At 41.7% G+C, this 72,089-nt stretch overlaps 1 protein-coding gene and 1 long non-coding RNA gene across 2 annotated transcripts; one reads left to right on the plus strand and one right to left on the minus strand.

Annotated features, from left to right (window-relative positions):
- The first annotated feature begins 21,285 nt into the window (after positions 1 to 21,285).
- Positions 21,286 to 30,747, plus strand: LOC114830287 (G2/M phase-specific E3 ubiquitin-protein ligase). The gene is made up of 14 exons (XM_034288751.1): positions 21,286 to 21,557; positions 21,689 to 21,814; positions 21,917 to 22,232; positions 22,317 to 22,396; positions 22,657 to 22,709; positions 25,011 to 25,050; positions 25,129 to 25,196; positions 25,310 to 25,399; positions 26,422 to 26,735; positions 26,866 to 26,877; positions 28,583 to 28,749; positions 28,981 to 29,153; positions 30,177 to 30,388; positions 30,468 to 30,747. The coding sequence occupies exons 1-14, from the start codon at positions 21,396 to 21,398 to the stop codon at positions 30,701 to 30,703; spliced, it is 2,049 nt and encodes a 682-aa protein (XP_034144642.1). The 5' UTR covers positions 21,286 to 21,395; the 3' UTR covers positions 30,704 to 30,747.
- Positions 30,748 to 44,654: 13,907 nt separating this feature from the next.
- LOC117593469 lies at positions 44,655 to 45,718 on the minus strand. Its single transcript, XR_004574875.1, has 4 exons — positions 45,678 to 45,718; positions 45,511 to 45,594; positions 45,142 to 45,360; positions 44,655 to 44,757 (listed from the first exon to the last, which is right to left on the minus strand). It is a non-coding gene; the product is annotated as an uncharacterized LOC117593469 (long non-coding RNA).
- Positions 45,719 to 72,089: the final 26,371 nt, after the last annotated feature.

Below are 72,089 nucleotides of genomic sequence, written 5' to 3' on the forward strand. Positions count from 1 at the left end.
GTCCTTATAAGTTTCAAGTCAAGTCAAGTCACAGTACTAAAGAGATGAACACACACACACTGTCCTCTGTTTCTGACGTGCGCTCGGTGCGAAGCTCGATTTCAAAATCAAATACCGTTCCGTCTCTGGTTAGAATCCTGCTGCGTCCATAGCAACGCGCTGTTTTTCATGGCAACGGTCTGTTATCAAGAAATAACACGCATTCTGCACTGGAATTCAGCCAATCCATGTAATAAGGGCTAATAATAACAACCTTATAAACTAATTATTGTGACTGAAAAACTGCCTAATATGTAATTACGCTGTAATTATTCTTGTCTGTATGAGTAAAAAAATAAAACTCTTCGAAATGTTTAGGTGCTAGTAATCACATCGGCGCCTCCATGTTAGCCTTTCATGCAGTAAAGTTAACTGTTATGGTGTAAGCACAATGCTTTTTAGTTTCCACGCGCAGTCCACAAACTCTTGAAAATGCGCACATTTAATACAGACATTATAGCCTACGTGTAATAATATACATGCCCGCTCATTTTAAGATGCCCATCAACATTAAAATTCAGGCTATGCCACTGTTATAGACAAATTCCCTTACATCTATTTACCAGACGTATTCAGTAATGATAATGGTCACATTTCTAACAAGAAAAAAACTAACATAATATGCAACCAAGGCCAAATTATGACAAACAAAATATTAATTAATTACATTAGTAACTTAATCGTTATAGATCTTAGTGAAACTGAATATAAAGAGATTACTTTCTTACCTTTCCTTGGGGTTCTTAAAATGACGAATGAAATTTGACGTTTTTGCATATTTAGCATCTGGCAAATATTTTTTTATTCACAAGGTCCAGTTCAAAGTCCTTGTATCCAAACGATACTATTTGGGGAGCTCGACTAACGTTACTGTCTGCCATGTTTGGCGCGGTTTGAATTGTGCAGCGTTAAAGGCACATACGCTGATTAGTGGTGCTGATGTCACAACATATAAAATAATTTTATTGCTGTTTGTTTATTATAAGTTCAAGTCATTGTCGAGTCTTCCACTTCAAGTCAAGTCAAGTCTCAAGTAACTTGTTCTCAAGTCAAAGTCAAGTCAAGTCATTTTGATACTTTAATCAAGCAAGTCACAAGTCCTGAAAATTGTGACTCTAGTCAGACTCGAGTCAAGTCATGTGACTCGAGTCCCCCACCTCTGCTGTACCTGGCTAATATGCTTATATGTATCACGTTTCACCTGATTTAGCTTAGCCTTGACAAGCGATGAACTTTTAATAAGCTGACACTTTTGTTATTCAGCACATTCAGTCACGGCGTGGCGTCATGTAAGCCTTTTTAGACTGATACAGTGTCGTAACTGAGCTGTACATCAGCACCACAAAGTCCTTCTCTGACCCATTGTGGGTGTTTTCCTTCACTCACGCGTTGGGTAATAATTGAGGTGTTGCAAAGTTTATTGAAAGGCAAATGTCAGATGAATAGTCATTCGAGATGTTGGGTTACCTTTTAAATGTGTTCCTTCGTCTTCAGGCATGCGTTTTTTTGAGTTAATGTGAAAATATCAAACTGAACATTCATCAAGCACATGGAAACAAACTTGTTCTACCACCCACGGAAAAACCTATAGCTGTTGCTTTGTGGTAGGTTACCTTGCTGGACAGCCATGTGCGCACAAAAAGGCAACAGTTAAGGCCTGTCAACAATTGGCTTCATCTAAACCTAACCATATAACAATTACATTAATTAGCTATTACTACAGATTTTGTCCCTGTTAATTAATTTACTACTAGGCTAATAATTAACAAATAATGAGAACAGGAACAATTACCTTTCCAAACCAATGTTTATGGTTAATCAAGCATGCAGGTAAACTGGCATACAGAATGTGTGAGAAAATGATGGCGAAACATTTAAGCATTTTAAATATTGAGTTTGAGATATTTTAGAATGAGTGCTAATTTTAGGCTGGATGGAATTCATGTCACAATACAAAACATGTTGCATTTTAGTTTGCATTGTAAACAGTGCTCTGGGAAACTAAACCAAAACATTGCTGTTGAACTTACACGGAGTGTAAATGGTAAGAAATCAAATAGCACCAGGATATTTCAGATTAAAACATGGTTGCAATTGCTTAGGAACTGAAACATGGCCACAACTGGATCTTCCAAAATGGCAATAACTCATTGTCACTCAAATAATGTGTTCTCCATTATTATGAAAGAAAATATATATTTATATTTTTAAAATAAATGTATATTTAAAAAGGCTCTGTACTGTTTTCCTTGCAAAGGGAGGGTGCATAACATACAGAAGAAAAATGGGGCCAATCATTTTACCACTAAATTCTAGATAAAATATAGTATTATGATTATTGAAATGTGTATTTTCAGTTTATTGATTGAATGGTGTAAATTAAGTACAATATATGTATCTTGCCCTGGAAGGGGCTAGGTTGGAGTATTTAAACAACTACAAGGATCTTTGTATTTGGCTTAACTGCTCAATCTCATTTCATACCATATCAAAGACTTACAGTCTGAAGTTAAATCCCAAATCAGCCCTAGCCCTAACAGGCAATCAGTGTAAAGAGACTAGTACGGGTGTAATGTGTCATTTTTTTGTTGTTCTATTTAGTATTAGCCATGTTCAGCACTAGTTTAAGTGTATTTATTGATTTATCAGGGTATCTGGAGAGAAGAGCATTGCTGTATTCTAATCTAGAAGTAACACAAGCATGGATTAATTTTTCTGCATCAGTTTTTAATTTAAAAAAATCTGATTTTTCCCATGTTCTGAAGATAGAAACCAGCAGCTCTTGAGATATATGTTATATGTTCATCTAAGGACAGATCATGGTTGTGGGTAACGCAGAGGTTTCAACATTTTTTTGGGGATACAACCATACAACCATCAGGTTTCACTGTTTTGCCAACAAAACTCTTTGTTTTTTGGATCCTAAAACGAGCATTTCTGTTTTTCCTGAGTTTAAAAGCAAGAAGTTCTCCGTCATCCACTTCCTACTGCAATGTGCGTAGAAAGAGGAGGAAAAGCACCAGATGCCGAATCAGGTAACAAACCGTTTATAGTATCATTAAGCAAACAGCACACTACATGGCAAAAACACACAATACATAGGAAGCTAAAATGCTAAACAGTGTGGTTAAGTTTAAGTGTTCAGTCATAGGCACGTGAGAAGTGAAGTGTTTTTAACCTGGATTTAAAAATTGATACGTTTGGGGCACATCTAAGATCTTCTGGTAGTTTATTCCAGTTTTGTATAAGTGCTAAACGCAGCTTCTCCATGTTTAGTTTGGACTCTGGGCTGTACTAGCTGACCTGTGTTCATGGATCTAAGAGCCCTGCTCGGTATATTCTGCAGACATATCAGAAATGTATTCAGTTTCTAAACCATTCAAAGATTTATAAACTAAAAGCACCACTTTCAAATCTATTCTGTAACTGACTGGAAACCAATGCAAAGATTTAAGAACCGGAGTAATGTGCTCTGTTCTCTTGGTCCTGGTTAACATTCTAGCAGCAGCATTCTGAATGAGGTGCAGTTGTTTTACAGTCTTTTTCGGGAGTCCAGTTAAGAGACCATTACAGTAGTCAACCCTACTAGAGATAAAAGCATGGATGAGCTTCTCTTGGTCTTTTTGGGATACTAAGCCTTTGATTCTGTCTCTATTTTTTAGATGATTGAATGCTGTTTTGGTGACCGCTTTGACATGACTGTTAAATGTGAGGTCTGAGTCTATCAGAACACCAAGATTACGCACTTGATCCCTGGTTTTAAGGCCCCGAGAATCCAGCTCTTTACTAATACTTATTTTATTTTTGTTGCCAAACCAATAATAATAATAATAATAACAATTTTGGTTCATCCATGTATTTATGTGGTCTATACAGTGATACAGAGAGTCTATTGAGCTGTTGTCATACGGTTTGAGAGCCATATATATTTGAGTATCATCGGCATAGCTGTGGTAGTTAATGTTGTTGTTTTGTAGAATTTGGCCCAGAGGTAGCATATAGAGATTGAACAGAAGCTGTCTGAGAACTGATCCCTGTGGAACTCTGCATGTCATAGCCACCCTATCAGATTCATGATTACCAATAGTAAAAGATTCCGGCTGCTAAACTGGCCTGGCTTCAGTCCAGTCCTGTCACTCACTGAAAACATTTGGCGCATTATGAAACATTAAATACGACAAATGAGACCCAAAACTGTTGAGGAGCTGAAATCCTATATCAAGCAAGAATGGGAGTACATTTTACTTTCAAAACTACAGCAATTGGTCTCCTCGGTTCCCAAAGACTTACAGACTACTGTTAAAAGAAGAGGTGATGCAACACAGTAGTAAACATTCACGTCTCAACGTTTTTGAAACGTGTTGATGGCATCAAGTTCAAAATGATGATGTTAAGTATTTATACAAAAGCAATACAGTTTCAACATTAGATAAGTTGCGTTTGTACTGTTTTCAATTAAATACAGGGATAAATGATTTGCACATCATTGCATTCTGATTTTATTTGCATTTTATGCAACATCCCACCTTTTTTGGAAATGGGGTTATACAATGTGGAAAATAGTTAAAATGAAGAAATACCCTTGAATGAGTATGTGTTCAGATGATTAAAATTATGTGTACCGTGACGTCGCCCGGTATGGCGCAGCCGGGGCCCCACCCTGGAGCCAGGCCCGGGGTTGGGGCTCGTATGCGAGCGCCTGGTGGCCGGGCCTTCCCCCATGGGGCCCGGCCGGGCTCAGCCCGAACGGGCGACGTGGGGCCGCCCTCCCGTGGGCTCACCACCCACAGGAGGGACAATAAAGGGGCCGGTGCGAAGAGGATCGGGCGGCAGTCGAAGGCAGGGGCCTAGACAACCCGATCTCTGGACACGGAAACTAGCTCTAGGGACGTGGAATGTCACCTCGCTGGCGGGGAAGGAGCCTGAGTTAGTGCGTGAGGTTGAGAGGTTCCGATTAGAGGTAGTCAGGATCACCTCTACGCACGGCTTGGGCTCTGGAACCACACTCCTTGAGAGAGGATGGACTCTTCACCACTCTGGAGTTGCCCATGGTGAGAGGCGGCGGGCTGGTGTGGGTTTGCTTATAGCTCCCCAGCTCTGCCGCCATGTGTTGGAGTTTACCCCGGTGAACGAGAGGGTCGTTTCCCTGCGCCTACGGGTCGGGGATAGGTCTCTCACTGTTGTTTGTGCCTACGGGCCGAACGGCAGCGCAGAGTACCCGACCTTCTTGGAGTCTCTGGGGGGGTGCTGGAAAGTGCTCCGACTGGGGACTCTATTGTTCTACTGGGGGACTTCAACGCCCACGTGGGCAACGACAGTGACACCTGGAGGGGCGTGATTAGGAGAAACGGCCCCCCTGATCTGAACCCGAGTGGTGTTCAGTTATTGGACTTCTGTGCTAGTCACAGTTTGTCCATAACGAACACCATGTTCAAGCATAAGGGTGTCCATCAGTGCACGTGGCACCAGGACACCCTTAGCCGCAGGTCGATGATCGACTTTGTTGTCGTCTCATCTGACCTGCGGTCGTATGTCTTGGACACTCGGGTGAAGAGAGGGGCGGAGCTGTCAACTGATCACCACCTGGTGGTGAGTTGGATCCGATGGCGGGGGAAGAAGCTGGACAGACTCGGCAGGCCCAAGCGTACTGTAAGGGTCTGCTGGGAACGTCTGGCCGAGTCTCCTGTCAGAGAGATCTTCAACTCCCACCTCCGGCAGAGCTTCGACTGGATCCCGAGGGAGGCTTGAGATATTGAGTCCGAGTGGACCATGTTCTCCACCGCCATTGTCGAAGCGGCCGCTCGGAGCTGTGGCCGTAAGGTCTCCGGTGCCTGTCGAGGTGGCAATCCCCGAACCCGGTGGTGGACACCGGAAGTAAGGGATGCCGTCAAGCTGAAGAAGGAATCCTATCAGGCCTGGTTGGCTTGTGGGACTCCTGACGCAGCTGACGGGTACCGACAGGCCAAGCGGGCTGCAGCCCGGGTGGTTGTGGAGGCAAAAACTCGGGCCTGGGAGGAGTTCGGTGAGGCCATGGAGAAGGACTATCGGCTGGCCTCGAAGAGATTCTGGCAAACCATCCGGCGCCTCAGGAGAGGGAAACAGTGCCCTACCAACGCTGTTTACAGTAGAGGTGGGCAGCTGTTGACCTCAACTGAGGATGTCGTCGGGCGGTGGAAGGAGTACTTCGAGGATCTCCTCAATCCCGCTGTCACTTCTTCCATTGAGGAAGCAGAGGAAGAGGTATCAGAGGTGGACTCGTCCATCACCCGGGCTGAAGTCACCGAGGTGGTCAAGAAACTCCTCGGTGGCAAGGCACCGGGGGTGGATGAGATCCGCCCTAGGTACCTCAAGTCTCTGGATGTTGTGGGGCTGTCTTGGTTGACACGCCTGTGCAACATCGCGTGGCGGTCGGGGACAGTGCCTCTGGGATGGCAGACCGGGGTGGTGGTCCCTCTTTTTAAGAAGGGGGACCGGAGGGTGTGTTCCAACTATAGGGGGATCACACTTCTCAGCCTCCCCGGGAAAGTCTATGCCAGGGTTCTGGAGAGGAGAATACGGCCGATAGTAGAACCTCGGATTCAGGAGGAACAGTGTGGTTTTCGTCCGGGCCGTGGAACACTGGACCAGCTCTATACCCTCTACGGGGTGTTGGAGGGTTCATGGGAGTTTGCCCAACCAATCCACATGTGTTTTGTGGATTTGGAGAAGGCATTCGACTGTGTCCCTCGCGGCATCTTGTGGAGGGTGCTTGGGGAATATGGGGTCCTGGGTCCTTTGCTAAGGGCTGTCAGGTCCCTGTACAACCGAAGCAGGAGCTTGGTCCGCATTGCCGGCAGTAAGTCAGACTTGTTCCCAGTGCATGTTGGACTCCGGCAGGGCTGCCCTTTGTCACCGGTTCTGTTCGTAATTTTTATGGACAGAATTTCTAGGCGCAGCCAGGGGCCGGAGGGTGTCAGGTTTGGGGACCACACAATTTCGTCTCTGCTCTTTGCAGATGATGTTGTCGTGTTGGCCCCTTCTAACCAGGACCTTCAGCATGCACTGGGACGGTTTGCAGCCGAGTGTGAAGCGGTGGGGATGAAAATCAGTACCTCCAAATCCGAGGCCATGGTCCTCAGTCGGAAAAGGGTGGCTTGCCCACTTCAGGTTGGTGGAGAGTGCCTGCCTCAAGTGGAGGAGTTTAAGTATCTAGGGGTCTTGTTCACGAGTGAGGGAAGGATGGAACGGGAGATTGACAGACGGATCGGTGCAGCTTCTGCAGTAATGCAGTCGATGTATCGGTCTGTCGTGGTGAAGAAAGAGCTGAGCCGCAAGGCGAAGCTCTCGATTTACCAGTCAATCTACGTTCCTACTCTCACCTATGGTCATGAGCTTTGGGTCATGACCGAAAGGACAAGATCCCGGATACAGGCGGCCGAAATGAGCTTTCTCCGCAGGGTGGCCGGGCGATCCCTTAGAGATAGGGTGAGAAGCTCGGTCACCCGGGAGGAGCTCAGAGTAGAGCCGCTGCTCCTCCACATCGAGAGGGGTCAGCTGAGGTGGCTTGGGCATCTTTTTCGGATGCCTCCGGAACGCCTTCCTGGGAAGGTGTTCCGGTCCCGTCCCACCGGGAGGAGACCCCGGGGAAGACCTAGGACACGCTGGAGGGACTATGTCTCCCGGCTGGCCTGGGAACGCCTCGGTGTCCCCCCGGAAGAGCTGGAGGAAGTGTCTGGGGAGAGGGAAGTCTGGGCATCCCTGCTTAGACTGCTGCCCCCGCGACCCGGCCCCGGATAAGCGGAAGAAGATGGTATGGTATGGTATGGAGTATGTGTTCAAACTTGACTGGTACTGTATGAGGTATACTGTTTGATGATAAACCAAATAGAAATTCACACCGCCCAGCTGAGGTTCCGATTAGAGGTAGTCGGGATCACCTCTACGCATGGCTTGGGCTCTGGAACCACACTCCTTGAGAGAGGAGGGACTCTTCACCACTCTGGAGTTGCCCATGGTGAGAGGCGGCGGGCTGGTGTGGGTTTGCTTATAGCTCCCCAGCTCTGCCGCCATGTGTTGGAGTTTACCCCGGTGAACGAGAGGGTCGTTTCCCTGCGCCTACAGGTCGGGGATAGGTCTCTCACTGTTGTTTGTGCCTACGGGCCGAACGGCAGTGCAGAGTACCCGACCTTCATGGAGTCTCTGGGAGGGGTGCTGGAAAGTGCTCAGACTGGGGACTCTATTGTTCTACTGGGGGACTTCAACGCCCACGTGGGCAACGACAGTGACACCTGGAGGGGCGTGATTGGGAGGAACAGCCCCCCTGATCTGAACCCGAGCAGTGTTCAGTTATTGGACTTCTGTGCTAGTCACAGTTTGTCCATAACGAACACCATGTTCAAGCATAAGGGTGTCCATCAGTGCCTGTGGCACCAGGGCATCCTAGGCCGCAGGTCGATGATCGGCTTTGTTGTCGTCTCATCTGACCTGCGGCCGTATGTCTTGGACACTCGGGTGAAGAGAGGGGCGGAGCTGTCAACTAATCACCACCTGGTGGTGAGTTGGATCCGATGGCGGGGGAGGAAGCTGGAAAGACCCAAGCGTACTGTAAAGGTCTGCTGGGAACGTCTGGTCGAGTCTCCTGTCAGAGAGATCTTTAACTCCCACCTCCGGCAGAGCTTCGACTGGATCCCGAGGGAGGCTGGAGATATTGAGTCCGAGTGGACCATGCTCTCCACCGCCATTGTCTAAGCGGTCGCTCGGAGCTGTGGCCGTAAGGTCTCCGGTGCCTGTCGAGGCGGCAATCCCCGAACCCGGTGGTGGACACCAGAAGTAATGGGTGCCGTCACGCTGAAGAAGGAGTCCTATCAGGCCTGGTTGGCTTGTGGGACTCCTGAGGCAGCTGACGGGCACCGGCAGGCCAAGCGGAATGCAGCCCGGGTGGTTGTGGAGGCAAAAACTCCGGCCTGGGAGGAATTCGGTGAGGCCATGGAGAAGGACTATCGGCTGGCCTCGAAGAGATTCTGGAAAACCGTCCGGCGCCTCAGGAGAGGGAAACCGTGCCCTACCAACGCTGTTTACAGTAGAGGTGGGCAGTTGTTGACCTCAACTGGGGATGTCGTCGGGCGGTGGAAGGAGTACTTCGAGGATCTCCTCAATCCCGCTGTCACGTCTTCCATTGAGGAAGCAGAGGATGAGGGCTCAGAGGTGGACTCGTCCATCACCCAGGCTGAAGTCACTGAGGTAGTCAAGAAACTCCTCGGTGGCAAGGCACCGGGGGTGGATGAGATCCGCCCTGAGTACCTCAAGTCTCTTGATGTTGTGGGGCTGTCTTGGTTGACACGCCTGTGCAACATCGAGTGGCGGTCTGGGACAGTGCCTCTGGGATGGTAGACCGGGGTGTTGGTCCCTCTTTTTAAGAAGGGGGACCAGAGGGTGTGTTCCAACTACAGGGGGATCACACTTCTCAGCCTCCCCGGGAAAGTCTATGCCAGGGTTCTGGAGAGGAGAATACGGCTGATAGTAGAACCTCGGATTTAGGAGGAACAGTGTGGTTTTCGTCCGGGCCTTGGACCACTGGACCAGCTCTATACCCTCTACAGGGTGTTGGAGGGTTCATGGGAGTTTGCCCAACCAATCCACATGTGTTTTGTGGATTTGGAGAAGGCATTCGACTGTGTCCCTCGCGGCATCCTGTGGAGAACGCTTCGGGAATATGGGGTCCTGGGTCCTTTGCTAAATCCTGTCAGGTCCCTGTACGACCGAAGCAGGAGCTTGGTCCACATTGCCGGCAGTAAGTCAGACTTGTTCCCAGTCCTTGTTGGACGTAATTTTTATGGACAGAATTTCTAGGCGCAGCCAGGGGCCGGAAGGTGTCAGGTTTGGGGACCACACGATTTCGTCTCTGCTCTTTGCGGATGATGTTGTCGTGTTGGCCCCTTCGAACCAGGACCTTCTGCATGCACTGGGATGGTTTGCAGCCGAGTGTGAAGCAGTATGGATGAGAATCCGTACCTCCGAATCCGAGGCCATTGTCCTCAATCGGAAAAGGGTGGCTTGCCCACTTCAGGTTGGTGGAGAGTGCCTGCCTCAAGTGGAGGAGTTTAAGTTTCTAGGGGTCTTGTTCACGAGTGAGGGAAGGATGGAACGATATTGACAAACGGATCGGTGCAGCTTCTGCAGTAAAGTGATCGATGTATCGGTCTGTCGTGGTGAAGAAAGAGTTGAGCCGCAAGGCGAAGCTCTCGATTTACGGTCAATCTACGTTCCTACTCTCACCTATGGTCATGAGCTTTCTCACCTATGGTCCTTCAGTATGCGTCCCTTCAGCCCGTCCAGGAGCCTTTCTCAGGTGTAACTTGGAGAGGATGGAAGCGACCTTCCGCTCCTCCACACTGATCGACGCAGGGGTGTAGCTGGAGTTGGTCAGGGTTTATTTATCCTCTGAGTCAATCCTGTTGACTGTACTTTATCCGGGCTGGTTTCGGAGCTCTGCCCATCATGGAGTTGAGACCTTGCCATGCCTTCCTGACATTTCCCTTGGTGAACCTCTCCTCCATCTCTTTTTTTATTAGGATAAAGACTAGTGTGTTTAGTTGGAATGACTCTATCAGCGCAAAATTACATATATGAACACCTCAGCATTCCCACAGAATCATTATTCCAAATCGTTTTTGAATGCATCCTATGTGTTTAAAACAGCAGTATTACATTATGATCTGAGAAACCAAGGGGAGGGCGGGGCTTGGAGACATATGCGCCGGGTTTATATCCAAAACATAAGTCCAGCATTCTTTCCAGTCGAATTGGAGATGTGACATACTGCTCCAGCTGTGGGAGTAGCATAGCTACATCACAACTGTTAAAGTCCCTGAGCAGAAAGACAGGCTGATCAGCTGCTCTGGAAATTGTGTTGTTATAGCTGTCTACAATGTGTTCAGCTGCGAGCCGTTGTCAGTAAAAGGGACATAGTGAGGGTAGAACGACCGTCATAATTTCATAGTGCTCTGAGCAGTCAGTCTCTCGAACTGTAAAGTTTGTTGCCCATTCGTCTTTTACGGCCATACAAAGCCCTTCCCAATTGATTTTCCTGTTTTCCTAATGGCCCGGTCAAAACGTATGAAAGTAAATCTGTCTAAACTCACTGTAATGTTTCAGTGAAACCAAACATGCTTGTGTTTTGGTAGTCAGAGTCAAATTTAATTAGAGCAGTGGGTTCATCCATTTAATTTTGTATTGAGTGCACATTTTACATAATAAAAATGGAAATGGGAGCTTACTTCCTCGTCTCCACAACCTGTTTCCAATTCCTCTTCTAGATCCCCTTTTCCTCTCCGAAAACGTTTCCTGAACAGACGCTATGGGATTAGGTCCAGGAGTGGTGATGCTGGTCATTTCCAGGAAGCGTGTTGTAGCTCCAAAAGGTCAGACCGTGCAGAGGTGAGCGTACCTGGGCTGATGATGTGTGTGCAGAAAATGGATAAAAGAAACAATTAAAAACAAATAAAAACACAATTAAAAAAACACGATAAGAACAAACCATAACACTGAGCCTCAAACCGCGAGTTTAGCTATCAACAAACTGTAACGATACCAGACGGAGGCAGGTGTTGTGGCTCCAGTTGCGGTATGTGTCACTTTGATTGAAAACGGGGAACAGAAGAAACGTTGTCAGACGTACAGGCTGGGGTCATACACAGAAGGCACCGATACACATTGAGTACAAGAGGGCTAGGCAGGTCTCCTGGTCAAAGGCAGGCAGAAAGTGAAAACACTGTAATCCAACAGACAGGCACAAGTACAGATAGGGACTAGACTGGGAATCAGAGTCAAAAGGTAGATCAGGCAGAAGTGGGTCAGAATACAAAATCCAAAGCTGTAGCAAATCCGAAAGATGGCTTAGTAATGATGCAGCTAACTAACAAGCAATACCTCACAGTCAGAAGGCTGGGAGTGGAAGAACTAAAAACTGGGAGAAAACAAATGAAACAGGTAAGCGACACAGGTGATCAGTATTCTGGTGATTGTGAGGCGGGAAGAGTGATGCGTTCAGGTGGAGTGGAAGGTTGTGGTCTGGGAGGTGCGCCGGTTCCCGGTGAGGAATGTTGGGAACAGGGCGCAGACCTTACACAAACTTTTGTTTCATCACTTAATTTGTGTGTTCCCATTGAGACTTCTGTCTATCCTCTTGAGAAGTAATCCTTTGTAATGTTACGTTTTTAGCTGACAGCCTACAGCAGAGTCAAATACATCTAACCCGACCTGAACAAGGCCACACCACAGAGTTCATTCTGTGGAAATAAGAACTTGGACATCATCACAGCATATGAGGGGGCAAGAAACATATTTGAAGTCATAACCAAACAGAGATGTGAGCAAGGACTCATTGCATGTTTTCAAAAAGACAGCCCTGGCCAACTCTGTCGATGTGGTCCCAATCAAGCAAAGAATTTCTGTGAAACAGAACTATAGGCCTAACGAACCCACAGTCACTGGAAGACCACTACAGGGTAAATGTATTTTATCCCTTTATAGACCACACCTCTTTTCTCTTGCTCTGTTTAAACTTAGGAGAACATGAGGTCTTGGCCCCAACTCCTGAGTACCAGGCTCAAAGACCTGTTACTGCCCCTGTCCAAAGTCCTCCTGGTTGTGTTGCAGATCAAGACGATGCCTGACGATTCCAGCTGCAACTCTGCTGACCAAACCCCCTGGCCCTGTCCTGGTCCATCTGGTCATGACCTGGATAAGGTTTTATAGACTCTGGACACAGCCCACATTTATTTTTAATTACAACTTGTACTCTAAAAATGTCCATCAGGCACAGCCAGAAGAGGACTGGTCATCCCTCCGAGCCTGGTTCCTCTCCATGTTCTTTCCTAAATTTCAAGCACTGTTAGGGAGTTTTTCCTAACCACTGTGCTTCAACACTGTTGTTGCTTACTCTTTGGGGTTTCAGGCTGGGTGTTTTGTAAAAGCACTTTGTGACAACTGCTGCTGTAATAAGGGCTTTATAAATACATTTGATAGATTCATTGATTTTGATTAAACCAAAGTCAGGAGAGAATCTTTCTTTATTTGCAAGATGTTGATCTTCTATAGTTCTTACATGTTCTCCAATGATTATAAAGTTAACACAGTCTTTTATGGCAGAACACATAGGAGGCAGTCAGTGGTCATAGCCAACGATTACACAGTCTATTATAAGAAAGATGTATTCTGCACAAAACCTTGGTGTAACGCTTCTAGTTGTGGTGAAGTGTTGGCAAGGAAACCAGACGCAGGCAGTTATCTTGTTCGTGGGTTTAATGAAAACAAACAACCAAACACGAACGGAAAACGATACTGAATGAAAGGACTGAATGAAAATAAAGACTTAACAACTTAACAACTAACATTCAAACAGCAGCTCAAACAACACTCACCAGAATACAAACAGACGCAACAGCAACAATGATCCACAATGTGGGGAGCAGAGGGGAAACATTTAAACACATACAAATGATACAAATTGGGACCTGGTGTGAAGGATTGAAAACATGTGACAGTCCGGGATGTGTTCGTGTGATATGGGAACTTGAGAATATATGGCACGGTGGCGCTGCTGCTCACCGCACTATGACACTTGGTAAGGTATGTTCCAACCTATGTTCCAAGTGTCTATCCAGAGAGTCCTCGTTGGGTCACATATGGTCATTCCTAGCAGGTGGTATGGACAGGGTGTGTGGGACCCATCAGGAATGGGGCGTCACATGTCCTACCTTGTGTCCTTCATACAGTTGTCAGTCAGTACTATCATACATTGTGTCAAGTTTAATTCAATTACTTTTCATGCCCATAATCTCACAGTCCTCCCTTTACACATGTAACAAATAATCATTACATGTTGATAAAAGTAGCAATATAAAAGTACAATCCAATTCCTAATGACCTGAAAAGCTCCAAACACTTCTGTTAAAAAAAACTAAGAAAAATAATAAAAGGGAAAATCTGGCCTATGAGGCTTTATTATGCGTTAACACTAGGAGCGCCAAATGTCTAGTGTAGAACCCCCTATTATCAGTATAGCCAAAAGCAGTTTTGAATTATATTTTCTTGTACCGAGTAATCATTTTATCAAGTTGTCAATGTCTAGCGATTATTAGTGACATACAAATGTTAGGTAGCATGTCATTAATTATAATGTCGGAAGTTTCATTGGAAATATTAATTTTTTCCGATAGTTGGTTAGCAACGTAGCTAAAAAATACGACCCACGTATTATCAGCCAATGTCCCCTATTATCGGCCACCTTACAATTTTGTTCAATAACATTACATTTACTTTTTATTTCCGTTACTTCCCTGAAGTTTTTACTTGAAAGCTAACTACATTGCGGACATGTAGTTGGGAAAATCGATAGTTGGGAGGAATCTAACATTCATTCAGTAAAAAGTCGTAAACTGAATATCTAACAAAAACAAATGTGAAAATGATTAAAACATCCACAAAAATCGCTACTTTCATGCATATGTCATGCAACGACATCAAGAGTGTTCCAGCAATTAACAATGTTGGAAGACTTTAGGTTTCCACCCTTACTACAAATATGTTTAAAACCCATACATTTCGACAGAAAAGCAACAGTTAGCTTGCACTTAACGAGTGATTAACCCAAAACTGAACGTATTCATATTGGAGAAATTACCACAGGTGAGAACAGGCAGAACACTCTAATGTAATAAACTACTTTGATTTAAGGGGAATGGTTGGTCAACCCAGGGGGTCTGCCCCCCTTCCTTGAGCCAAGGAAAGTTTCCACACAAAAACGTGACATTGTCTACAGACCGTCTGTATTAAGAGACTCCATGCGCCCAACTTAGCCGATATCCCACGTTAAGTGAAAGTTCAGAGTTATTGCTCTACCCACCTAATGTCGTTGCTGTTTGCAAAAAAATCGCTTATCTTATCAACACAGCAACAGTAGGGGGGAAAACGCTCAAGAAAAGACCAAGTTAACAGAGAACAGATGCTTGAAGTCACTAAAATCAAGGAACAATCAGTAAGTAATCCCCAGGATACTCCAGCCTAGATCTTTAAATACAGTCACATCAATCTACCCCATTTGTTAGTTTACCAGGCTAGAATTTAAATGCCAGTAACGAGCATCAGGCGTAGGTTCGAAAACACAAGTATTATCCCAGTTATCATTGTAAATACAAACAAAGTGAAACTACATTAATTAATCAAACCCAATTCAACATTTAAAATAAGACGTCTAGTTTTACGTGCTTCCGCTATTTGGGAAATAAACAGGCTTTGGCTATTTTGCCCTCTGTTGCAGGCCATGATTATATTGGATGCAAATCCAGTCGACATGGGAAACAGAGTTTTCCTCAACGTTAAAGACTAATGCCATGTTCTGCCTCTTACTCCATACAAGGAGAGAGAAACACAACATTTTAACCCCTCATAACGAAACCACAAGATCATATTTCACCAAATTAGAGAAGCATCATTATACCTATGTCCAATCTATCCCTCTAATTAAATTTAGGACATTATTCTCATATACAATCCTAAGTTAGCAGGCGTACACCTCCACGTGTGCCAGCCACCAGTTCAACACTAGAAGGCAAATTTCAGTTTCGCGGATTCTGCACTCAGGCAAAACCCGAAAAAGTGGGCCCCGCAAATGCGTTCACCCAAGTGTACAGCAAACAAAGCAAAACTTCCAAGTTAACAACAACCTCGGTAAACAAGATCAAATATTCCACCAAAGAATACACAATGCAGCGAATAGGAACCCTCGTGCACAGGGAATACCAAAATAGACAAATGCATTTACTAGGTAGACCATAACCAGATATTCTCATAACTTTTCTCAGTCTACTCCAGTTTTAAATTTTAGGAGGAGATGAGGTCCTGGTCCACACCTGCGGATTACCTGGTTTGGGGGCCCGTTGCTGTCCCTGTCCTTGTCCACCTGGTCATACTTCTGACCTAGTCTAAAATCAAATAGACTCTGGATTAAGCCCAGAGAAATGTATTTATTATTCCAATTGGACTCTTAATATCTCACCCGGCACAGCCAGAAGAGGACTGGCCACCCCTCTGAGCCTGGGTCCTCTCTAGGTTTCTTCCTAAAATTCGACCTTCTTAGGGAGTTTTTCCTAGCCACTGAAATTCAACACTACTGTTGTTTGCTCCTTGGGGTTTAAGGCCGGGTGTCTCTGTAAAGCACTTTGTGACAACTGCTGTTGTAAAAAGGGCTTTATAAATAAATGTGATTGATTGATTGAGATATTGACTTACAAATGCCCGGGACTCGGGCCACAATCTCATGCAGAACAAGCACAATCGGCGCGCGCGCATATACAACTTTATTAGTACAACTACTAATTTAAACCACAAGCTGACCAACAACTTTGGCATTTTACAGGAGCAATCCCTACTGTATCCTAAAGTCTCTTAAATTGATGGACATAGAGCTTGACAAAAAAATCTGCGAGGTCCTCCGAGCACAGCATTTGGTTATACCCCACCACATAGATGCGCAACAGATAAAGCCCCTAAGCCATCAGTGCCCTTACTACGTGGCTGGAAATCAACCTGAGGCCTGCTCACTGCTAGCCCACAGGACCGAATCTCGCAATAGGTTAACTGCATGGGAATTGTTGTCAGGACATGGAACAAAATGAAATTTTGCTAACTACAGTTGCTATAACTGAAATATCCTAAAAATAACTTCTAGTTACCATACTTTCTCAAATCCACCCATCGTGACATACCGAAACCAAGCACCTAGTTTACTAAAGCATATGAAAGCTGTAACTCCTGTATCCTCCAAATCTGTTAGAGAAAAACCAGGATTGTGTTAAGGAATAATCTCACCGGTTGATGCTCCCTGGACCGTCTCCTCTGACCGTTAGCACCCCTCCCTGGATCACCCGCGGCAAACCGTCTCTATTCTTGCGGGAACACAACATCTAAACAGCCGTTGTCTTGATTCCCACTGGTATCTTCCCAAATCCAATGTCCAGTCAAATGTCTAGTGGTAGCTTAAATTTGAAATCTAGTCTCTTCCTCAACCCCGGGTCTGTAGTCTTCTTTGGTCTCAGTCGCTGCAAACACTGGAGATTACAGATCTAGTGGGTACTACTCCTCACTTTTGGACCTTTTCTTGATCCGCGTAGACTCCCTCAACACTTCCAAACTGGAGCAAACACCACCACGGTCACAACGAAAAGGTCCATAGCGCGAAACCAATCGGGGGCTATCTCGGCCACAAGCGGGGTTGGCTATGTCGATTGTAGGGAAATGTTCTCCATTGATGCAGTGTTGCCGGGTGGGGTGGGACGATGCTAACCTCCAAGGAGTCCCAGCGATCGGCCCGGGCAGAACACCGCGGGAGGATGGGGGCGGTCAGAGGGACGATCCATCCAACCTGAGCAAGAGGAACTACAACACAAAGATCAATAAACCCCACACAAACTTTCCCAAAGCTTCCATCAGTCACCACTGTCTACATATCGTAGCCTACGCCTTCCAAACAACCTTATACTATACCTTCTGTAACTTCCATACGACACCTCGGCCATATTCCTCCAATCAGCCCGGTAGACCGCGCATCCGTCACCGAACCAAAATGCCAGTCACCGGAAAACCTAATAACTCTCAAAGATACATTCGTTCACATGCCCAGACAACAGAAACATCGCCGCCAAATACATACCACAACGCTTACCCATCATCAAATGAAGCAAAAAACATGCGCGGCGAAACAAACCTTATTTTATTAATAAATCTCATGACATGTGAGAGCGCCACTCATGCCAGAACCACTTAAACTTAATGTGCCCTAACACATATACCTGTGCCCTAACGCATAGAAGTGCCCTAGCACTTTCATCTCAATTAACGTGCTCAAACATCGTTAATAGACCCATCGGCCTGTAAGTGAGACGTTCAAGGCCCTAGCCTTGTCTGCAGATTTTAAATGTGCCCTAACACATATACATGCGCCCTAACGCAAAAAGGTGCCCTTATCTCCCGAGTTCGAAATTTAAGCCCGGGTACCTGTACTGAGGATTTAAGAAAATAATTTAAGCAGGGCGCCCTGACTCTCACCCTTTTCGCAGGCAGTCCACGAGCGGGGGAGGATTTGGGCTCTGGGACCCAGTCAACGGCCGTGCACAGATAACCTGCTAGGATTTGATGAGAGACACCAGGATGTTTATAATGTAAGAATTATTTAATTGGCTGAGGTCCCCAACTACAGTGGGGAGAACAAGTATTTGATACACTGCCGATTCTGCAGGTTTTCCCATTTACAAAGCATACTGTGAGTGATGGAAACTAAACCAAAAATCCAGAAAATCAGACACTCAGTGGAGGGAATTAAAGAATTTTATTGAGGAGAGAAGAAAGGAGATAAGTGACTGAGAATTTTCAGTGCAACTTCCCTTTGGGGTGGAGCTAGTAGGCAAAGTGAACAGGAATTATAAACTTAATACCATACAGATAAAGGTGTTTGGACTATTCAGCTAAATTTGTTGAGTCAGTCAGTCTGCCTTCTAACTGCCAACTATGTTGTTCATCTATTCAACCGTTTTTTTGTCAGTTATAGGTAAGTTGATAATTCTTCCAAAGTTTTGTCCTTTTTATATTGTTCTTAATATACACCAAAACATTAATTCAAATGAAAAGAATGTACTCAATGTTACTTTCTATTTTTTTTGCAGGAGGCAGTTATGAGCAGACTATTGAACCAAACCAATATGAAGTGTATGTAGATGAGGGTAGTAATGTTCACCTTTCCTGCAACTACACCTCAGCAGACTATTTATTTTGGTATAAACAGTCTCCAGGATCAGCTCCCCAATACCTTATGCTCATCCTGGGCCCTGAGAATGTGGTGAGGGACGATTCTCTTGACTCCCGCTTCTCTGGTAATCAGAACAAAGAGAAGACCCGTGTGGATCTGTATATTTCCTCTGCTGAAGTGACAGACTCTGCTCTGTACTACTGTGCTCTGAGGCCCACAGTGACAGGAAACCCAGAAACACTGTACAAAAACCTCCAGTCACTTGAAAGACTAAATGTACTCTAGTTCCTTCTGTCATTTGACAATAGTGCCATCAAGTGAAATAAACACCAAAAGTCACCAATTATACTGAGATAGGAGGAGGAGCCTGGTGTTACACATAACAGGCATTAGGTGGAACTGATTCAGCCAAAGAGTGAAAGTTCCTAGGAAAGACCTAAAGAAGTTTACTGTCTCTGTGAAACAACATGGTTCTAATACTGCTCTAGTCTGTTAGTTTTTTATGTGCACTTATTGGTAAGAATGAATTCTTCATGAATATGTACATACATAATGCATAATCTTACTATCAGTATCACATGGTAATAGACTTGCAACTTACACATTGAAACACCAAGTGTGTTTATACTGTACATTGTCTAAATGTACTCATGAATTATTGTTTTTCTATATTTCAGGTACACGTGTAGAACAGTCATGACTGCAGACAGAGAAGTAGTGGATGTAATGGAGAGTAATATCGTTAAACTGTCCTGTAGCTCTAAGCTCAAACTGAGTCTAATTGGTACTTGTTACATAATTAATTAACATATCATCAATCCCCCTTGCTTTCACTTCATGAAGTCAATGGAAAAGTGACCATGAGAGAAAAGAAAATCAATGCGATTGCGACCAAGAACGGCACCATCCTGGATTCACAATGGCCATAATTTCAGGACCGACATGAAACATTTTAAATTGGTATCAGGGATGGATCTAGAATCCATTCGAGAAGGTATTGCATACTACATTCCTCCCCCCCCCAAAAAAATATCAAAGTGAACATGTAGGGAAAAAAAGGCAATCAGAAACATCAAATGTGCAACACGGACACTCGTGAAGGAATTATAAACCATATAACCAATTGACAAATTTATTGTAAAGCTAAACAGTTCTCAATTTTAATTACACTTCAGTACCTTTCCTCAGGTCAATGAGATTGGCTATCATGTATTTATAAACTCCTGTTATCTGGTGGCACATACCAAACTTCATAATCAGATTGTCCTCTAGGGGAACGGCTGTTTAACAACATTTTAAGGGAGAAAATAGTCCAGCCTATGTTGCAACTACCAGGGCGATTGTATTAGCACAGGGGTTCTCAACCTTTTGCAAGCTGGGCCCCCCCAAAGCTGGTTCATTGAAATTGGGGGCCCCCTTCCCGGCGCCACCCCCACTACACCACCTTGCATAGTTAGATAGATAGATAAATAGCCCCCTAGGCTATTATTTTTAAGCCCACACATTATTATTATTATCATCAGTAGCGGTAGGTAGGCCTATTATCATTACTAGGCTATTGTTATAATTGGCACTAGCACCAGACTTCTAATGTGAGCTTGCAGGCATTATTATTATTATTATTATTATTATGAGTAGTAGTAGGCCTATTATCATTACTAGGCTATTGCTATATAATTATGAGGTTACATGCTTTATTGTTGGTATTATTATTATTATTATCATCATCATCAGTAGGCCTATTATCATTACTAGCCTATTGCTATAATTGGGAATTGGCACCAGACCTCTGATATGAATGTATGCTCTATTATTGTTATTATTACTAGGCCTAATAGTAGGCATATCATCTGCATTTTTTACAGAAGCTTGAAGGTAGGCGATGTTAATGTGAGACCTGAGCCTGCTTTGCCTTGCAAAGATCCTCAATTCTTGGCGCAATGTCTGATAAACATAGCCTCAAATCATCCTCGATTTGTGCCGATTGCGGTATTTCGTTTTGAGTGCAGTCATTTTTGAGAATCCTGACTCACACAAATATGTTGACTCGAAAGGGAGGAAAATCTTCGAGGCGACGTCACAGAGTTGAGGGTATTCCTGCATTAATGCTGCCCAGAATAACAAAATTGGGCAGGAGGTAAAGAGTTCCTTCAGCCTACTGTTATTCTTCAGCTCAATAAGCTGTTCCTGCATATCAATTGACGTACTACGGTGGCCGAGAAGTGCAAAGCAACATTACAAGAATGAAACACTTTTACAAAGCCCGACACAAAATTACATTTTGGAAAACATTTTTACCTACCATAAAACACAAATCCATGGGCTAAACACTTTTACCAAGGACAAAACAAATTGACATTTTAGAAAACAAAATAACATTTTAGAAACCAAAATAACAAGACGCAAAACACTTTTACCAGTCCCGAAACAAATTTACAAATTATAGATTATTCACGGAAAGGGAATGTACCACATACCGGAAGTGACTAGGTGAAAGCGGGTGATAGGTGTTGTTGGTGAGCGCGGTCAATTCGTGTTGTCGTATGAAGTTTAATGAAGTTTTTGGTGACTGAACATGGACTCCGGCCGAGGAATGTTTTGCCCGTTTTGTGGCAAACACATGACCAGCTTAACGCGGTTCTGCTTTGCGTGTGGTCGTTGTTTGGAGTTTTTAAAGGACGTGGACCAGACTGAAACATTGGAGAAACCGGGGACTTCTCGACAGCCTGACACAGTGGTAAGCAAAGTAACTTGTTAAGTGTAGCAAAACGCTACCTACCTGAGGACATGTGAATAAAAGTCAGTAGTAATGCTAATGATTTTTCGAGAGGCTTCTAACTTTTTATTTTGAAACTCTGTCCATTTCAGCAGAACAACCCATGCCCATCATACAAACAGTTCATGGAGTACAGAAGCTCGAAGTCACAAGAACGACAGTCTTTTAACTATGGGCCAAAAGGAAAATATAAGCCTAAAGAAAGAAAACACGTCCAGGTAAGTACTGACCGTCCCATACAATTTTGCAATGTTTTTTATGTATTTGTGTGTGTGTATATTTATTTAACCTTTACATTAATTATATCTTTATTTTACTAGATAAACGTAGGATTGATGGGGCCACATGGAACTGATGGAACTGATTTAAAACCTCTAAGAGGGAAAACACTCCCGTTATTTACAGACCCAGAGATAGCAGCACCTGATCTACTCAAACAAGCTGTCCAGAAATTGAGAACATTTAACAAGGACATGCCCGAAGGACCTTATGTCCTTTTGTATCCAGACTGCTCAGAGGTGGTCCATGTGCCTGGGTCAGAAAGTTCATTTAAATTGGCAGAATATAAAAAGGAAATAGGAAAGGCATATTCCAGGATAACTTTTTTCATTTGCCTTGAAAAACACTATAAAAGAGGTTAGTGGATCTCATAATTCAATATGTTTACATATGTTTAGATACTCTGCTGGATTTAATGGTGGTTTGATTTATTTTTTTCAGAGTACGACACCTCCGATTCTGATTCTGAAATTGTCATCACAACAAGGAGCAGAGCTGAATTAAATCGAGCTGACACTTTGGTACATCAGTTATTTCACTTTTTTTAAACTTTTATGTATGTTTGTATTTATTTGTTTTCATATAATTTATTAGATGTTCATTGGATTTTAAGGATAACATCAATGTCCTGGTCAATATCTTAGTGAAAAAAGGCTTGTTTTGATTATTTTGCAGTTACTTTTATACAGTAACACAGACAAACATTAATCATTGATATATACTGTATGTGGTAATGGAAAAATAACGAAAGCTGTTGATCATTTTATCTGTTTCCTCTCAGGTTTTTGAACCACAAAATCAAAGTACTCCCAAATACAAACTGGAAGATGAAAGGTAGGTGTTGCACACTTGGACACAAAGGAACTTTCAGGCGTGCATGGCTTGAAATTATTTCTTTACTTCTTGACTGGAAATGATAATAATAATACATATTTTATTGGGCTACAGTGCTTTCACCACCAGGTAAATTGCAATTTTATTTTCATTTAACTCACAAAACTGATAAAACAACTAGCAGATATTTCACTACTTATTCACATACACATTATACATACATTTATATTGCTGCACATAAGCTCAACGTTGCTACATGCTATCGGCTGTTTCTGTAACTGCCTGGGGTGCCCCCTCGCTCCCTACCTAAAGGACCCACAGCTGCCTGTGTGAGCTGTACTTAACATCACAGAATAAACCTACTGAAATACAGTTGCTCTTGCAGGTGAATAAACACAAATTAACCAAACCAATAAAAAATGTGAGAATTAAGTGGGGGGTATCCATTGTCCCACAGCAGTGTCGATCCTATATAGGTACTATAGGCCTTTATTGAAGTGGCAAGGTCATCCAGAACCAACTAAAAGAACTCTGACACGTTTCTGCATCTAGTCTTTATCAGGGAGTTAAATATATGTAATGAGAGACAATGTGTTTTTTTTCCAAGTGGTAATCAACCAATATGCAGGGGTGATAGTAGAAAAAAATCCTGAGCCTGAACTTTTTTTCCCTGGGAGGTAAGCGGGCCTCTAAGCCAAGATATATGCCCTGATCAACATAACTGTCAAGCGGGATCCAGGGGTGTGCTCCCCTGGAAGAACATTTTGATAAATAGTGCCTTAAATTATTATTAAATATTATAGATTCTGGTGACTTTTGTGGATATAAATGGACATCATTCAGACATGAGATGAACAAACCCAATACAAGCCTATATTACAGTAGCATCTTTTTGTAGAGCACCAGAGCTCCTGGGACCCTGGGCCTGTTCATTAATCCATCCCTGCTTTTACTTATCTTACTTATTTATACAGTCACTTACCTGCATACTTATTGCTTGTATAGCATACTGAGACTACAAATACTACAGCCATATTAAGAAAGGTCAGTGGGTGGCAATTATAATACTCAAAAGTAAACTATTGATTAGTAACCCAACCACTGACTTAAGGGCATGAACAAGGAGATATAAAATTTTCTGAAAAATGCACCATTTATTTTAAATATATTTTTTAAACAGTTACAGTGCAACAAAACCGTTTGTAATACAACACTCAATTTGTTTATTCAAAACCATTTGCTATTAAGAACACAATAATTGGCAATAATTTAAAGTGCTTCAAGAACTGAAAAACAGTGAGAAATAAATAAAAATAAGCAAATACAGTTTACTACAGAAAAGATTTTCCCCTTTTCCTTTTTGAACAGGTTTTTTGGTTAGCAGAACCTTTCCTTTTCAAAGTGTTAGGTGACAGTGCAGATGATGCTTTGGATTGGCCTTGAAAGAGTGGGAAGAAACTTTCTGACAGAAAGTGACGAGTGGACGAGCGATTGTAAACGACAGATCAAACTCGGCAATGAAGGAGCACAAGCGAATTTTTAAATCAGCCACGCGATCGGTCATCGAGGCTCGGATATCTGCTGTGGCTGTTGCCCCCGGCAAACGTGAGGTGTGTTGAATTGCTCGGACAGCTGCTTGATGACTAGGGTCTAACTCGTGCCGTGGCAGCACTTTTTTCCCGCTAGTACCATATAATATTTTCCTTGCGCACAAAGTGCAGAAACATGCTCCTGCTTGCCGGAGTTTTTGACACCAGCTTCCAAAGGGCTTTTCGTCTCTACCCACCTCCTCTATCCAAGACCAGCGCCATTTATTCTTTATGCCTTTATCGACGAGTTTGGTGTCTTCCCCTGGCTTCATAAAGTTGCGCTCCATGACTTTTCGCGTTTCGAGCTGCCAGTGTGGGAAACAAAACAAATTCGCACGTGGAGTGACAGCTGAATCAATCTGATTGGCCAAAACCCAAGACCAGCCCCTACCCTATTACCGATTGGCTGAAGTAGGTTTACTGGTGTGGTTTAGTGAAAGCGCCACTCAGATCTTGGGAATTGTCAGATCACGCGAACGCGAAACTGATTTTTTTTTTCGCAGACACATCTGTACGCCGGAAATCCGGCGTGGCGCCGGAGCGCTATCAGCCATGAATATGAAACTTGGCTGTATACATAATGTTTACATGATTTGATTACTGTAGGCCTGAAGGACACCTGCTGGTTTTAAGATGTCTACATCATGTCTACAAAAGTACCTTATAGCTTTTATCATGGAGCTAATCATTTTTATGTTTTATCATGTTTCAGAGATGCACCAGGACAATCATCAACAATTCAGCCAGGACAGGTAATGAAGCAGATAGTGAAAGAATGACATTTCTTGCTTTCGGTTTTGTTGTTTCAGATATTTTAATCTGTTTTTCAGATAGTAATATCTGATGCTGAGGATCTGGATGCACCTGAAACAAATCCAGAAAAAACGTCTTTCTACAGGTAAGTAAAAAAATAAATAAGATAACGACAATTTTAATTTATTAACTGATTACATGGGGAAGACATTTTTGTTTGTAATATGTTTTAACATGGAAATGGTAATTTCCCAACAGTAAATACACAGACCTGTATTCACCAAATGTTGAGCAAGAGGACGAAGAGCCGGTTGTTGTCAATGTGAAGAATTTCCAACACACGGCAAGGTAATATGTCAGCTTTTGATTATAGCACTCTAGTTTTTTCACTATACAATATCCATCCATCCATCTTCTTCCGCTTATCCGGGGCCGGGTCGCGGGGGCAGCAGTCTAAGCAGGGATGCCCAGACTTCCCTCTCCCCAGACACTTCCTCTAGCTCTTCCGGGGGGACACCGAGGCGTTCCCAGGCCAGCCGGGAGACATAGTCCCTCCAGCGTGTCCTAGGTCTTCCCCGGGGTCTCCTCCCGGTGGGACGGGACCGGAACACCTTCCCAGGAAGGCGTTCCGGAGGCATCCGAAAAAGATGCCCAAGCCACCTCAGCTGACCCCTCTCGATGTGGAGGAGCAGCGGCTCTACTCTGAGCTCCTCCCGGGTGACCGAGCTTCTCACCCTATCTCTAAGGGATCGCCCAGCCACCCTGCGGAGAAAACTCATTTCGGCCGCCTGTATCCGGGATCTTGTCCTTTCGGTCATGACCCAAAGCTCATGACCATAGGTGAGAGTAGGAACGTAGATTGACTGGTAAATCGAGAGCTTCGCCTTGCGGCTCAGCTCTTTCTTCACCACGACAGACCGATACATCGACTGCATTACTGCAGAAGCTGCACCGATCCGTCTGTCAATCTCCCGTTCCATCCTTCCCTCACTCGTGAACAAGACCCCTAGATACTTAAACTCCTCCACTTGAGGCAGGCACTCTCCACCAACCTGAAGTGGGCAAGCCACCCTTTTCCGACTGAGGACCATGGCCTCGGATTTGGAGGTACTGATTTTCATCCCCACCGCTTCACACTCGGCTGCAAACCGTCCCAGTGCATGCTGAAGGTCCTGGTTAGAAGGGGCCAACACGACAACATCATCTGCAAAGAGCAGAGACGAAATCGTGTGGTCCCCAAACCTGACACCCTCCGGCCCCTGGCTGCGCCTAGAAATTCTGTCCATAAAAATTACAAACAGAACCGGTGTCACTATACAATAGTTTTGGTATATCTGGAATAACCACATGAAGTCACTTTGTCATTGCAGAGAGGAAACGGACATTGCATTATCTGACATCGTAGCAAACCTGTCGCTTCCTATTGATCATAAAAAAGTCAGCCGGTTCAACATCTCAAGGGCTAATGTTTGGGATGGGGCAGTCAGAGGTTTCAAGCGTACAACATATTCTGAGACCTGTGACATGCTGGTGAAATTTACTGATGATACTGGTGTTCTGGAAAAGGGAATTGACACTGGTGGTCCAAGACGAGAGTTTTTAACTCTACTAATGAAACACCTAAAAGGCCGGCCCATTTTTGATGGACCAGAAGGACATCGGTTCTTGGTCTACAATGCAAATGGTATGCATATTGGTTAGATGTGTACTATAGACTACTAATGTTTGGTTAATGCTCATTGATATATATCACATGTGATACACATTATACAGTAATCCATTGTTTTTATTTTGCTATATGAATTAATTCACAGCTGTTAGGGAGGATGAATACTACCTGGTAGTGTTGTCAAAAATATCGATATTTTGATAAATATCGATACTGAAATTTCTGAACGGTACCAATACTCATTTCCCGAAGTATCGATACTAGCCGCGCTTTCACTTTCACTTGTCTCCAAAGGCGCGTTGACAACCACCACACGCGCACGCGCACTCGCACTCCCACTCGTCTCATTCGCTCTGGTTAGCAAAGGTGAAGTGAATGGAAAGATGGCGAGTGCAGCGCCCGTGCGACCGGCTTTGGTTGATAAGGAACACAGCAGGAGTGCTATCTGGAAATATTTTGCATATGAGGCAAATGAACATGGAAAGCCGAAGGACACAAGCAAGCCAATATGCAAGAGATGCTACAGAACAGCGCTAACAAAAGGCGCTAACACCACTAATATAGCAAAGCACTTGAGAGACCGACACCCGGATCTGTATAAAGAATTTCTCAAGGTTGGTATTATTATTATACATTACTGACACTCTATCCTCCAATTTGATACTGTTAAGAGCTTTGACACAATCTGTATTGTTAAAAGCACTGTATAAATAAAGGTGACTTGACGACTTCATGTCGATCCAGTGAGCACAGTTTTCGCGTGTGATGCACGCACGTTTGCGTTTAAATCTGTTCATCAAATTAATGTATTAACCAGCTTTTATGACCGATGAGCAATGCATTTGTTACAGTATATTTTAATCTTTGATAACAGTAGGTATTAGGTAATAAAAATATAACGGATCATGTTAGCTCTGGTCCAATGAAAAAATATTAACAAATAGAACTTTGGATTTTAATCAGTACATGTATTAGTGAATGTTAGTTTAAATCAACTTTTAACTTTGATTAAAAAATGTTTTGTAAGTATTTTTCATTGCTTATTCATGTTAACAAATATCTATTACCATTAACCTAAGTTTTTAGATTAGTTCATTCAGTTCATTTTAAAAGTGTGGTCTAAAAAAAAAAAATTTGTATTAAAGTTTGGCATTCTCTTGTAGCACCAGAAAGAAGATGAGACTCGACCTGCAACAAAAACAACACAATCACAACCTACACTACCAGCTGTATTTGAACAGCAAAGTAAGTATGAAGCAAACTCAAATGAAGCCAAGAAGTTGAACAGGGCTGTAGCAGTGTACATCTGCATGGATCAGGTTCCTGTGTATACTGTTGAGAAACCTGGCTTCAAACAACTTCTAGAACATTTGAACAACAGGTATGCCCTTCCTTCATGCAACTTTTTCATGCACACTGAAATCCCAGCCCTATATAACGAAACAAAAGAAATAGTAATGAACCATCTAGGAAGGAAAACCTTTTTTTCATGCACCACTGATCTGTGGACAAGCAGAGCCACTTCCACGTTCATGGCAGTAACTCTGCAATTTGTCCCTGAAACCTGGGACATGCAGAGCTGGTGTTTGGGCTGTGTTGGGCTCAACACTGAGCACACTTCTTGGCATACTTTATTGGTTTTTGAATGTAATGCAATCTGAGAGGCTTTTGAACAAGTGCACTACCTCAGGACATTTTTGTTAATGTAAAATATATGTTCTAGACTTGTTATATTTAGCTTTAAATATAAAAATAACCCCTTAATATTGTGGCAGTTTTTTTCTCTGTGGTATCGAAAATGGTATCGAATATCGATATTTTTCAAGGTATCGTATCGAAGTTAGAAATTCTAGTATCGTGACAACACTACTACCTGGCAGGAAAGATGATTGCTGTGTCAGTTGTGCATGGAGGTCCAGGACCCCATTTCCTGTCGGAAGATCTTGTACATTATCTTGCAGGCCAGCCTTCATTCCATGCAACAAATAATTTAATAACTGATGAAGAAATAGGAAAAGCTTTGCAAGAGGTGAGAATGGCATAAGGCTATGAAAAAAGTATGGCAGGGCAGAATTTTACAAAGTTCTTGCAGTGTTTTGAGAGAATGTTTACTTCTTATATGACGTGAATAACTTATTTCATTAATTTATTAGTTTTTGATAGTGTAAGATGCTACACTATGTCATTAAAAAATAGGCAAAGAGATACAGTGCACACAGTTATTTAGTGGGGTGTTTATGCCCATTTCCATGTCTTTCAGATTGAGAATGCTGCTTCATTGGATGCTCTGCGAGAATGTATGATGAGACACAGCACAATGTTACAGACAGCAGGTTGTCTGAGACATGTGGCTACTGTGGATGAAAAGAAACAAATCGTGTCAGACTACCTCCAATGGTATATTATTGACCGCAACTCATCTGTAATTGACAGGTGAGATGAGATTTTCTACTTTTTTATGTAAGAATTTTTTGTTTGAAATGCCTCATGGTCCCCATCTTTGGTTTTGCAAGGATCTATATCTGTTATCAATTTGTCACTGTGACAGACTTTGTCCCTTAGTGTATTTCATCTGATAAGTGATTTTGCTTCATTCTCTGTCAAACTACAGTGCCTTTATTAAGTCTTCACACCTTATAGATTCAATTTAAAATATATATTAATCAATTTCCTCATCAATATACACACAATACATCATAATGACGAAGCAAAAACAGAAATTAGATCTCAAGTTTCTCCTCCTGACTAACTCTTCCATAGAGGAAAATCAGTCCAGTTACCCCTTAAAGTGATCTGAATCTATTTCTGGCCTCAGTTCTCGTAGAGATCATGACATGGAGAGATGCTTTAGTATCTCTTGTGAGTGTCCCTGAATATATTATATAATATAAAATCTGATATAAAGAGTGTGGGGATGTTCATGGGCGAGGAATCCAGGCTGGAATTATTTCCAAAGGTGTTTAAACTGCGTACTGAGAAAATGGTTCAATAACTTGTGCAAATGTGATATTTCAGTTTAAAATTTATATAAAATTTGCTACAATATCTAAAAACCTGTTTTTGCTTTGTCATTATGATTTATTGTGTGTAGACTGAGGAAAAATATAAATATTACTATTTTAAATTGAATATATAACACAACAAAGTCTTGAAAAAGTGCATGGGGTGTGTAGACTTTCTGAAGGCATCGTATGAGTGCTCAAGCCACCTCAGCCGCCTGTTTCATTTCAGGCTTTTGTTTCTGTGTTATACTTAGTTTGTAACAATTAACATTAAATGTGCAATGCAAAAATAGGGTTTCTTATATCAATTTTCAACAACCACTTTCCACCAAATGTATGTTTGTTAAGGTGGTTAGTAATTGTACAGAAGAGAATATTTAATAGTTTTCTGTAGATCATTTGAATTCAATTAGCTCTACACAGCAGTGAAACAATGTTTGTGTTCACTCTGTAGATTCAGAGATGGTCTTTCAACCCTGGAGTTTTTGACTGCACTACAGCAACACCCTACTTTGCTGGCCCCTGTCCTGTGCCACTCTGAAAGGCGACTCACTGCTTTTGAACTTGAGTGTCTCTTCAAACCTGACCTCAGTCCTTCGGGGAGTCGAAGTCTTAAAGGAAGTCAAACCACGGCCTACTGGGCAGACTATCTCCTTGATTGTGAAGGTTTGTTAGTTCATTTAGTTATTTTTTAGAACTAGTTAAACACATGGCAATGATGTATTTGAATTGTTTTTCTTTGCAGAAAGCCATGCTGCTGTGTCTGTGGAAGATGTTTTGATGTTTGCTACTGGGCTGTCTTCACTTCCCCCATCTGGCTTGGAACCACTGCCACAAATAGAGTTCCTCGATGACTCGGCATTCCCAATATCAAATACATGTTCAAACTCCTTGAGATTACCACTTCTAGACTCTTACACTTTGTTTAAGTCACAAATGGACTTTGGAATTCAAAATAGTCCAGGATTTGGCTGTTTCTAAGCTATATGATGGATGACCCCTAGAGTTAAAGGATTAGTTCACCTCAATGAAAATGTCCTAATAATTTACTCCAATGCCATCCAAGATATCCATGTGTTTCTTTCCTCAGTGGCAGAGAAATTAAGTTTTTTGAGGAAAACATGTCTGGATGTTTCTTCGAATAGTGGACTTCAATGGACTCCAACGTTTTGCAGTCCAAATCAATGCGGTTCCAATGGTCTTTGAAGTGCTTCAACGGGCTGGTGAACGATCCCAGCTGATCTAGCAAAACGAATGGTCATTTTCTAAAAACAATTATAATTCCTATACTTTTTAACTGCAATTGTTCAGATTGAGTATATATATTAATTTTTTTAAGAAAATGACAGATCGGTTCACATAGATAAGACCCTCTTCTTCAGCTGGGGTAGTGCACAGCCCATCAAAGCTCTTCAAAGACCTTTGGAACCGCATTGATTTGGACTGCAAAAAGTTGGAGTCCATTGAAGTCCACTATTCGGAGAAACATCCAGACATGTTTTCCTCAAAAAACATAATTTCTCTGCCACTGAGGAAAGAAAGACATGGATATCTTGGATGGCATTGGAGTAAATTATTAGGACATCTTCATTTTGAGGTGAACTAATCCTGAAAAAGTTGTTAAAGATGCACTTTAAAGTACAGTTGCTTAATTTGTTTCTATCTTACAGTATAATATGTATACTGTATACTATATGTTATATGTTCTATATTATGAATATAGTGTTCATGTTCACTTTGAATCGCTGTTTTAGATAAAGAAACAATAACTTTTGTTTTCTATACTAGAAAGTAATAAATACTTTTTACTATGATTAATTTACTTCACACTTAAATTTAATATTTATATTAAATGCAATACACTTATACACTGCTGCCTGTCTGAACACAATTCAGTGTTTCACCACTAAAGAAAAAAACTTTGATCATTTCATAGATGAGCCATTTCTTTTAGTCTCATGTACAGTTCTGATGAAGACTCCCAGTTCTCAGGCTTCTGTAACTGACTGTGTTCCATGGCAGAGTCCAGGTACTCCTTCATGTTTAGGTCCCCACAAGGAGTCATTGACAGGCTAGCCTCAGGAAGGGCATCCAGTTCAGCCTGTTCAATTCGAAATCCACAGTCTCTGGAGCCAAACCTATGTTAAATAGAATACATAATTTAAGTTAATGTTATATTAATACTTTGATCTGTTTATCACCAATGTATCACCTGTGTGGTAAGTAGTAGAGTTCATGGGGCACTCCTCCTGGACATGCTGCTGTTCTGGAAGGGCGAATCCTGTGACTGTTCCACAGTTTCACACACTCATCCAGGTCCTTCTGAAGAACGTCACCGAAGCAATACCTCAATAGGCACTGATGCTCATGGCTCCCGTTGAAGTATCCAGCATCTCTAAGGTCTGCAAATAACTCCATCCAGAACTGAGACCTTTAGAAATGGATTAAATGTTCAGTTATACTTTCAAGTATATACATGTTTGAATAATAAAATATAAGTTTAGTTGTAATGACATTTATGGTCTGTGCATCTTTTGGTCATTTTTTTTTTTTTTCAGAAACAACTACTTTTCCTGAAGGGAAGGATTTGTTTTACATTACTTATTGATCTTTATTGTGCTCATTTTTTCATCACTCGTTCCTGAGAAGAAAAATCGAATGACTAAAGACGCAATGACCCTTTATGAAGACAACTCACCTTCCCTTTCTAAATATAGACCACCAGGACTCAATAACGCTGGTTATTCATAGATGAGCCGTACATGTGGCTGGACGCTCCAGAGTAGTAGTCACTGTGATGGTGGCGTAGGGTACATTGAATTGCAGCCATTATTCCATTCTCAGTGCCGCAATCAGTCCTCAGTCTCATGGGGATGACACCGAGGTTTCGCACACATGACATGAAATAGTGAGCAATCACTGTTGGGTTGTTATTTGTTGGTCCACATTCAAGCCACAATACTTTACGTGAAAATCCATCTATGCATCCCGAAATGGCCAAACCGAATGGCTTAAGTTTGTCATAACCATCTGCGTGCCACATATAGTTAGGTCCCATTGAGTGATAGGTTCTTCTTGTAAACCTCCTGCGTGCTCTGTTCTCACACCCTCGAGGATTAAGCTCCCGGAGGAAATTCATCACATCATCTCTCTTCACTCGAATATTGTACTTTTGTTTAAGTACTTGCCACATCGAGCGGTAACCAAACAGTTGTCCAGGTCCACGAAGTTCAGATCTGATGGCGTTACGCACGGCATTTGGAGAGGAATAATCCTTCCTGCGGTACAACCCGGCTTCGTTCAGTTTACTTTTAAGAGTCCTCAAGCTGATGTTTACACCGTGTAGACTTGACATCATGTCCACGATTACAGCGTACGAGTGGCCCTCGTTAAAATATTGAACGCAATGATGCATTATGTTTGGTTTTTCTGTCTGGTCCACGTCTTTTAAAAACTCCAAACAACGACCACACGCAAAGCAGAACCGCGTTAAGCTGGTCATGTGTTTGCCACAAAACGGGCAAAACATTCCTCGGCCGGAGTCCATGTTCAGTCACCAAAAACTTCATTAAACTTCATACGACAACACGAATTGACCGCGCTCACCAACAACACCTATCACCCGCTTTCACCTAGTCACTTCCGGTATGTGGTACATTCCCTTTCCGTGAATAATCTATCATTTGTAAATTTGTTTCGGGACTGGTAAAAGTGTTTTGCGTCTTGTTATTTTGGTTTCTAAAATGTTATTTTGTTTTCTAAAATGTCAATTTGTTTTGTCCTTGGTAAAAGTGTTTAGCCCATGGATTTGTGTTTTACGGTAGGTAAAAATGTTTTCCAAAATGTAATTTTGTGTCGGGCTTTGTAAAAGTGTTTCATTCTTGTAATGTTGCTTTGCACTTCTCGGCCACCGTAATAGACAGCTCGTTTGCTGTGCACACAAATGGATCTCGAACCCACGCAAAAGAGCGATAATCCTCTTTAAAGTACATCGCAAATTGTTCTCTCATTGCTGACAGGTGCTCAGACGCTGACTGAAATAGAGAGGAGAAATCGTGTGACGTGCTTGCATCAGTGATAAAGTCTGCAAGGCTGGGGAACATGTCGCAGTTGCCTCGACTGATGCGGCCATGCCAGAGGTCAAGTTTTTGTGTGAAGGCGTCCACTCTGTCTGCAAGGAGCAAAATATGAGTTTCGTGGCCTTGCAAAGACAGGTTGAGGCCATTCAAGCGGTCAAATATATCGACCAAATAGGGCAGAGACGCAAGCCACATAGTGTCATCCAGATGCTTCGCCTAATCTGATTTGATTTCTGTCAAAAAACACTTCACCTCCTCTCGCAGCTCATACAACCTCTGTAATACCCGCCCCCTGGAGAGCCAGCAAACTTCAGTGTGCAGAAGCAGCTGTTCATGCCCTGACCCCATCTCCTGGCAGAGGACCCCAAACAAGCGAGAGTTTAGCGGCCGTGATTTGATGAGATTTATCATTTTCACGGATTGGTTCAGCACGGAGTCAAAGAGAACTGGCATTTTTTTAGCAGCTCGTGCTTCGCGATGTACCATGCAATGTGTCCATTTCACAAGTGGAGCTACTTGCTGAACGCGAGCAGCTAGGCCACGCTCATGGCCCGTCATTGCACGTGCACCATCTGTGCATAAGCCAATGCATCGGTCCCAAGTCAAACCATTTTCACAGAGAAAAATATCAAGGACATTGAAGATTGCTTCTCCTATAGTGTGCGACTGAAGAGGCCGGCAAAACAGGACATCCTCCTCAATCGCCTTGTCCCGCAGATACATGACTTAGGTGAGGAGCTGTGCCTGCCCAACAATATCAGTGGATTCGTCCAGCTGCAGCGTGTAGTAAGGACAATCAGTTTCTCTCTGATATCATTAGACATGTCTGCTAGTCTCCTAGTGACTGTCATTGGACAGTGGGACTGCACTGAGCCTGGCTGCTGCACTATCTCCTATCATTATTCTGCACATGTCTAAAGTGTGCCAAGAAAACATCCCCCACACCATTACACCACCAGCCTGCACAGTGGTAACAAGGCATGATGGATCCATGTTCTCATTCTGTTTACGCCAAATTCTGACTCTACCATCTGAATGTCTCAACAGAAATCGAAACTCATCAGACCAGGCAACATTCTTCCAGTCTTCGACTGTCCAATTTTGGTGAGCTCGTGCAAATTGTAGCCTCTTTTTCCTATTTGTAGTGGAGATGAGTGGTACCCGGTGGGGTCTTCTGCTGTTGTAGCCCATCCGCCTCAAGGTTGTGCGTGTTGTGGCTTCACAAATGCTTTGCTGCATACCTCGGTTGTAACGAGTGGTTATTTCAGTCAAAGTTGCTCTTCTATCAGCTTGAATCAGTCGGCCCATTCTCCTCTGACCTCTAGCATCAACAAGGCATTTTCGCCCACAGGACTGCCGCATACTGGATGTTTTTCCCTTTTCACACCATTCTTTGTAAACCCTAGAAATGGTTGTGTGTGAAAATCCCAGTAACTGAGCAGATTGTGAAATACTCAGACCGGCCCGTCTGGCACCAACAACCATGCCACGCTCAAAATTGCTTACATCACCTTTCTTTCCCATTCTGACATTCAGTTTGGAGTTCAGGAGATTGTCTTGACCAGGACCACACCCCTAAATGCATTGAAGCAACTGCCATGTGATTGGTTGTTTAGATAATTGCATTAATGAGAAATTGAACAGGTGTTCCTAATATTCCTTTAGGTGAGTGTATAAAATCATATTTTATAGGTAATTCGGAAGTCACTCAGCCCCCCAACATCCTCCGAAATCAACAAAAATAATCGTGTTTCTTTGTGCTTCGTTTGTGCCGTTAAAATGTTAGTTTGTGCTTCTTCGATATTTTATATATTAGACATTTAATTACTGGTGATGATGTCACTCAGCCCCCCAACATGCTCCGAATTGAGTCAAAATAGGCTCATTCGTTTGTGCTTCGTTTGTGCTGGTTTGTTCCGTTAAACTTTTCTCTTGTGCTGCTGTCTTTTTTTAGATATTAAATAATATTTGATAGGTAATTCTGAGGTCACTCAGCCCCCAACATCCTCTGAAATAGTCTTGTTTGTTTGTTCTTTGATGTAATGCAATTGTCTAGGTAATTCAATATATATTGCCATGTATTGTAATTTTAGGACACAAATGTATTATTACTAACATAAATAATTTGTACATTAAGTAGGCCAATTTTCCCTTTGAACCCCAAAGAGCAAGCAACAAAAAGAAATTGATACACAGTGGTTAGGGAGAAACTCCTTACCAGGGTTGGAACTAGTAAGAAATGTCGAGCTGGATTCTGCAGTGCCCAGTGAAAGACCAGTGTGCAAATGTCTTTGAGATGAGAGATGGAGAGATGATTGTCCTCTAACTCAGTGGTTCCCAACCAGGGTACTAGGACGCTTGGGGGTACTTGGCCTCTCCACAAGGAGTACTTGACACCACAACACTCATGACACCACAGGCTTACTAGAGAAATTAACATGAGGGGGTATTCCAGGACACTGATACAGTCATCACTGTGGTTATCTACCCAGTGTTTCTCCTCTCTGTACTTGTAGATATAATACATACTAACTGGCATCTGTGATTATCTATGAAGACAATGACAAAACCCACTTCAAAGAAAGAACACGTCATGAAGGGAAGCATGTTAACACTGTTTTGTTACTACTCTGGCTCAGTAAATACTCTTCAATAGTATCATCAATATCCCAGAAACCCAAGAGCTAAACCTGAAGACCCTCGATTATTTGTTAAACTGAGTGAAGAGAGAACCTGTGTGGATCTGAAGATCTCCTCTGAAGTGACAGACTCTGCACTACTGTGCTTTGACACCCATATTGACAGGAAACACTGTAGAGGGATGACAGATAACATTTCTAGGAGAGGATGAATATCTTCAGGGCAACTGTACTTTTCGGGGATGAACAAATTGAACAGAAATATTCCACTGAAAGACTTGATTTCAAGTGTTTTGCTTTTATTGAGCTATCTGTCATTCAGTTTGACTCTTAACATCTCAGCAGTGTTGTTCATCTGTTTAATTATTTTTATCCATCCATACATTTATATATATTTTTTGTATGTATTGACAATTCATATCGTAGACCTTTCTGCAGTATCTTCAGATAAGATTCCTTCGTATCCTACACGTTGTGAAAGACAGGTGATTAATCCAATGTTTTTCTCACTTCAACCAGAGCCACTGGCATATTCTATCTGTCTCCTGCTCAGTTTGTCAGGTCTTCTTTGTGTTCCTCTAATAGACTGACCTCCATAATATGAAGTGGTTTTTCTGTCTACAAAAATTCAACTACAGTCCCAAAAATTCAACTACAGTGTTCAAAATGATGCCCAACACAATTAAACATTGCATGTGTAGCAGTCAATAGAGCATGGCCTGTAATGGACTGGCCTTCAGGAGCACACAGATAATTCCCAGTGGGCCTGTCAGCCTGTGGGCCGTGGGCCTATAATACAAATGTGTTTTTTGCCATGGCCAACATCATTTCAGTGTGGCAAAGATTGGGGCTGCTTCATGGTTCTGTCACTAAATTGTGACAGAACTGTGTACTACAGTGCTGTGTACTACTGTGCTCTGAAGCCCACTGTGATAACAAGATATACAACCCGCTTATAGAAGCATACATTAGATCACAATGACAAAACACCCATCTGTGCAGTTTACAGTATTTTTTTACAAATTGACGCAGTAACATTCTCACTAGTCACTAATCTGGTTATTTCCATCTGCATTTTCTGACCAAAGCTGATCATTTGTCAAAAATCAGATGTCATATATTATGTGGATTTCAGAATTGTATTCAAGAAGTAATTTTGTAGTTCTATGATTTAATATTTTATTTTGAAAATGTAATGGATTAAGGCTAATGTTTTTTGTAGTCTTTTACACCCATAATGTAATCCATTACTCCCCAGTCATATTGTATTCAAAGAGTAATGGAGAAAATCAAGCCATTCAGTGGAGGGAATGAAATATATCATTTTATTGAAGAGAGAAGAAAGGAGATAAGTGACTGAGAATTTTCAGAGCACCTTCACTTTGGGGTGGAGCTTGTAGGCAAAGTGAACAGGAATTATAAACTTAATACCATACAGATGAAGGTGATTGGACTATTCAGCTACAGTCTGCCTTCTAACTGCCAACTATGTTGTTCATCTATTCAACCATTTTTTTGTCAGTTATAGGTAAGTTGATAATTTTTCCAAAGTAGTGTCCTTTTTATATTGTTCTTAATATACATCAAAACATTAATTCAAATGAAAAGAATGTACTCAATGTTACTTTCAATTTTTTTTGCAGGAGGCAGTTATGAGCAGACTATTGAACCAAACCAATATGAAGTGTATGTAGATGAGGGTAATAATGTTCACCTTTCCTGCAACTACACCTCAGCAGACTATTTACTGTGGTATAAACAGTCTCCAGGATCAGCTCCCCAATACCTTATGATCATCCTGGGCCCTGAGAATGTGGTGAGGGACGATTCTCTTGACTCCCGATTCTCTGGTAATCAGAACAAAGAGAAGACCCATGTGGATCTGTATATTTCCTCTGCTGAAGTGACAGACTCTGCTCTGTACTACTGTGCTCTGAGGCCCACAGTGACAGGAAACACAGAACCACTGTACAAAAACCTCCAGTCACTTGAAAGACTAAATGTACTCTAGTTCCTTCTGTCATTTGACAATAGTGCCATCAAGTGAAATAAACACCAAAAGTCAACAATTATTATGAGTCAAGAGGAGGAGCCTGGTGTTACACATAACAGGCAGTAAGTGGAACTGATTCAGCCAAAGAGTGAAAGTTCCTAGAAAAGACCTAAAGAAGTTTACTGTCTCTGTGAAACAACGTGGTTCTAATGCTGCTCTATTCTGTCTGTTTTTTATGTGCACTTACAGGTAAGAATGAATTATTCATTAAGGAGAGAACAAACACACTTGTATGTGACTTGGGCTTGTTAATCACCTCTCTGAATGATGTAACTTTGCCTAAGGACGTATTGAGGAGGAGCTTACACAAGGCCGTCTAGAGGGTGATATCACACTATCAGATCGTTTTTTATGTATATCCTGTTGTCACAGTGGGCCTCAGGGCACATTAGTACACAGCAGTCAGACAGCTGCAGTCTCTGGATCATCACAGGACAGAACTGAAATTCAACTTGGAATCAGACCTTTTTTGGTTGATCCCTTCTTAATAATGCTCCTTTCTCAGGACATAAGGTGAGTCCATAGTAAACTGGATGTACCAGAAGAGATCAGGTGATGTACTACTGGTAGTGTAGTTACACCTGAGTGTTACCAGTCCTCCAAAATACACTGCTGAGAAAAGTAAACAAGTCCTAAGACAAACTTCCATTCTGATTCATGTATGAAAAACTCACTGTACATTTTATTAATTAATAAAGACAAATAAAAAACATTATGAATATGTGAAAAGGTAATTCATTTAAATGTTGACATGGTATGTGGTTTGCTTTGTGAATTGACCATACATTTCAGAAACTGAAACATTGTCAGAACTTGCTTTGTATATCACCAGTTTAGGGGTGAAGAATGTCAATTTTATATTTATTTATATATTAAATGATTTTCCATTATTTAGTAAAGAAATGTATACCTATGTATTTAATTTCTGTCATAGTAGGCTAGCATGAGAATGTTAAAGGTTAACAGATGTTCTGTAAGATTTGAATGCAGGGACAACAGGGTTTCTTTTAATTGCCTAGCTTGCTTGACCCTCGGGATAACACTGCTCTGTCTTATGAAAAGGCCCCAGAACACAACAGAATCTGTCCCTAATTCATAAAGCGTCTATTCTTTCAGACTAGTTTTGTTTTCCTTAGGTCAGTTAACCAACCCCTACTTCAGTGTTGTGATATAAACCAGAGTGGGGTTTGGGAAAGCTCTCGCATTTTCCTCACCTCTGCATGGTTATTGGCTTTTGCAATGTCTTAAGTATCTTGGATGCTTTCACTTTTATTGTAATACTCTCTTTATATATTAAATTCATTTGTTACTTGGAATTAATCCAAAATGTGTCAAAATCAAGTTCCTTCAGCTGGAGGTCCTACCGAGATCATACAGATTGAAACTAAAGGAACTTTAACAAGGTAGATGTCAGTTCTCATTAGTCAAGTATTTCTTCTGGAAACCCCAGGACACGTTAGGCTTTTCTGTTCTGGGTGTTAGCCTGGAATCCCTGGGAATGGGGGCATTTAGATATCCGGACGCTGTACTGTGTCCCAGGTGCTTGGGTAGTCCCTGCCGCATTCATTTGTTACATTAATTAATTGCCTATTTGGAATTAATCTAAAACGGGTCAAAATCTGGTTCCTTTAGGGGTTAATTGGTATGCTGTATGTTTCTTAAAGACAGCCTTATACAGAATGAGTACAAATAAAATGTACTGAAAGACATTTTGTTTTAATTTATGGTAGCATGTATTAATGTTTTGATATATATAGGTCAAACAAAAATTATTACAAATAATTATGAATCCATGCTGATACTTTCTATATTATGTTAACATATTATATATTATGCTGATTTTTTTGTTCAGTGTCTCTGTGTTTCCTGTCACTGTGGGCACAGTAGTACAGAGCAGAGTCTGTCACTTCAACAGAGGAGATCACCACACGTTTCTTCTCTTTATCTTGTGTGAGGGTCCATTTGGTACTGTCAGAGTATTCCATTATGAGGAGATTTGGAGAGGATCCAGGGTGCTGGTGGTACCAGAACGCTGTGTTGGTTGATGAGGAGCTGTTGTATCTATAAGTCATTACTCTCCATTACATCCACTCCTTCTCTGTCTGGAATCATTGACTGTTCAACACTTGGACCTGAAATATAGAAAAACAATTATTAAATTTGGACAATCTACAGTATAAACACACTTGGTGTTTCAATGTGTAAGTTGCAAGTCTTATCATGTGATATTGATAGGACAATATTGCAGAATGTTTAACCTGTCAGGGATTGGGCAAAAAAAGTCAATTTCCGCTTAAAATTATGTACCCAAATCTAAATGTTTGTAGTTCATGACCTGAATATAGTAGTAAAAAATCAATATAGTAGTCATACATACACAGAACATACAACAGTGCAAAAGTGATTCATATAAGGGTTACACACTCCCAGGAATATTATACATGATGGAAAATTAGCTTCCCTTCATAAAGGTACTAACAGGAGGAGCCACAAGGAGGCAGATCCAATGATCTAACATGTGTGGTGTTTGCATCATATGTGGTGATTTAACATATGTGTTGTTTGCATATTATGTGGTGATCTACCCTCATATGTGGTGTTTGCATCATATGTTATTTCACCACATATGATGTTAGTCCACATATGTGGTGTCTATGCCTCCTTACACACATAGAATGTGAGCAAACAGTTGGCAGGAGTAGAAAGGAAAAGAGTAGAAGGGAATAGGAGACTTCTGGGAAATCTCTGAAATGGCCAGCTAGATGATGGCGTCACAATGGGGGTCAAGAGCCAGAGGGACCTCCTGAATCACTGTTGGTTATTCAGGGAGAAATATGGGGATGAATAGGCCATAAGAAACAGCCACAAAATGTCATAGCCAAATCACAGACAATTGGTTACATATAAGGACATTATGAACTGAAATCTACTATAATGACGTGACCCAATTGGCAGTAAATGCTCAGAAACTGTGACATAGCCTAACCTAGCCTAATATGCTAATTGTAATACATTGTATGTCTTGGGTAATCTATCTTATTGTACTCACCTATTGCTTGACTCAGTCCATGATTTCTTCCAAAAATCTAGTCCAAATTGGTCTCCTATTTTGCTTTTCCACTTAGGAGTAGCCATTTAAACTTTAAATACCGAGTATAGTTTCTTGAGCAGTGACAGCATAGACATAATAAAGAGTAGACGCCGCATTGGCTGCTGGGGCGCGAGAAATACGGCTGCCATCTTTGACCGGTCATACTCCTATTTGCGTAGCAGCAGAAGCAACGATGCCAGAGCACTGTGGAGCATACTCCTGCTCATATCGGCGGACCATCGAAAGCAGGGCTCGGGGGATTACTTTTCACAAGTAAGATTTAACATTACCGTATTATTGGTTGTATTTTGTGACTAGAATATTACCAGAGAGTTGAGAAGGAGCAAGGATCTTTGATATTACTGTACTGAAATCGTATCCAGCTAGCTAGGCTATGTTTACTGCATCAGCCGGTGTTCACCCAGCGAACTGAGACTTGATAAGTCATATTCTATAACACTGACTTAGATTACAACTGACTCAAGAATGCTATTGTAGAAATAAAGCAAATATTACTGGTATAACATTGGCCAGCTAATTATATATTTATATAAATAAAAGACAGTATTATATTTGTTGGGCAGTACTAGCTTAGCTAGTAACTTAGTATTTTGGTGGTAGCTATTTCCAGAATCAAGTAACTTTTCAATAGTAGTAACTCCTTTATTTACCAAGTAGCTTGCCCACACAAGCTAATTTTCTTGTCATGTGAAATTAGCACAACTTAAAGTAGCTTCCTATGTAATGAACTAGCCTACTGCTGTGTTTGTGTTACTTAGCTTGCTACATTTGACTGGGTGGTAGCTTTTGTGTAGTGAAGCTTTATTCATGACAGAGTAACTAATAGCTTAGCTCACTGCAATTTCCAAGTAACTTGCCCAACACTGTGTATTTTTCACGTGTAATTCACCCTAACAAAAGTAAGTTACCTCTCATTTCTCATACCCACCCCACTTAAAATAAAGGCAACAGAACATCTGATAGTAGAATGGTTTTCAAACAAGCTTATTATTTAGTTCAGCGGTATGTGCTCACCTACAGGTTCAGCCAAGATCCCTTGGAGCTCCTATTTAATTCAATCAGAGCGTCAGGTAGGGTTGGTGTTCTTTTAATTACAATTTTGAAAATATACCTTATGAATATCTTTGTCTTGTGAGTAATGTATGTATTGTGTACCTGTTTTCCATATAAGGAGGCTGGAATAACAATCCATCGGCACTTCCAGGCCATCTTCAGCCGCCTGATGGTTCGGTGTGGTGTCTCACCTGTGTAAAGCACTATATAAATATAATGTATTTTTTTTAATTATTATTTTAATAAGGTGCTGAGTGCTGCAGAGAGGGTGATCCGCCAAGCTTCACCAATGCCAGCTCCTAATGTGTCGACAGTCACAGACATGGTCCGGGAGGAGATTGGAACAGAGGATGTTTTTCTGCTTGGGGAACACATTGAGGAGACTCAGTTTGGCATCGACAACCATCATTCTGAATTGTTGTCATTGGTTGTGTCTGTGTTTCTCAAAATAAGGCTGCACCACATTACCAAATTCACCTCTCTTGAACTGCAGAAAGGGAGCACGAGGAAGAACTGTCCTCTTTCAGGGGTTTTAGAGCATGTGCATGTGTATGGTTCCATGACAATACAATACTTTAATCCTAAATTCCAGCATCCCAAAACTAATTCTAAGCTTTATATCTGTACTTTAACCTTACTCATCACACATAGTATCTTTATGTCATATCTGTCATCATTCTGACAAGATTAACACTGAAACTGAAAGCAATGGCTTAAAACTGCCTGAAAACAGTGGTCTGTCACATTTTATGTGAATTCTGCTGTAAGTGTTGGTGGGTCTGTAAATACCTCTGTTTCTTTGTGTTTCATGAACTCTAGCCTCATGGTGTGTGTCTCCAGGAATCCAAATGTTGGTCTCCTTTGCCTTACACTGGGTTTGTGAGCTTGTGTATAATGAAGTTTCCGCGGTTTTCGAGCGATCTGCCGCTTTTATATATATATTTAATATTTATAGCATGCAGTTTATCGAGAATAATGATTGATCAAACCAGACAAATTTCCATTTGGTGTTTTAATTCCACATTTCAAAGTACAGTAACTGTCATTCAAACAAGATGTGTCAGATCACTGAAATAAATAATAGGCAGAAAAAAAATAAACATAAATACACACAGAACATGCAGGTTTCCAATAAAATGTTGGTTAAAAAAAAAGAACAGCCATACAAGCAAATTATAACACAAACACAATCATTGTTAATAATATAGAGGTCAGCTCTGGGATGAAAATAATTACCAGTAAACCTAACAAGTAATGAGGATATTTGGTACCAAAGAATGTGCAGGATACCAAATAAAACGAGGTAGAACATCACATTTTCAAGCCATTGAGTAAAGCTCTAGAGTAGAATATTCCATTATAATGGCATTGCTGACCTGGATCACAATATTTACACCATGCTGCATTAAGATGTGTCTCTTGTATCTGTGATAAACAAAACTTGATATACATATATAAAAATACAGAGGTAAAAACAGTAGTAGAACAGACCATTATAACTGCAATGCTGACCTGTGGCACGAGGATTTACAAGCTATATTTAACAATAGAATAACAGTTAAGCACTGTGATGGAATGAAAAATGCTGATGTTAAAAACAGAGTAAGTAGAATATTTGGTACCAGGTACTGTGCAATATCAAGTATCAGAGGTACGAAATAGTATTTCCAAGCTATTATTAATTGAATAACAGTTAAGCATAGTGATGAAATGAAAGTAGAATGTTGGTACTAGTTAATGCGCAATATCAAGTAACAGGTATGAAATAGGATTTACAAACTATAATAGAATCGTTAAGATGGAATGAAATAAGCCAATACTAAAGTTAATACAAATAAAAACAGGGTGGGTTTGGTGAGTGTAGTCTGGCACTTCTGGCTTCTTGATGTTACTGACTGCAGGATAAAGAAAGTGTTCCAGTTCAGGGATGCTGGGGTGTCAGTAGTCAGCCTAGGTTTAAGGGGTTGGCTGTGGGTCCTTCTCAGCTGGGCGGCTTTTTCCTCCTTCACGGTCTGATGCTCCTTTCAGGTAACGTGTAACGTTAACCTGGACCGCCTCATCAGTGGCATCCTGGGTTGCCGGGTTCTTCCGGAGGGCCCCTGTAGAAAATACAGATCTGTCATTACATTTGAATGGCATAAGGCATAAGGGCATCTACTTAAAAAAATTACTTTGAACAATGGTCTTCAGGAACAGGTCTCTAAAACAGGTTTTATCCCCTATACCAGTCCAGGTTGTATTAACGGCAAGGTTATTAGAGAAAATACTCTGAAGCATTCTCCACACTGTTGTCTTCAGGTCCCTCCCACATTTGATAGCCAAAAACCGAAGCTGAAAATCCAAAAATGTGTTAAATTACATTTCTCGCAAGCTTCTCATACATAAATATAAAATGTGACAGGCTGTGGATTTAGACTGTAGAATATACAGTGTACAAACTTAATTTGACCCTACGGCCTTATAAACGAAAGCAACACACTTACAAATCGTTCCTGGAGCTCTTTATCCTCCCTCAAAATGCTGTCAAGAAACACCAAATCTTCCTGGGTGTCTAGGGGGAGTAACATCCCCTGGCAGGGATAGCTCTCCAACAGACACATTGGCACTGAAATGTTGCAGCATAGTGTCCATTTTGTTTTCCATGCTACGCACAACATCGCCAAACTCTCCAAGACGTCGCAGCACTAAGGTCTGATCTGCACCTACAGGGGTTCCCAGAATAAAAGAATAAAGTAGTCAGTCCTGGTCCCTCAATTACTAAACAATGACATTTATACCTAGGTCTAATACACGTACATGTGGACCCAGTGGGAATTAAATCAACAACCACAGGTGTTGTTTGCAAGTTGTACCTGATTGCCCAGTGCGAGCAAACATCTTCAGCATTGTCCCAAATTGCTTCACCTGCTCTTGAAGCGAGCCGCTGTCACCCGAAGCTACAAAATGAAAGGCATATGGTCATTCTGAACCTACATTACACACAAAAAAGTAAAATTAAAGAAAGAGTGCATGTTCTCACCTGCTCGTGCATGGCTCCCCTCCCTCAGGGCATGGTTCTCCTCCCTCAGGGCATGGTTCTCCTCCCTCAGGGCATGGTTCTCCTCCCTCAGGGCATGGTTCTCCTCCCTCAGGGCTTGGTTCTCCTCCCTCAGGGCTTGGTTCTCCTCCCTCAGGGCTTGGTTCTCCTCCCTCAGGGCTTGGTTCTCGTTCTGGAAAACTAAAGGCACTATTTTCAAAACTGTTAAAAAACTGGACATTAGGACATAGGCCTAGAATATACCTTCATTGCTGAAAACTTCATGCTGTACATGCGATGCCAGGGGAGTCCAAGGGCCAATAACGGAGCGATGAGTTTCTCCTATTGATAATCATTGACGTAAAAATATGTTTGAAGTTATTGCATACATGTAATGAATTGGACTTAAATGTAACAGTTTAGCGCAACGTATTACATACCTCCAGCCTTTTCACCCATTTGCTGCCAGGGTACATTTTCTGCTGGGGGTGTAAAGTTTAGTACTTGATGAACTGGGGGAAAAAACATAACAGCTTTAATTTCACTGCAGAGATTGCATATTCAGTAATGAAACAATAATTGAACTGTGCAAAGCTAATGATATGTACAACACACCTCCACACCTTTTATCCAGAAAGTCAAGTGCCCTAAAGAAAAACAGATTATGGATAAAAGGATTCCTAATCTTAAATAGAAGCAATAGTTTCCAAGACAAAAAACATCACAAATAACATCACTTACTTGTACTCAAACTCTTGGCTCTGAAGTGGAGTCTGGATTACTGGGGAGAAACCTGGTTCTGAGAAAGAGGGAACAGAAATTTGAAAATCTAACAAAGTGTACAGTTTAGTTACAGGATCACAAATTAAGCATCACAGCAATACATTTTACATACCAACTCTGAAGTCTACAGATGGCTCAACATTTTCCTGGTTTTCTGGAATCAATGCAACTTCTGTAGAATGTAGTGATTCAAGTGAATGTCCTGTTTGTCCCTCTCAACTCTTTTCATTATTATTTTCCTTTTGGCCCAGTAACTAAACATTGTGACTAACAATGTATTTACCTTTAAAACCAAAACGATTGACGAACAGTAGGTCTCTTGGGTGAAGATAATCGGTTATGCTCTGGCCAAGGTATCTGCAACAAAACCGGATTGTTAACGTTAGGAATATACAGTAGCTATGCTGTGGGGGGGAAACATTATCAGCCAAATGTGGAACAGTGAAATTGTTAAAAATAAAATGTATTCATTGGGTGTTGTGATTCAAGTGAACACAGAATGTTCCTCAAACATAAAACGTACAGCAGTTCAGAGAATTAGAAATCACAATCGCCTTAAATCCAGTACAGTAGCAACACAGCACAAAACATGCTAGCCACAGTGTGTACTGTAACAAAGGCAAAACAGCATGTGCTAGCTAACACTTACTCTAGCTACTGGACTAGCAGCATACTTGTTCAGGCAAACAAAATAATTTAAACAACATATATACATCGTTATTTTTGTAAGAAAGACTAAGTTTAAATGTTAGTGTTTTCTAGATGTAAAGCTTTTGCTACCTATTATAGCTCGTTAAAATTCAACATGTACTAACAACATTGCGTTAACAAGGCTACTTTAGCTAGTTAGGCCAGAACAAAGATGACTACACATTTTAAATATATAAACTAAAAACAATGTCAACATAATACTGCGTTACACAAAAAGGAAACATGTACTTACTTAAACGATGGTAGTCGATGACTTTGCTAGCTAGCAGACTGTAACTCGCGATTGAGCAACGAACTGATGTGAATGTGTGTCCAAACCAACATGGCCGGTCGATTTTGAGAGTAGCCTATTTAAAAGCGTCTTGCCGCCGAAGGACCGCGGTCCTTTAGACCAAGGCAACCGCCAGAGATAATGAAGCAGTCAAAAAATCTCGCAAGAAATGGGAGTGACGTATTCGGCGGCAAACGTTTCATCCCCGCCAGCAGGACGCACCTATAGCCGACAGCTAAGGGCCGGCGGCAAAAAGAAGTCTTGCGGATATTTTTTGCTCTCTGGGGTCTTACAGCAAAATATAAACAAGACGTGATCTGTGCCTGTTTATGATAATAACCATTGCTAATCTAGACCATGTTAAGCACACAACTACGTATAAACAGTGGATAAACAGCAAGCGTATTTGTTCTAGCAGTGGCACCACTCCACAAACCGAGCAGTTTGTCCACAGTCATGATACCTGAATGTTGTAAGGTGCCTCGTTTTTTCGCATTGAGCGAAAAGACTTAGCTCTCACACTGACTGTCTCGCTCGCCTTGACTGTCGGCAAAATAATTTATTGTTAACACTCAAAATAATAGTCAGGCTGGTGTGGTTAATATATCTTAACAATGCTTTGCATCAGCTTGTAATGTTGTCACGTCCTGTTGTTTTTTCTAGCTAACAAGCTAACTTCAACAGTAACGTTAACTAATGCTGATTTCAGAAAAAAAGCTGTGATCGTCCGTGCATTACCTTCCACGTCGTGCACATATCCCTCGATCCAGTTGCTGTATCCTCTAAGCAAAACAGCCCGGGGAATCATGCAGTCCTTATTGGCCCATTTTTCGACATAGTCCACTGTTATGTTGGGAAGACATGAAAGATTTGATGTCCACAAAGGTATCGCCATGATGATAGACGCCCGCTGCTGCGCTCTGTCAATGAACTTCCGGTTACAGTGTACCCCCCAGCCTCGTTTTGGATTTCAAGATGGAGGCGCGGTGAATAAGGTCCATTAAGTCATGTCTATTTAGCCAGAAGGTTTAGCTAGCTATCTCTATGACAGTTAACATAAATATGGCTAACGTTAGCATCTTAAACTAATGTTAATATCTTACCTTGAAATGGCGACCGGGGTCTCTTCTTATTTTATGAATCCATTCACGGCCAAGTACAGGATCTTTGGGGAAACGATGGAAGGTTTGACCTGTATAGGATTTCTTTCTCTTTGAAGACGTACGTTTGGGAACACAACAATGTGGCGGCATTGTAGGTAACGTTATGACAGAAGTCTACAGATGGGCGGGCCAACGTTACTTCCGTACCCCACAGCCTCGTTTTGGTTTAAAGGAAGTGCCGTAGGTGAATAAGGCGAATAGTGCTTTGTGACAGACTCTGTTCTGTACCACTGTGATATGAACACCCTTACTACCTGGAAACCCAGACACACTGATTTGAACTTAGTGACATGTTTTTCTTTTCTAAAGTACAATAATATATTTAAATGTTGATTAACAATACAAAACAGCTCCCCACTTCCTGCTAATCCAGCACTCCACTGGGAGTGTAACAACAAGATTGCCACGATGTAGACTATGAAATGCAACGTTGCACACAGACATGGCTCCAGGAGGCCTATATAATCATAGAATGTTGGTTGCCCCGACAACCCAGTCAAAAGATGACATTTATCAACCTGGACAGTTACTGTATGGGTTTTCTGCTAACTTGGCACTCCCCATAAGGGGTAGGGTCTCATTCACCTGTACAGTACAGGTAACAAGAACCCCCTGCTGCTGTTAAGAGTTCTCCCTTCATGGACAGTTCTGATGGTTTTGGAGCCCAGGCCCTGCACAGCTGACATTCCACTCAATACTGGCCCTGAATATAGATACAGATATCATGAGTTGCTTCAACAGAAAGTATTTTAATACATGTGACGCTTCAAGCATACAGAGTACAAAGATCTTAAAACAGTATAATCAATAAATAAGGATATAATAATAAATACATTTTCAGTTGTCCTTCTCCACTGTAAACCTAAGGAGTGGACTCTCAAAATGTTCTTGTCTCCTGCTCCGTTCAAACATAGGAAGACGTGAGGTCTTGGCCCCCACCTCCCGAAAACCAGGCTCTATAGAGTTGTTGCTTACACTGGCCAAAGTCCTTCTGGATATGTTGCAGATAAATGATACCCGATTCATGCTGCCACTCTACTTACATTCTTATACTCTTAAAATGAACTTATACTCTTTAAATGTTCACACGGCACAGACAGAAAAGCAATGGTCACCCCTCCAAGCCAGGTTCCTCTCTAGGTTTCTTCTAAAACTTTGGCCCCTCTGGAAACATCATTCTACTGGGATGCTTTTCTGCAAAGGGGACTGGACGACTTCACCGTATTGAGGGGAGGATGGATGGGGCCATGTATCATGAGATCTTGGCAAACAACCTCCTTCCCTCAGTAAGAGCTATATGATTTCTTGCACTTTGATTTTGTAATTTTTTTATTTCAATTCATTTTCACATGTTTATTTTGTATGCACATGATACCAGTGCATGTTGGACTCCGGCAGGGCTGCCCTTTGTCACCGGTTCTGTTCGTAATTTTTATGGACAGAATTTCTAGGCGCAGCCAGGGGCCGGAGGGTGTCAGGTTTGGGGACCACACAATTTCGTCTCTGCTCTTTGCAGATGATGTTGTCGTGTTGGCCCCTTCTAACCAGGACCTTCAGCATGCGCTGGGACGGTTTGCAGCCGAGTGTGAAGCGGTGGGGATGAAAATCAGTACCTCCAAATCCGAGGCCATGGTCCTCAGTCGGAAAAGGGTGGCTTGCCCACTTCAGGTTGGTGGAGAGTGCCTGCCTCAAGTGGAGGAGTTTAAGTATCTAGGGGTCTTGTTCACGAGTGAGCGAAGGATGGAACGGGAGATTGACAGGCGGATCGGTGCAGCTTCTGCAGTAATGCAGTCGATGTATCGGTCTGTCGTGGTGAAGAAAGAGCTGAGCCGCAAGGCGAAGCTCTCGATTTACCAGTCAATCTACGTTCCTACTCTCACCTATGGTCATGAGCTTTGGGTCATGACCGAAAGGACAAGATCCCGGATACAGGCGGCCGAAATGAGCTTTCTCCGCAGGGTGGCCGGGCGATCCCTTAGAGATAGGGTGAGAAGCTCGGTCACCCGGGAGGAGCTCAGAGTAGAGCCGCTGCTCCTCCACATCGAGAGGGGTCAGCTGAGGTGGCTTGGGCATCTTTTTCGGATGCCTCCGGAACGCCTTCCTGGGAAGACCCCGGGGAAGACCTAGGACACGCTGGAGGGACTATGTCTCCCGGCTGGCCTGGGAACGCCTCGGTGTCCCCCCGGAAGAGCTAGAGGAAGTGTCTGGGGAGAGGGAAGTCTGGGCATCCCTGCTTAGACTGCTGCCCCCGCGACCCGGCCCCGGATAAGCGGAAGAAGATGGTATGGTGGTATGGTATTTTGTATGCATTTTGGACTATTTGAAATAAATTGTTTAGATTTTATTCAGTTCATTGTCATTTGTGATCAAAATATCAAATACTTGTTCTCCCCACTGTATACGATTGCATTATCCTCTTGATATATTTAAAGCTGTATATTGACAGATGTATATTGCACATTGTCTTGCACTTTCTCATTTTCTTGCACAATTTTACTTTTTTATTTATTTCAATTCACATGTTTATTTTGTGTGCTTGCTGTATAATGCATGTTTTTCTGTATGCATCTTGCACTAGACCAAAATTATTATCCAGAAGGATTATTCTAAATAAAACCTAATATTAGGGCATGAGATTTCATGCCCATCTGATTGTCACTACATACTCAGTCCCCTTGATGATCCAGAGACTGCAGCTGTCTGACTCTGCTGTGTACTACTGTGCTCTGAAGCCCACTGTGACAACAGGATACACCTAACCCCATACAAAAATGATTGACATTAATTTCAGCGAACTACAAATACATTAATTAAGTGTATTTCATTATATAATATACATTATAATAACCAGGGACAGTGCTAGGCCTATTTTAAAATATTAATTACCCCCCCTAAATAAATAAATATATCAGTCAATATATTTTCTCTGACATTTCTTTTTTTCGGCAACCTTTCCAACACATCTAAACTTCTTACAAATTGGATAGAAATTGTATAGAAATTGTTGAAGTCTAACACTTCCCCGAGTTGGTTTGTTGGAAAGGAGAATAAAACACCAGGAGTCAGGTCAATTACCGTACCGCATATTCCGTTTATTACAAAAGCTTTTGGAGACAAGTGTCGCCGCACAATGTCTAAGGATCAACATTCAACAGATCATTTTATACATCTACTACGCCCAAAAGATAGAGTCGTTAAATTCACAAAACAAGTGTGCTATTGGTCCAGTTCCAGTTCTATTCCTTATAAGGATAAACTCAAACATCTTCTTGTCCCCTCCTGGTTTCTGTCTGGCCTGTCAGACTATGTGTGTGTGTCTCTAACCTGTGTCCTGTTTCTCAAAAGACAGACATACTAAATCTTTCTCTCCCCGGCAACCGCTTGAACAGGGTTTCCTATTCTCCTACTTGCTCCGTCAGTTTCAGCTCATATTACAAACAATTAATATTTTTCATTGGTTACAACAGCTTATAACAGTTCACTTACTCATACAATCACTACATCTACAAATTGTATTCATTTAGCAGCATGGTTGAGTTTTACTTTGAACGTAACTCGCTCATCTGAAGCCAGCTGTCTTCTGAAAGTAGCTTACGTTTCTAGTGGTCGGAGAAGTAAGTTCAAAATGCAAATGCACTGGAAAGCAACTGTAGGTTTGCGAATCAATATAACCTTTCAGCTAGCCCACAGCCATTTGTTATATAAATGTATGGAGGTTAGAATATTTTTTTGAGATCCTAAAAATGTGTGAGTTTTTTATGTTTTATTTTTCCCCCTCAAAGATTTCAGTTTGTTTTTCAATTGAATTTTTCACATTATGGGTCCCATTAAAGGTAGAAAAAGTTCTGATCTCATTCTTTGACATCACAATAACCTGGCATTTTAACACGGGTGTGTAGACTTTTCCTATCCACTGTAGCTATCCTTGGGTAGAAACTAAGTGAAATTTTTTGTCCAATGTGACATCCTATTCCCTAAATAATACACTACATTTTCCCTCATTTCTGAGTCGACATCTATTTCAATACGTCACAACATGATCTGTAATTGGATTGTGTCACAGTTATGAACAGCACTTCAGAGCGGTGTTGCGACCTAGAAGTGTTATTTTATAATTTCATAATTTAATAAAATAGGAATATGAGTTCTGTGGGGGGAGGTCACAGTAATTTCATTGTAATTTAATTTAATGGTTATTCTGGATATTGCTCTGATTTATGTTATTGAAAAGTTTTTTGATGAGGTCAGAAGCCTGCGCGGTGGCGTGTGGAAGAGGAGAGCCAAGTGTGGTGAACGGAATTATATATGCTGGGCATAAGAAAGACTTACCTCGTAAGCTGAGGAGGCAGATTCTCCAGTATCTAGATGGGGAAGATGTTATTTCACAAGAGGATGAAGGGATCTGTCTCTATTGCTGCAAGTAAATGACAAAATTGAGGAACTCAAAGGGAAAAATTACGATAATGGCGTATCCCAGCCCCAACAGAGGGCGCAAGAACATCACCCGGTGGTTGAGAATGATATCGCACCCAGTAATCCAAATGAACAAGAAGAAAATGTTTCCGTCCCGACTGCAACAGGAGCAGCTTCCCAAAATGTTTCTTTTGTCCATCCACTGTTGTGAGGAGAGTTAAAAATAATTGGACAAATTGGAGAACCAAATCAAAAGGACAAATTAGTGTACACTAGTTTGGAAAGACAAATCCAAAGAGCACTGAAAAAGGGATATGATGAGGGAGAAGTCGTAGAAGCTGTCATTCAAGCTATAGCTCCAGGAACAAAACTGAAGAGTTACCTTGAAATTATAGATTATCTGTCATTGCAAGCTCTCAGATAGATATTACGGACTCATTACATTGAGAAGGATGCTACAGACCTCACCCGCGCTGTTCAAGATTCAAAAGAAACACCCATTCAGTTTTTACTGCGAGCCATGGATCTGAGACAACAAATTGTCTTTGCTTAAGAAAGAGTTAAATCTGGTTTGAAGTATAGCGCAGAGCTAATCCAAAATCAATTCCTCCAAACCGTACTCACTGGCCTCCATGACGACGCCATCCGTGCAGACATAAAGCCATACTTGCAGAATCCGAAGATTGAAGATTAAGTCCTTTTGGAGAAAATGAAAGCTGTATACACTCTGGAAACCGAAAGAAAGAATAAGTTGTCAACTACATCAAAAGCAAAGATGATCAAGATTGCAGCGTTAAGTGAGGAAAGTGAGGAATGTGAAAAGGAAAGCTACACACACAAACCAAACAATAAGAATAAACAATGTGAGACGAACAAACGTGACACACTGATGGAAAAGGTGAACCAAGGTAATAAAGCTATATGTGAAGCTATTCAGAACCTCACCACTCAAATTGCTAGTCTCCACCAGACCTCTAAGTCTCCACCAACGAGAGTGAGTGAACAGTCAAACCAAAGATATTGACCACAGCCAATGACTGTAAATAGGAGACAGTGTCAGCAGTGTCAATTGTCCAATCCAGATGGAAGGTGTAGTCACTGTTATAAGTGTGGCAGCGCAGAACACTGGGCATCAGGTTGTAGAATGAGAAATACCTCAGCCAGTACAAACAAAATTGAAATCCTGATTCATCTTTTCAACTTAAGAGCACCACTCACTGGTAAACAATGACACACAGCCAAGCTAGTAGGGAAGAGATGCCTAGTTCGAGCCTCACTAGGAGGAGTTGACACTCCAATACTGTGGGACACCGGTTCACAGGTGTCAATATTGGGAACGAATAAAAAAAAAATAATACCTGCCAGATGTTAAGGTGAGACCAGTGGAGGAGCTGCTTGAGGAAGGAGCGTTCGAGCTTTCAGCTGCAAATGGAACCGACATTCCGTATGATGGATGGATGGAAATCGAATTCACCTTGTCTAAGAATGCTGTGGCTGGGATGAGTGACACACCTGTTGTGGTCCCAATCCTGGTTGCCAGCAGTGACATTGAACGCCCATTATTGGCTTTAATGTGATTGAAGAATTAGCATTGACGAATGACACCTGTGGAGACTGTACTCCCTCTGGTCACATGGTGGCAAGGCTGTGCTCGGTGTGATGGTAATTCTATTGATCAGAACTCTTATAGAAGGAAGTACAGAGACGAAATTCTCTGGGCACAATTAACAGTTTTTATTAATACATAATCATCCGAGGAGTCTCTGACTCAAAACATGCACAATCCGTATTTATTACATAGAAAAAGGGGTGTGGTAAGATGCTGCCATCTGTCCTGTCAATAAAACACATTCCCTTTGTTCTATCACACAAGTCAATTGATGTCCTCCCCCACCTTATCCTTCCTGCCATAATGTTTACTGTTGTGTTTACCTAAAGATCCAATTGATCTTACTTCCTCCCAAGGACCACATTCCTGAGGAACAAAAGACTGACACCCTTCTTTGTCTAGGCAGGAGGACATGGCCCAAATACCTAATAATCCTCTGATGTTATACAGACATGTGTGTCACAATCAAAGTAAAGATCTACATATCAGCCAAATGGAAAGACAGACATTTCTCAAATGCACCTTAGTCAAACAGTTCCATAACCTCGACCTTGGAGGTAGGGTGCAAAACAGCGAGAGCTGTTCTGTCTGTTTTGAAGAAACGAAAGCTTGAGAACCAACCCCACCTAGCCAGAGTAGGGAGACAACCAGTGACCATCCCGAAAAACAAAATGGTAGCGGTGCCATGCGGCCGGCTAAATAAGAGAGTGTTGAGTGCCTCACATGTAGTGTTGGAGCCGAACCACGAGACACCATGGCCAACAGGCTTAGTCATCAGAGAGCAGTTAATTCAGCTCCCTTCAGAAGATAACGGTAATAGAGGTTACCGTTGAAAACCTGACTGACAATGACATCATGCTGTTTAGTCGCAACAACACTTGGATGGTTGCACAGTGTTGATGCCATCTACCCGTTGCAGACAAAGTCTACGGTTGATAAGAGACTTGAGACACGAGACAGCAGCAGTGTCACATCACTTGCACAGCAATCCAGCCGGAATCCACAAGCTGAGCCCTGGGACCCACCTGTGGACCCGAGCCATCTGTCAGATGACCAACGGCAACAGGTACAACAAATGCTCAGAGAGGAATGTGATGTTTATGCAAAGGATGATTGGGACACGGGGTGTGTTAAAGATTTGCAAATGAACATACAATTAAAAGAAGATGTGCCTGTGCCAAGAACATATAATGCAATCCCTAGACACCTCTACCAAGAAGTGAAAACTCACATACAGGACTTACTCAGCTGGATCCAGAAGTCTTGTTCTTCATATTCTTCACCTGTAGTATGCGTCAGAAAGAAAGATGGGGGTCTACGCTTGTGCATAGACTACAGACTGCTGAACGGGAAAACACAGCCAGATCGTCATCCAATCCCGAGGATACAGGAGATCTTGGAAAACCTGGGGGGCAATTCCTGGTTCACGGTGTTGGACCAGGGCAAGGCTTACCATCAGGGCTTCATGACGGAGAAAAGCAGACCCTGCACCGCATTCATAACACCATGGGGACTGTATGAATGTGTGAGGATCCTGTTTGGGCTTACTAATGTGCCCGCAGCTTTTCAGCGCTACATGGAGGGATGCCTGGGAGATTTGAGGGATGAAGTGTGTGTCCCATATTTAGATGTTGTGTTAGTGTTTAGCTCCAGCTTTGAACAACACATCCACAATGTGAGAAAGGTACTGCAACGGCAAAGAGAGTGTGGTATAAAACTGAGGCCAAAACAATTAGACTTTTTCAAAAGTGAGGTCTGTTATGTGGGTCGCGTAATCTCTGCAGAAGGATACAAGATGAATCCCAAAGAGGAGGAAGCAGTTCAAGCACTGAAGCATGAGACACCCTCCACTGTGCGAGAGGTGAGAAAGCTGATGGGTTTCCTCAGCTCCAATAGATCCTAAATACCAGACTTCTCCAGGATAGCCAAACCTCTTTATGAACTGTTAGCAGAGCCTAAGTCTGAACAGACACAAAGCCAAAAGAGAAAGAATGTGAGCCGTAAGTCTGCTAAGTTACTACCGTCCCATCCTGTCCAGTGGACAATGATTCATCAAGAAACACTGAACAGAATGGTAGATCAGCTGACAAATCCACCAGTGATGGCATATCCAGACTTGGAGAAACCCTTTGTACTTACATCAGAAAAGGGCTTAGGTGCAGTTTTGTACCAACGTCAAGAGGGTGTTCTAAGAGTCATTGCCTATGGCTCACGGACATTGTCACCGGCAGAAAAGAATTACAAGCTACATTCTGGCAAACTAGAATTCTTGGCACTAAAATGGGCCATCACAGAACTTTTTCGTGACAACCTGTTCCATGCACCTGACTTTGTCACAAGGTCAGCAAAGCTCAATGCAGCAGGACACCGCTGGGTGGCGGAGCTGGCGGATTATAGGTTCACATTGACGTACAGACCCGGAACAGCAAACAGAGACGCAGATTTCCTGTCACGAAGACAAAAGCCCATTGAAGAGATCATGCAAGAGTGTACAGAGGAATGCCCTCAGGAAGCTATTGAATGCATTGGTAAAGCTCTGGAAAGAGATAAAATCCAAGATGTTGATTGGATCTCTGCTGTCACATGTAACTTTGATGCACTGCCAGAGGGGTGTAACATCTCAGAGCCAATCCAGCCTCTTGCAGTGGAAGACATCAGAGTTGCCCAGAGCGCAGACTTAGCTATTAGCAGGGCTCTGGCTTTAAAGAAAACACATGCATTCCTGAAACATAAAGACAAGCTGGCAGAAAGTGAAGCAGTGAGACAACTTCTCAGAGAGTGGCCCCGTCTGAAGATTGATGGAGATGGCATCCTCAGAAGAGAGACTGCAGCAAGAAAGCAGTTAGTAGTTCCTGAGTCCCTGAAACCTGTTGTTTACAAGCATCTCCACAGGGAAATGGGACACTTAGGTGCCGATCGAATGGTGGCTCTCGTGAGAGAACGGTTCTTCTGGCCAAAAATGAGACAGGAAAGGGAACTATGTTACCCAAGTGTGTCGCTGCATAAAAAGGAAAAAACCTAACCGAATAATCAGGACACCTATCCAAAGCATTAAGACCTCTACCGTTGTAATGCATTCATGTCAGCATGGACTAACAACCATGCAGAACGTTCCAGACACCTTATAGAGTCTATGCCCTGAAAATATAAGCCGCACCCACTGAATTAAAAAATAAATAAGCCGCACATGTCTATAAGCCGCAGGTGCCTACCGGTACCGGTACATTGAAACAAATGAACTACACAGGCTTTAACAAAACAAGGCTTGTAACAAATAGGCTTTAACGAACGAAACATGGCTTGTGACAAAAATAAATAGGCTTTAACAAAACACGGCTTGTAACGAAAAATAAAAAATTGTCAGTAAACAGTAGCCTACCAAGAAAGTCATGGATCACTATCTTCCTCCTCCAGTGCACTGAAACCACTGAAGTCATCTCCTTCGTTGTCGGAGTTGAATAGCCTTAGAATTGCTTCATCCGATATTGGATCTTTTTCATTGTCACTCTCGTCACTTTCATCCGGAGGCAAATTCCCCGCTGAGCCCTCTTCAACACGCAGCAGTCCAGCCTTTCGAAACCTGTTGATGATAGTAGATTTTTTGACAATGCTCCACGCTGTCAGGACCCACTGGCAGACTTGTCCATAAGTTGCTCTTCGCATGCGGCCCGTTTTAGTGAAGGATTTCTCCCCACTTGTCATCCAAGCCTCCCACTGAACACGGAGCGCCACCTTAAATGCACGATTTACACTGATGTCGAGTGGCTGCAAATACTTTGTTGTACCCCCAGGAATCACAGCTGGAATTGAGTTTGTCTTCTTGATTGCTTCTTTCACCGAATCTGTTATGTGGGCCCTCATGCTGTCCAAAACGAGCAATGCCTTGTTTCTGTGAAAGAATCCTCCCGGTCGCTTGCCGTAACACTCCGTATGCCATTCATACATTAGGCTTTCCGTCATCCATCCTTTCTTGTTGACTTTCAACACAAATTCCTCTCGGGAATTTTTCTTTTGGCATCGTCGTGCGTTTAAAAATCACCATCGGTGGAAGCTTTTCTCCCGATGCCATGCAGCTCAGAACACAGGTGAAGTGCGTTTTTTCATGCCCAGTTGTTTTCAGCGTGACGGATGATTCGCCTTTCCTGTTGACAGTCCGAGTGAGAGGCAGGTCAAACGTCAGAGGAACCTCATCCATATTTATGATGTTGTGCGGGTCAATGGAATGCTCCGCTATCTTTGCATCAGTGAATTTGCGGAAGTTTGAAACTTTTTCCTCGTAATCGGGAGGGAGCTGCTGACACAGACTCGTCCGTACCCTGATGGACAGGCCACGATGGTCCCCCTCTAAAATCCTCAAACTTCATTGTGGTGGCGATTGTTTTGGCTTTCAGTCGGATCTGCACAGTTGAAACACCTCGGCCGTCTGCTCTCTGAGTGTTGACCCAGTCTTCGAGCTCATTTTCTAGTTCGGGCCATCTGCTTTTCTTCCCTCTGAAAGCTTTAGTTGTCTTTTTGCACTGAGTCAATTCCTCACGCTGCTGTTTTCAACGTCTTATCATCGACTCATTAAGACCAAGCCCCCGTGCAGCAGCTCTAGTTCCTTTTCCAACAGCCAAATCAATCGCCATCAACTTGAAAGCTGCATCATATGCATTTCTCCATGTCTTTGCCATGATGAGGGTAACAAAATGACTACCGTACCTAGGAAGTTTGAGTGCGCTCGATTTAATATAAACAATAAACAAAAAGTTGTTTAACCCCTTCGGCAATTTCATTGGTCTATTAAAAGCTTCATTCCGCCAAAAAACTGAACACGTCATAGAATGTGTTTATTTATTTTTTTTTTAAGTGGGAAAAATCCATATATTAGCCGCGTCATTGTATAAGCCGCGAGGTTCAAAGCGTGGGAAAAATGTTGCGGCTTATAGTCCGGAAATTACGGTACTCTACAAAAAACTATAACTAACATGCTGTATATGTGTTGGTCATTTCGTTATAATTTAGCCTGTAGGGAAAATCCACGGCTGCTCTTTTTACCTACATACAGTATATATCCATTAATATAATTTTAATATATCATAAGTGACACCAAAATTGTGAATTTCCTCACACCATGCCAATAAAATGTTTCACTTCACTGGTAGAAAACAGCTCATCTACATTTCCTGGTTGTGAGCAAACCACAAACTCCAGAATTCATGGTGAAGTTTCTGCTTTCAATAATTTGTGAAAACTTGAACCACCTGTTTTCAAGGGTGGGAACAAGGTTTCCATCAGGGGGTAGTCTATGAAGCCACTTATAAAGCCAGAAGAAAACGAGTCAACCTGGCTATCCTCAATGTTGTGGCCAATTGGAACATTGTTGAGACCAATGGGTCTATTTAACAAAGACAATCATATCTACTGGCCACTCGTTTCTTTGAGAGATCGGTGAAAGATAAAGGCCACAATAATAGCTAGAAAACATTACTCCAATTTTAGATCAGACAGCAGGCTCAATCAACCATTGGTTGAACTGTCCTGGTGCAAATGTATAAAATACTGCTCTTGTGCATTTTTATGTTTGAATTATTTGCAGTCACTCATAATGTTTTAGGGAGTGACTGTGGATTATCCTTTTAAGGAAATGCAGAAACACTATTTAATGGGAATCACTCTATTAAGGAACCTGCTAACGTGTCATATTGCCATATATTATAGTTTTTTGACACAAATGTATTATTGCTAACATAAATCATTTGTACATTAAGTAGGCCAATTTGGCCTTTGAACCCCAAAGAGCAAGCAACTAAAAGAAATTGATGCATAGTGATTAGGGAGAAACTCCTTACCAGCGTTGGAACTAGTAAGACATGTAGAACTGGATTCTGCAGTGGCCGGTGAAAGACCAGTGTGCAAATGTCTTTGAGATGAGAGATGATTGTCCTCTAAGTCAGTGTTTCCCAACCAGGGGTACTAGGACGCCTGGGGGTACTTGAAAACACTCATGCCACCATAGGCTTACTAGTGAAATTAACATGAGGTGGTTTTCCAGGACACTGTTACAGTCATCACTATGGTTCTCTACCCCGTGTTTCTCCTTTCTGTACCTGTAGGTGTGTAATTATGATATATTACACACTAACCGTCATCTGTGACTATAAAGAAAATGACAAAACCCACTACAGAGACAGAACATGTCATGAAGGGAAACATGGTAAAACTGTCTTGTAACTACTCAATAAAACCTCTTCAATGGTATTGTCAATATCCCAGAACCCCAAGAGCTAAAAAAGAAGATCCCCGAATGTTTATTAAACAGAATGAAGAGAGAACCTATGTGGATCTTGTGGAATCTGAGCATTAACAATTACAATATGAATGTACATTTCATTGGAAGTGAATGTGCCTAGATAATGAGAACAACAGAAACCTTTCTGTTTAGATTATCTCTCTAACAGAAACCTCTCTGTTTATCTCTCTGTAGGAATGTTTACGATGGTCATATGGCATGGGGGGTTGACTTCTAAAGACATGGTCTTAGTTAGAAACGCCCTTAATGTATAGGCTAGCTGGTAACCAACATTACAGTGAGAAGATAATGGAACGTTCACCGAATGACATCTGTGCTGCAATTTTTCAATAAACTTGAGCGAGCTTCTCCCTCGATTTGATACGGGTTCTACATTATTTGACCACTATACGAAACCGCCGATTTCTAACAATCTCAAGACTCTGCTCTGTACTACTACACCTTGACACCCATATTGACAAGGATACACTATAGAGGGATGACAGATAAAATTTCTAGGAGAGGATGAATATCTTCAGAGCAACTGTACTTTGTGGCGGAGCTGAACACACTGAACAGAAATAATCCACTGAAAGACTTGAAGGTGATATTTCCAGTATTTTGCTTTTGTTGCGCTATCAGTTTGACTCTTAACATCTCAGCAGTGTTGCTCGTCTGTTAAATTATTTTGTCCGATGCAGTAGGTCAGTTAAATGTCATGTTCTTTGTTTTCCAAAATATCAGAAAACATTTCATTTTAGCTCCCCAATACATTATGTAAATCCTTTAATCCACCAGGACTGTGAAAACAGTAGCTGTTGATTCTCACTTCTCTGATAAACGGAACAAAGAGAAGACGTGTGGATCTGTAGATCTCCTCTGTTGAAGTGACAGACTCTTGGGCCCACTGTGACAGGAAACCCAAACACTATGAAAACATATGCTGACATTACAAACACTAAGAACTGTATATGAGATCTCAAACACCCACCCTGACAAAACCAGAAAATGATACACAATTATTAGAGCATAGAAACTAGCTATGTCCTGTCTGATAAAGGGACATCCTGTTTTGCAGAAAAAACCTTCAGCAATAGAATTCAGTAACCAAGGCAGAGATCAGATCAAGTATTTGGATGTTCCACATGGAGAACTCTCTGATACTAGTTCTCAGTCTAGTCTCAGGCAAACAACATTTTAGTTTCAATATTTGTCATGGTTGGTTTCGTTGCACTTTTTGCCAGACCACGTAAGCGGAGCCGGCTAAGAAGAGCGAATATCTCTTAGTTAGTTAGTGAGTGAGTGAGCCTTGTTAAATAGTGTAGTGGTTAGAGAAGTGGACTTGTGAACTATAGGTCCTAAGTTTGCATCTCCTCTGAGGCGAAGTGTCATTGTGAAGTATTCCGTAATGATGAAAACTTTTCTGGCTGAAACTGTATACGGTTATATTACGACTCTGGCATGTAATAGTTCATCTTCAGTCTCGCTAGCAATTGCTCAATTCTTATGATTATTCCTGTGAAGTTAGTAGATATTAGTAAGCCTATTAGCTTTTAAAACAGCCAGTGGCTGTTCATAGATACTATTTGTGGTGGAGGTAAACTTAATAAGAAACGTTATTCAGTTTAACACAATGGTTAATGGTGTCTAACGGAATATTCAAACTTGGCGTCATGGTAATGCGTGACAACATTATATAATGTCAAGAGGCTAAACTGACACCTGGCAAATGTACAGCTCCATGGCATAGTGATTAATGACATAGCCATTCAAGTGGGTGACCAGGGTTTGAATCCCGAGAGGTCAGCCACCATCAACACTTTCTATTGCGGGCTGGCTGAACTAGGCGTGCCTGTTTTCTTGTTTAATTACAGGACTGACTGATGGGGATCACATTACTCCTGAACAGGATGTGATCAGTACAGGGGGTGAAACTGATTCTGAACTACACATATGATACAAGTAGTGATAATGTTGTTCTTTGCTGATACCGTCATTATCCTAACCAGGCACCTCAATTTATACTGTTTAAAGGTGCCAGGTCAAATTGGGGTCAACAGATTTCAATCCACAACATCTGATACATCAATTAAACTGATCATTCAACATCTAACCCTGTCAGACACAGCTCTCTACTACAGTGCTCTCAGGGATCACAGTGATACAAAGTGTATAAAAGGCCTGTAAAAAAAAAAACACAGACCATAATGCTTTGTTGTGGTGTGGATCAAAATGAAACATTAAACTGAAACATTAAACCTCTATATCAGCAGAGGTTCAAATGTTTTTGTGTGATTTCTGTCTTACCCATATCTTTTAATAAACATTAAATTGCAATACATTCTTCCAATATTTAATCTGTATATTTTTCTTTTCATTTAGTGTAAAGCACTGAAGAGAACATAAATGTCAGTGAAAGCACTTCTTGAATAAACAGGCATGTCAATTTAAATTATTCCAGCCCTGGGTTAGAAAGTTCTGCCACTTAATTTTTTTTTAAATACCTAAAACACCCACATTTATATATTTCTGTATGTATTGACAGTTCATATTGTAGACCTCTCTGCATCTCTTGGTTTATCTTCAGATAAGATTCCTTCTTATCCTGCACCTTGTGAAAGACAGGTGACTAAGCCAATGTTATTCCCTCTTCAACCAGAGCCTTTGCCTTCTGCTCAGCTGTTCATCAGATCTTCTTTGTCTGTGTTCCTCCTATAGATCGACTGACCTCCAAAAAATGAAGTGATGTATTTCTGTCTACAAGAATTAAACAACAGTCCCATCTAGTGTTCAAAATGATGCCCAACATAATTAAACATTGCCTGATAGAGCATGGCCTGTAATGGACCGGCCATCAGGAGCACACAGATAATTCTCAGTGGGCCTGTCAGCCTGTGGTCCGTGGGCCAATAATACAAATATGTGTTTTTTGCCATGGCCAACGTCATTTCACTGAAGCAAAGATTGGGGCTGCTTCATGGTTCTGTCACTAAATTGGTTAAAGAAATTTTTTTGCTGCCATGGTTACATATACAGTGCCCTTACATATACACCTTTCCTGCAACTACACCTCAACAGACAATTTACAGTGGTATAAAGTCTCCAGGATCATCTCCCCAATACCTTATACCCTGAAAATGTGGTGACGGACGATTCTCTTGACTCCCGCTTCTCTGGTAATCAAAACAAAGAGAAGACCCAAGTGGATCTGTATATTTCCTCTGCTGAAGTGACAGACTCTGCTCTGTACTACTGTGCTCTGAGGCCCACAGTGACAGGAAACCCAGAAACACAAAAAATACTTCCAGTCACTTGAAAGACTAAATGTAATCCAGTTCCTTCTGTCATTTGTCAATAGTACCATCAAGTGGAATGAACACCAAAAGTCACCAATTATTCTGAGTCAAGAGGAGGAGCCTGGTGTTACACATAACAGGCAGTAAGTGGAACTGATTCAGCCAAAGAGTGAAAGTTCCTAGGAAAGACCTAAAGAAGTTTACTGTCTCTGTGAAACAACGTGGTTCTAATGCTGCTCTTTTTTTTCTATTTTTTCTGTGCACTTATTGGTAACAATGAATTATTCATTAATATGCACATACATAGTGCATCATTTTCCTTTCAATATCACATGGTAATAGACTTACACACTGAAACACCTAATGTGTTTCTACCGTACATTGTCTAAATGTACTCATGAATTATTGTTTTTCTATATTTCAGGTACAAGTGTTGAACAGTCAATGAATCCAGACAGAGAAGTAGTGGATGTAATGGAGAGTAAGAGTGTTAAACTGTCCTGTAGATACAACAGCTCCTCAGTATCCAACACAGTGTCCTGGTACCACCAGCATCCTGGATCCTCACCACAGCTCCTCATAATGGAATACTCTGACAGTACCAAATGGACCCTCACACATGATAAAGAGAAGAAACGTGTGGATCTGATGATCTCCTCTGTTGAAGTGACAGACTCTGCTCTGTACTACTGTGCTTTGCAGCCCACAGTGACAGGAAATATACACTCACTGAACAAAAACATCAACATAATAGATAATAGGTAATATAATATAGAAAGTATCAGCATGGATTAATAATTATTTTTAATAATGTTTGTTTGACCCATAGACATCAAAAAGTAATCATACCATACATTCAAACAACATTTATTTCAGTACATTTTATTCTCATTCTGTTTAAACATACAGCATATTTTAGAACAGCATACCAGTTAATCCCTGAAGGAACCTGATTTTGACCCATTTTAGATTAATTACAAATTGTCCCAAACGTAAAACTCATGCAAAACATATATGCACAAATTTAAATATATTTTGAGAAATCCTCTACATATATGTGCCCTGAATATGTTCATGAAATATATAACTTTCTCACAATATCATAATACAATTAATGTCATATTTTTTACGTTGTACTTTAAGCATTTCTCATCAACACATCATGGAAGTAACCTTCAAGACATTATTTATTTTCCAAAGAATCTCCTTGTTATAGTGAGTTTAACTAATTACAGTTGTGCTCATAAGTTTTCATACCCTGGCAGATATTTTGAAATTTTGGCATTGATTATGAGACTACTGCAACTTTTTCTCTCCTTTCCAAAAAAGTATATTTTTCCAGAGATGTATTTTATTTAAGGATGGTGATCATATTAAGCCATTAATAGGGTAGTGTGGCTCCTTTTTAAATCATAAAAACAGAAATCACCCAAATGGCCCAGATCAAAAGTTCACATTGCCTTGAATGTTTGGCCTTGTTACAGACACACAAGGTGACACACACAGGTGAAAATGGCAATTAGAGGTGAATTACCACACTTATGGCTTTTTAAATTGCAATTAGTGTCTGTGTATAAATAGTTAATGAGTTCGTTAGCTCTCACATGGATGCACTGAGCAGGCTAGATACTGAGCCATGGGGAGCAGAAACAAACTGTCAAAAGACCTGCGTAGCAAGGTAATGGAATTTATAAAGATGAAAAAGGATATAAAAATATATATAAAAATCCTTGCAAATGCCAGTCAGTACAGTTCAATCCCTTATTAAGATGTGAAAGATTCGGGGGGTTTTGATACCAAGACAAGGTCAGGTAGACAAAGAAAGATTTCAGCCAAAACTGCCAGAGGAATTGTTCAGGATACAAAGAAAAATACTCAGGCAACCTCAGGAGAAATACAGGCAGCTCTGGAAAAAGATGGTGTGGTTGTTTCAAGGAGCACAATACAACGATACGAGTCACCTACATACTTGAACAAAAATGAGCTGTGTGGTTGAGTTGCCAGAAAGAAGCCTTTACTGCGCCAATGCCACAAAAAAGCCTGATTACAATATGCCCGACAACACCTTGACACAACTCACAGCCTCTGGCACACTGCAATTTGGAATGATGAGACCAAAATAGAACTTTATGGTCACATCCATAAAGGCTATGTTTGGAGAGGGGTAAACAAGGTCTATAGTGAACAGAATACCATCCCCACTGTGAAGCATGGTGGTGGCTCACTGAGGTTTTTGGGAATCTTGTGAAAATTGATGTCAAGATGAATGCAGCATGTTATCAAAAAATACTGGCAGTATGGACTTTCCAGCACGACAATAACCCTAAGCACAAGGCCAAGTTGACCCTCCATTGGTTACAGCAGAAAAAGGTGAAGGTTCTGGAGTGGCCATCACAGTCTCTTGACCTTAATATCATCAAGCCACTCTGGGGAGATCTCAAACATGCGGTTCATGCAAGACGACCAAAGACTTTGCGTGACCAGGAGGGCATTTTACCAAGATGGATGGGCAGCAATACCACCTGCAAGAATTCGCAGCCTCATAGACCACTATTACAAGAAATTGCATGCTGTCATTTATACTAAAGGGAGCAATATACAGTATTAAGAACTAAGGGTATGCAGACTTTTGAACAGGGGTAATTCTTTCTTTGTTGCAATGTTTTGTTTTATGATTGTGCCATTCTGTTATGACCCACAGTTGAATTTGAATCCCATAAGAAATAAATGACATACGTTATGCCTGCCCACTCATGTTTTCTTTACGAACGGTACATACAGAGACCACCGCGCCTTTTTCTTGATAAGACAGTTTTTGAGTGAGGAACAGTTGCGTTCAATTTCCAGTAGTCTCTTCATTTTAACCCTTCTGTTCCTCACTCAAAACCTTCCTTTTTGACTTTTTTGGAAAGGAAAGAATAAGGTGTAGTGGCCTCTTAATTTACAGCTCCGAAAAAAAAAAAAGGGTATGGAAACTTTAGCACAACTGAAAATAAACAAATATCGTCACTTATTTGTGCGTGGAGCAAGTCATTTTAGTTTTGTATCTTTCACTACAAACGCTGCCAAGGCGAGTGATGTTAAACTTAACGTTACATCTTGGAGCTTTCCAAAAGCGTTCAGGTTTATTCTCCCACTCAGAGGTCGAACTTTCCCATGTCCCCGTTGTTCATGCACCTTTCAAAACAGAGGGGTTTGATTCAGGTAAGCACTAACCCAGTGAGCAATCGATGGCGGCCCGCCGGCAGCTATAATGTCGTACAGACAGTTTTTGCCACTTTTCTCCTGATCTCAATTTGCATAAGCTAATTTGCATCTCAGGCGGCTTTCCACCAGCAGCCCGACTGCATTACGCTGGCAGCTAGCCGCCGAAGAGAGGGCGTGCGCTGTGATCTGCTGTATGTGCTTGTGTTGCCATTTTCTTCCAGCAGAGATGCTATTGTACCCCTTTTATTCTTGTACTGATTATTTGATTCATATTCATATTGTTAAATCTTAGTCAACATTGGTAGTTTTAAATAAAATAGACTATTGCACTATTGCTTGTGTAAAGGACCTTTGTGTAGACATGTAAAGTAAACATATAGAAACAGCCGTCTCTCGCCATTGCTTACCATAATATTTTCCTGAAGTAATGGCCATTTTCCACTGCATGGTACCAGCTCAACTACTCGCCTATAGCCTTGACTTTAAAGCGCCCATATTATGACTGCTTTTCAACAAGTCAAAATTGGTCTATAAGTTCCATAAAACATGTTTCTGAAGTTGTTTGCTGGAAATAGCTTGTAGAACAAGATTCTTACCTCCCTCTATTACACTCTGTGTTCTGTTTTCTGCTGCTCAGTGCATATTCATTAGCTGCTGCTCCTTTGCCCACGCCCACTCTAACTGTTACCATGGTAGCGGGGAGAGCGTAGTAGTAACGGTCTAATGTAATTTGCGCATGTTTTGCCCTAGACAACGCTAACATATTCCCAATTGTAAATATAATATTATAAAATATCAACAAATGCATTATTTGCGCAAATCCCCGAAATTATATCCGGCGGGGGATGTGTATTGCTTGACCGACTGAGTCTCCGGGTTTGTATGTGGACACCATGCTAATAGCTAGAAGCTAGCGGTTAGCGTTACCTTGTACTATGTGGCAAAACACTATCTAGCTAAAATGTTAGTTTGCCAAAACACTTCTTGGTTAGTTTGTGTAGAATTGCAAAATAAAGACAGCTAATTGTATTGAACTACTTACAGGTCCCTTGTCTGCAGATATTCCATGCAAAGTTGGAACTGTGCACTCTTTTAGCCAAAGTTTCTTGGCTAATCCTGCCTTGTACTGAACAAAGTTGGAGAAACAGCCCGTCTCAAAGTGGTTAGCACAAATCGAAAAATTGTTGACAACTGTAGCAGGGACATTGCCTTCAAAAATGAATTCAAGCCATGCCGCTCTTCTGTCCTCTGCGGCTGGGACGTGATGGAGTGTTTTGTGCTCCTCTTTACAGCCAACAACAGCACAGTTTAAGTGGTGCTTCTGAATCAGTAACAACATGGAGGATATAGACGGCGGAGACATTAGGTATGCTCTGTTGGGAGGTGGTGGAGGGTGGGAATATTCAAATGTTTCGGACTGTGACGTCATAGTCCGAGGAATTTTCTAACAGCTCACCCAGAGACTGAAAACAGAGGACATTCAGAAACCCATATCTCACTCGAAACAGCATAGATGTTTTTTTTCCAAAGTTTGTATGCATGTGGAAGCACCAGAGACACAAAAGAACACCCCAAAACCCAGAAAAAGTTTTTTTTTTCATAATATGGGCACTTTAATGCTTCATTGGGGACAATTCTTTACTGTGTTTAAACACCGCCGTTTCCATAGATGGTGCTATAGGGAATGTGAATTACACATGTGTAAGGCAAGACAATCGCCATTTGGAATCCCACGCTGTAGCACCGTGATCATTCATTTTAGTGACTTGGTTCTTTTGTCAATTCTTGTTGAAAGTGTGTAAGGTATAAGCTATATGCTCTGAATTGGACAGTGCAACATGTGGATTATGACATTGTTTTACTACAATTTGATGAACTCCCGAAACAAATAAAGATCATAGATTTTTTGGACATCAGACTGAAAATTCTTGAACGCTGAGTCACCTACATAGCTATGGTGAGTTCTGTTCTATTATAAATAACTAGCGTTAAGTATTGTTAGGTTACTGATTAAGAACGTAATGACTGTTTTGTATTAAACAATGGCGGTTTTAATATTAAAATTCTCTGGTCAAATTACTGGTAGCTGAACGCAAGTTCTAAACCATTGACTGGAAAACAAGTTACAGAAACTGAGCTTGAAAAAAACTGCGCTGGTCTGAGATTAAATACCTACAGTAACCCTTGTTTCTTCGTGTGTCCACAAGTTTGGTTGCTTACTATTTTTTGTTTTTGTATGGTAACATTGTTAGCTAACTTGTCTAAATCGTGTTTCTTAGGGTATCAACAAGTTAGAATATTATAATATAATTATAATATGTGCTTACTCCTTGTAACTTTTATCAACTGATACGTAACGTTTGCTAAATCGTGTTTCTTTGTGTAACGTTATCCACATGTTGTGGATAATTTTACTTTTGTCAGTAAATTTAGATAGACTAGCTAAACCTGCACTGAGGTGTCTTTGTGTATCGACATTGCTCTTAGCTAGCCTGGGTGTGTCTTATGCTGCCAGTTTTTAAACCTCTTTTCTAAACATTGCTTTCAGGTGATGACGTTTTCTGTAGTTTTGTTCCTGGAGGAGGATGACTGTGTGGCAGTAGTTCCACGCCTGTGGCTCAAAGGAGGACTTTGCTACTGGCCACCACACAGCATCACCAGCAGGAATTCCTTCAGCCACGCCAAGTTTGTCAGAAATTGTTCACCACCTGAAGACACCTGGGAGAAAAAAGAGTGGTTTCTACCGTCTTCGCAATAGTCATATTCAAAACAGACCTGGTGTTTGGGAAAGGTGACTGAAACCCCCTGCCCCTACAGAGGAAGACGAACAAGGCGAGAAATGTTCGCTAACAACTATAGACTGTGCAGTTTCAGATCCAATCTAGATGCATGATTACTGTGCAGGCCAGAATCCCGCAGCCCTGGATATGGCCTTAATAATGGCGAACTAGGAGCAAGCAAGAGAAATTCAGCAGCTTCAAACAAAGCTGGAAAACCTGACAACACAACACCACTTTCATGTTTAGTGAAGACATGGGATCTGACGAAGACATGGGTTTAGACATGGGTTTAAACAGTAAAAGGAAAGAGTAATTTTTTAAAATCAAGCAATCCCAATGTCTTCCCGTATCTCCTACTGTGTTATTCAAAACTAGGACACCAAATCTAACCAAAAGTAAGCCTATTGAATTAATATTGTCTTAGCATTAGGTATGCATTGCAGTGTTGAAACTGTTAAAAAAAACTGAATTGCAGTAAAACAATAAATGTATAATAAATATCTGAAAGAATCAGAATGTTAAGACTAATACAGGCTGCAACATTAGCTAGGTCAAGTCTAGTGCTTCTTGATACTCATAGAAGCTGGGCAATCATAGCAATGAATTAATTTCAAGTACGCAGACAGTTCCATGTCATCCAAAGCTATTTGGTCTTCCTTAAAGCAAATACTCACCATCTGTTTCCTTCTGTCGATTTGCAACCTACACCCTCCTGGTGGCATACTGGGATTTGATTGAGGTCAGCAGACAAGTTAAGAGTCACCAGTGCAAACACACCTGAGATAAGTGTTCCTTGATGAAAAGAAGTGAAAAGAAACTCCATTGAATACAGTACTTTATATGGAATATGTATCATACTGTTATTTTCCCTTGTGTTATATTCTATTATTCTTCACTTCACTATTTGTGTTGTGGATCTAACCCAATGCAAGGGGAATATATTCTAATAAAATGGTTTTCTTTTTGTTTAGTCACTCCCACAAGTCAATTCGTTTTTGAAACAGAAGGATATGGCAAAACATTTTTTACATCCACCAGTCAACAGTGAGCTAGATAATCGTCTCTAGGGTCAACTTCCTCTACTTCCTGCTTGGGTCAGTATGGATATGGATTCCCAAGGATAACATCAAGCCAACATGCCACCCGAGTTCAATGATTATCCGGACACCAAGGTTGTGATCAACTGCACTGAACTCTGCTGCCGGACAACATCTTCCCTGCAGAGTGAGGTGTTTTCTTCTTACAAGTCACACTGTAACTTCCATGGCATGTTGGGAATGTTACCACCTGGAGCTGTCACTTTTGGATCCTCTTTGTATGCTGGTTCTGTGAGTGACAAGGAGATTGTTAGGTAGCAAGGAATTATTTCCTTTATCCCTGATCATGGCCTTTATGGTGGATGAGGGCCACCTCGTGGATGATCTCGTTCCGTGCAAGATCTGTCAGCCTGCTTTTCTGCCAAGGCGCCACTGCCAGGCATATCCACTGCCAGGCTAAAGGTGCATGTCAAAAGAATGATTCAGAGAGTAAAGGAGCACAAGCTGTTTGACACAGTCATCCCTCTGACCGTCTCAGGCAGCATCAACCAACTATTTGCGTTGTCCTGCTTGCTGGTCAACAATCAAAATGGACCTTTGGTCAGAGCATGGACAAAGCCGGTATAAATGTAAATTTTGTTTTGTTGTGGGTCACTCTGATTTGGAGCAATCGTTAGGGAGATGCTTTGGTGATGCATGTATTATTTTTATTAAAGACAACAAACTGCATTAAGTAATAGCTACATGTAATGAAATGTTTATTGGATATTAACTGATTTTGTACCTACTACAAAATCAGGTGAACTTCACAAATGTCAAAGTATGAAATGTATAATTTATGGATGAAATGTATCAATAACTTGTAACACTGCAA

This window comes from Esox lucius, chromosome 3 (assembly GCF_011004845.1).
Source record: "Esox lucius isolate fEsoLuc1 chromosome 3, fEsoLuc1.pri, whole genome shotgun sequence".
Lineage (NCBI taxonomy): Eukaryota > Metazoa > Chordata > Actinopteri > Esociformes > Esocidae > Esox > Esox lucius.

Excerpts from the sequence above, each read along its gene's own strand:
- LOC114830287 (XM_034288751.1), top strand. The coding sequence starts at position 21,396 with ATGGACTCCGGCCGAGGAATGTTTTGCCCGTTTTGTGGCAAACACATG. Across the intron at positions 21,558-21,688 it reads CTCGACAGCCTGACACAGTG|CAGAACAACCCATGCCCATC; the intron begins GTAAGCAAAGTA and ends TGTCCATTTCAG. Across the intron at positions 22,397-22,656 it reads TAAATCGAGCTGACACTTTG|GTTTTTGAACCACAAAATCA; the intron begins GTACATCAGTTA and ends GTTTCCTCTCAG.